Here is a 66,497-nt window from a genome sequence, read left to right on the forward strand (position 1 = left end):
CTCTTTTGGATGTACAACTCTATGAATTTTGAGTTATGTAACTACCAAGACAATCAGGATATAGAATATTTTCATTGTTGTAGGGCTGGTTTTTATCTTCTGTTTTGTTTTTATAGTAATTTGTGTATAAAGTAAAACAAAAACCCTTTAAACAGATATGTAATGTCAGATTTTTGCCAGAAGGTTTTATCAAATTATCTGCAGGGATTAGGGACCATCTTTAATGATTTTCCCTAAATCATTAAAGGATTTTTAAGGATTTTTCCCTGTCTCCAAAAATTTAAATTAAGAAATAATTTGTATCACTGTCTAGCGAGCAAAGGATGTCTGTTGTGATACTTAATGCATTCTATAGGAAACAATTAACAGTTAAGTGTCCTTTTATCTTCTGTGGGTCACAGATCGTGAGGAATGAGCTCTTGGAGAAGCACTATAAACATGGGGGCAAGTTTCTGACTTCATTTCCAGATGGGACAATGCAAATATTGTATCCTTTCTAGAAACAAGTTACTTTTATTAGCTTTATTTCTTCACAAAAAGACATAAAGAAAAAATTCATAGAAATATATTTTTTAAATAGATATTACCACCAAATTCTACCACAGAAAAGCTGTTAACATCTTTTCATATAACATTTCTTACTTTTTTCTATAGGCATGTAATTTTTTAAATCAGTTCTTCAACTATTCATATTTTACATATATTATACAATAGATAATGTTATGAGTATATAATGTGCAATAAATATAGAGATATAACATCATTTTATAACTACATGGTATTTCATCATAGAAATGTACTATAATTCTTTTAACCTGTCCCCTATTGCTAAACAAAGGTGTTTTCACAATTTTTTGCTATGATATACAATAGCTAAATGAGCAGATTTGTGCATATTTCCTTTCATACTTATCACTTATTTTCTTGAACTAAATACCTAGTAGTAGAAATTCTAGGTAAGAAGTTGGGGCATTTTTAAAGCTTTGATAGATTTTTGCCTCCAGAAAATGTGCAGAAGTTTACACATGAGCAGCATGTTATTTTTTAATACAAAAATTCAATATCCATTTTATGGGAAGTACGTTATTGATCACTTGAAATTCTGCCCGATGGCCAGGCCATTCAGTATTTTGACATAAAGGCTATTTAATACCTTGAGGAAAGCAAGAACAAACAAAAATCCCAATGAAATGGGGAGGACTTTTTGGTGAATCAGGGCCTCACTTTGAAGGAGAAAGTCATTTTTAGTAGTTTTCTAAATGTTTAGTCAAAGCTCAATAATTAACCAGAAAACGACTTTCATGGCACAGGAAGTGTGATGAAGGTTTAGTTCCCTAGACCCTATGAGAAAGTGTGTAGGTTTTGTTTTAATTGTACCAATAAATTTTAAATAATTTCCATGCCCTGGCTATAATTCTTTTTTTTATCTTTATTGATTTCAGAGAGAGGAAGGGAGAGGGAGGGAGAGAGAGATAGAAACATCAGTGATGAGAGAGTCATTGATCGAGCCCGCAACCCGGGCATGTGCCCTGACCAGGAATCGAACCCCAATCGCCTGGATCCCAGGTCCACATTCAACCGCTGAGCCACGCCCAGCCAGGCCTGGCTGTAATTCTTTTTTTTTTCTTCTTTTTTTTAATATATCTTTATTGATTTCAGAGAGGAAAGGAAAGGGAGAGGGAGAGAGAAACATCAATGATGAGAGAGTCATTGATCGGCTGCCTCCTGCACGCCCCCGACTGGGGATGGAGCCCGCAACCCCGGCATGTGCCCTGACCAGGAATCAAACCCCCATCGCCTGGATCCCAGGTTGACGCTCAACCGCTGAGCCACGCCCGGCCGACCTGGCTGTAATTCTTAACTCTTGAGAACTGTGGCTGATTTTCAAAATGGTTCAGTATCAATCTTGTGTTTACTTCATCTCTGGACTTCTGGTCAGTTTGGATAGAACTAAGTATTAACAGTTAGTGAGTTATCCTCAGTATATTTTATTCCTTTTGGTGCTATTATAAATGGAATTATTTTGTTTTTTTGGTTTTTTTAAAATATCTTTATTGATTTCAGAGAGAGGAAGGGAGAGGGAGAGAGAGAGATAGAAACATCAATGATGAGAGAGTCATTGATTGGCTGCAGCCCACAACCTGGGCATGTGCCCTGACCGGGAATCAAACCCCGATCTCCTGGATCCTAGGTCGATGCTCAACCGCTGAGCCACACCCGGCTGGGCTGGAATTATTTTCTTAATTTCACTTTCAGAATGTTCACTGCTAGAGTAAAGAGATACAATTTATTTTTATATATTGACCTTGTAGCTGACAACCCTGCTGAATTCATTTGTTAGTTCTACTATAGTGTTTTGTAAACTCCTTAGGATTTTCTCTATATAAGAGCCTGTCTTCTGAAAATAGGGATTGTTTTCCTTCTTCCATTTCCAATCTGGATGCCTTTCATTTCTTCTTTTTGATAAAATTTCCCTGACTAGAGCCTCCAGTGCAATGCTGAATAGAAGTGGGGAGAGTGGATATTTTTGTTTAGTTCCTGATCTTAAAGGGAAAACACTCAGTCTTTATTAGGTTTTCCTATTTTTTTTTATTCTATCAATATAGTATATTTCATTAATTGATTTTGAAATGTTAAACCAACCTTGCATTACTGGGAAAAGCTCCATTTTGTCTCGTACATAATCCCTTTTGCATGATGCCAGATTCCATTTTCTAATGTTATGTTGAAGTATTTGTGTGTCTTATAAGTATATTTGATCTACATAAAAAGCATAACATTTAAAAATAAAAACAGTACCTCCTGTTTTAATGCTTTAGAGTTTCAAAGGGTTCTCATAAATTGAATTTATTCCCAGAATAGCCAAGGGCCATTAGAACAATGACCTTATCTGATCTTAGCTACCCATCTGGAAACCTTGCCATCATCCGAGTGCCCAACAAGATCAGTGGTTTCACTTGTATCATCCAAGAGGACATACCCACTAACCCTGCCATCCTGGCAGTGCTGGACTCTGCTGGCAGAAGTTCCTGCTATCATCCCAACGGAAATGTCTGGTAGGCTTCTAGTTTCCTCCTGCTGCCATTGTGCTTTTTGGGTTTGTGAAATTTTATTTTTACTTTTATTTTTTACAACTGTATTGAGATATAATTGACATACAACATTGTTTAAGTTAAAGGTGTACAACTACACTGATGTGATACTCTTAAAAATTGCAAAATGATGATTACCACCATTAGTTAATACCTGCATCAAGCCACCTAATTACCTTTTTGGTATGTGTTGAGAACATTTAAGATATACTTTGTTACCAACTTTCACATATGTAACATAGTATCATTAAGTATAATTATTATGCTGTCCATTAGATCCCCAGAATTTATTCATCTAATAACTAGAAGTTTTATTTTTTCTTTTAAATGATAGAAATGGCTTTAAGAACATTTATTTAAGTTAACAGTCTTTAGATAGGAATGTTCAAATCAGAGAACTATTTGATTTATGCCTTTCCATCCACTTCTCTGGAAAAATCCTGGGCAACTTTATGAAACAAAGCATATTCTTTTTTTCTTTTTGTTTACTTCTTTTTTCTTTTTTTAATGTTTTTTTCTTTTTTTAATGTTCTTTTTTTATTTCTTTTTTCATCATGTTCTTTTTATAAATGAAAAGGAAATATGAAGTATACAATTTCAATATTAGAAAACCTCTATATAAATTATGTGGTCGCCCCGGGGACCTGGAATATGAACACAGATGGTCTCTCTAGAGCCTGTGCCCTAATGATGTTATGTGGCCTCACCTATGGAAATAAGTTACACCGAGCAGGTGCTACACTGGGTTGTTGTTGTTTGAGATATACAGGGTGTCCCCCCAAAAGTATACACACTTTAACAGCTAATAGCTCAATTTTTTAAATGTAATGTACTTTAACAAGCACTGCCTTTATAATCATTCAAAGAGTGTGTATACATTTTTTGGGACACCCTATATTTTTAACTAGTAAGCTTCCTATAGCCACAACTAACAACAATAATATACAAATAAAATCTCTAGAGAAATTAAGATCCTGATCCTGTTTTGATCTAGTAACTCATATACTCTGACTATACTATTTCATTTAGCCTGAGCAAGTGGAATTTAGGTTATAGCTTAAATATAAACTTTTTGAGCTTTTTCAGAAAGAGATATTCTCTCCCTTTAAATTATTTAAAGGTATAACAGTCTCATCTTGAGAAATTCTGCCAATAATTGACAAAGTCTGGCCACTGTCAGAAGTTGAGAGAGTGAGGACACAGAAAGCTGTTTGTGTTTTTAGCCCAGAGCAGTCGTCAATCCATTATCCCCATTATACTGGAGAATTTCTACTTATCCTTCAGGGTTCGACAGCGACTCCGTGTCATGTTTGTGGGGCACTGTAAGAATGGTCACCAGATAGTCCTTAGTTCCTAGGACCTTTCCCTTCCCAGCGAAGCCCCCGACCTACCATCTCACCTCCTGGGCCCTCTGTCATGATTCCTTGATATGCTCCTAACCCCTTCTGGCTGACCCCTGTGAAATGAGCCCATCTCCCATGCTGGTGAAGATCTTTGAAGGCACACCCGAATCTTTGCCACTGCATAGCATGTATCTGTACATGGTATAGACTCAGAGAATGTTTATTAAATAAATAATTTACCTAGATAAATTTGTATACCTCTTTCCAGATACAATAAGATGATCTCCTCAATTTCTCATTTGTACTTTTACTATTAGATTACTGCCACTAACCAATACTGTGGAAATTCATGGCCAATTAATCTAGTTTTAAAAAAATAATTCATTATCAAATTAAGCCACCTTTCTAAGCACCCAGAACTCTACCTATCTGTCTTCTGAAGAAAGGGATGGCAATCCAAGTTGGAAGAAGGTGAGAGAGGATGAGAAGGCGATAACTAAGTAGAATGGAAGCCATTCAGGCCCGAGCTCAGACTGTGCAGGGCTGAATTTCTATGTATGTAGTAAAATGTGGCATTAGTGATGCTAAGAGCTTGGGGAGCCTGGCTGGTCTAAGTTCCACCTTCTGCCCTGTCATGGAGCTCTTCCCCACCACAGTGACCTCAGAGATGTCCCCTGAGCTCTCCTGCCCACACCCTGCCCTGGGAGAGGCCTCCCAGGACTTCTGGCTCCCAGGCTCTGGATGTTGTTAGAAAACAGCTCTCTTGTACTGAGGTCAGTTTGGCCTGAAGACCAGAATTTACACCCCATGGTCTTCATTTTGGCCTAGGGAAAATCTAAGCACTGGTCTTCTGTCCTTCAGGTTTAGCCTGCCCCCTGCATTTCTTCTTGTCCAGATTAAACCTTCCCACTCCATTCTTCTTCCCAGCACATCATTTTCCAGATCCCTTTACCATCCTGATTCCACCATCAGAGCCACCTTGGTGTATCAGTAGCTCTTGAATTCAACCCAGTACTGCAAGTTAGCATAGAGTTCAGTCACAGTCTCATCACTCCTAGGATCAGCTGGGGTTTTCCATCACTTGTGTGCTGGTGGCGAGCACAAACTGCTACTCCCCTTGGTTAGCAGATGTCAGGGTGAATTTCAGCGCTGAACTGCAATGTTTCTGTTTGTGTTTATTAATTTCCTTTCTGCCCAGGGTATACATCAATATCTTGGGAGGTCAATATTCAGATCAAGCTGGCAACAGAGTAAGGGCCTGGAAATGGTCAAGTTCCATCGCTCCTGCTTCCTCGCCCTTTGTTTCATTTAAACCCGTCTTCCTGGCCCTGAACCATTATGTGGGAGTCCGCATCTTAGAACAAGACAAGATTTCAATCACTTTCCTAGCAATGGGCCAGCAGGCAAGAATCAGTGTCGGAACCAAAGTGAAGGTAGGTGCATTTTTAAAAACAGTTAAATAGTAAAATAACTTGTGTTAGTGTTATTACTGATACATTATCCTTGTGTGTAATCCACTGTCCACTAAGAATGTTGGAATTCAATGAAAAAAACATAGTGAGAGTCCCATGTGGAGTGGGGGGTCTCATTAGTTGTGTCATCACCCTCAAAAGTTGCTTCTAGTTCAGAGTTAGGCCCAAGCCACCCTTACCGTGCGTTTCCTCTGTGAGCTCAGAGCGCTGCGTCGAGGGTCTGGCTTTAGGATTGCGTCTGCTTCCCTCTGTGCTATAGTAGGGAGCCTGGAGCGAAGTCAGGAGACCTGGGTCCTAACCATGGTCAAGTCCAAGCACAAGCCTCCTCTCTTCGGAGACACTTCCCTCCTGCCTCGCCCGTGGCCCAGTGAGGGTCAGTCATGCCCTTCTCTGGGCTGTGGGCACACTCCCCTCTGTCCCCAGGCTTGCTGCACCTCGCTCCTTCATTGCCCTCAAGGCTGCCCGCCCTGCTGGGTGTGAGCTCCTAAACTGTGGTCTCTATCTTACCGACTCCTCTATCCTGCCCAGGGCACAGCCCAGACTACACTCTCAGTAACTGGCAATACTGTGCAATGGTTAAGAACATGGACTTCAGCCTGGCAGTGTGGCTCAGTGGTTGAGCGTCGACCTAGGATCCAGGAGATCACGGTTGGATTCCCGGTTAGGGCACTTGCCCGGGTTGCGGGCTCGATCTTCAGTGAGGGGCGTGCAGGAGGCAGCCAGTCAATGACTCTCTCATCATTGATGTTTCTGTTTCTCTCTCTCTCCCTTCCTCTCTCTGAAATTAATTTTTTAAAAAATTTAAAAAAAGAACATGGACTTCAGGTTATAGAAGCTGTAGTTTCAAACCTCAGCTCTGCCATTAAGTGGTAAACTTGCACTTCAGTTCCCCATGTTAGTCCACGCAGACCCAGAGCAAAGCCCCAACACTGGAAACCCACTTTCGTAAGTGGTGGGCAGGGAAAGGCTGAGGAAAGAGGCAGGCCCTCCAGTTCGGCAATGCACAGAGCTTATGAGGGGAAGCTTCCATACAAGGTGCATCTTGGGCAGAGGAAGGGGATGTCCTCCCCACTGCTCGACAGGCACGAAGCATCACACAGGACAAGGCAGGGTGGATGGGGCACTGGTCGGGGACCCATCCCAGGTAAGGGAAAATGCCTTACCTGCTTGCCCAGGTCAAGACAAGGGCCATTGCAGGACCTGCACACCGTGGTGCTTAACGCAGAGGTACTGTTTCTGTCAGAAGGAAACTCCTTCACAGTCACAGTCCCTCGGGGTGTACGGGAGCAGCCTCTGTTCTGGCCTAGGTCTAGCTCTCAGGCCCGGCAACAGTCCCGTCACGGGGCAGCCTGTCCACAGCTCGCCTACAGAAAGGGGATACAGATTGCTCCCTTCTAGATTGTTGTGACAATTCAACGAGAATGCAAGGTACTATCAGTCAGTGATAGCTCAAGGCGGATGTAGAGTTTACCAGTTATACCTCAACAGAGCTGAAATATATACTCAGACATAGACATAGATAGAGATACATGCGTGTCTATATACACATGTAGCATATATGGTGTGTGACTTCGAACACTCCCTTAAACTGTGCCCGTTGTTTCATCTGTTATTAAAGGGAGAGACTGCTCCAACTTCAAAGGCGCCTTCAGCCTCTAAAAGTCTATACTTTCAACTAAGTGGCAGTATTCAGCACAGGCAGGATCCCTCATAAACACAAACAAAAGGGGGCTTCAGATTCAGTCAGCATGGAGTGAGGGTCCACAATGTGCTAGAGATTATTCTAGCTACTCCGTGGGTCTAGCTACTGCAGCCGGCTGTTTGGGCTCCAGACATGGAAATATACACTAGAGCCTTCTTTCGGTACATTGCATCCATGGTAAGTGCATTCTTGCCGAAAACGTACAAACCGTGCTTGCTCGCCCTCCCCTTCCTCCAAAGAAATGAGTTTTAATCAGAAAAACAGTCACTTGGATGCAAAAGAAAAAATTTGGTGTTAAAGTTTTTACTTTTCTCATTGTTCTCATGATCGCCCTTTCTTTAGATTTTTAAAAAATACGAAACATGTGAATACATTCTCTTATTTGAAGATTCTAATAATACAGAAATATACCAAGTTAAATATACCCCATTTTCCCTTCCTTCTATTCCAACACTGTCCCCAAAGGTAACCACCATCCAAAATTTGGTGTGTATTTCTCTTTTCTATGCATTTATAAATTACTTACATACATCTTTTTTTTTTTTTAATTTATCTTTATTGTTGAAAGTATTACAGGTGTCCCATTTCCCCCCACCCCAATTGACCCCCTCCACCTCACTCCCACCCCCTCCCCAGGCCTTCACCCCATCATTGTCTGTGTCCATGGGTTATGCATATATGCATATAACTTCTTTGGTTAATCTCTTCCCACCCTCCACCCCCCTTCCCTCTTCCCTCTGAAATATGATCATCTGTTACATGCATCGATGTCTCTGGATCTGTCTAGTTCATCACATTCTTTTGTTCATTAGCTTCTTCTTAAAGAAGACCCTTCAACATTTCCTGTAGTGCTCATCTGGTGGTGATGAACTCCTTTAGCTTTTCCTTGTCTGAGAAGGTCTTTATCTAACCTTCAATTCTAAATGATAGCTTTGCTGGGTAGAGTAATCTTGGTTGTAGTTCCATGTTTTTCATCACTGAATATTTCTTGCCATTCCCTTCTGGCCTGCAAAGTTTCTGTTGAGGAATCAGCTGACAGTTGTATGGGTGCTCCCTTATATGTAATTAACTGCTTTTCTCTTGCTGCTTTTAAGATTCTCTCTTTGTCTTTAACCTTTGGCATTTTAATTATGATGTGTCTTCCTGTGGGCCTCTTTGGGTTCCTCTTGTTTGGGACCCTCTGTGCTTCCTGGACTTGTAAGTCTATTTCTTTCCCCAGGTAGGGGAAGTTTTCTGTCATTATTTTTTCAAATAGGTTTTCAATTTCTTGCTCTTTCCTCTCCTTCTGGCACCCCAATAATACGAATGTTGGGCCTCTTGAAGTTGTCCCAGAAGCTCCTTATGCTATCTTCATATTTCTAGATTCTTTTTTCTTTTTGCTCTTCTGATTGGGTGTTTTTTGTTTCTTCATGTTCCAAATTGCTGATTTGATTCTCAGTGTCCTCTACTCTACTGTTGATTCCCTGTAAATTATTCTTTATTTCAGTTCATGTAGCCTTCATTTCAAATTTGTACTTTATTATGTTATCGATTTTCTCAGTTATTTCCCTAATAGTCTGCTTACACATCCTTATAACCATTATTCTGAACTCTGTATCTGTTAGCTTGCTTCAATCTATTTCAGTTAGTTCCTTTTCTAGAGATTTCTTCTGTTCTTTCTTTTGTGACATGTTTCTTTGCCTCTGCATTTTAGCTGCTTCCAGGTGTTTGTTTCTATGTATTAGGTAGAGCTGCTATGTCTCCTGGAATTTGTAGAGTGGCTTTGTGTGGTAGGTGTCCTGTAGGGTCCAGTGGCTCAGCCTCCCCAGTCCCCTGAGCTGGGCCTTCTAGGTGCTCCCCTGTGTGGGCTGTGTGCACTATCCTGTTGTAGCTGAGCCTTGGTTGCTGTTGGTGTTACTGGGAGGAATTGACCCTCAGACCAATCAGCTGTGAGCACCAGCTGCAACTACAGCCAGAGAGCTGCTGTGCTGGAGACACCCCTGTGGAGCAGGATTTACTTCAGTGGAGCTTTGGTGTTCACCAAGTGCGCCCCTTGAGTGTGTCACTCGTGGATGTGGTAGGGTTGTAATCCAGCGTGGTCAAGTCTGACCCCCAGGTGCACTGTCTCTGAGGCCTCCCGGGAGGTGCAAAGTCAGCCTGTTGCCAGTGCCTTGCCCAGGGCCACCCAGCAAGAGCTACTCAGAAAACCGTAGATGGCTGCTACTTGTGCTGGGCTTGGAGGTGCCCAGGAGAGGCCAAGCTATGAGCCAGTGCAGCTGCCACTAGTGCAATGCCTGGGGCCACTTATCAAGCCCTATGGGGCAGCTGCTGCTTGTTTGAGAGATTTCAGGAAAGTCCTAAGCATGAGGCTCGAGAGGCCACTTGCACAGAAAAGCCCCTGGAAATGGCCTGGATGAGCTGCAGGTGGGGAGGGGCGGGGCCTCCGGGAATCACGGGGCGGGGCCAAAGGTGCGAGTCAGGAGCTGGGGATTCAAACATGGCGCCTGCCTGCCGGCTGTGTGCGGGGAGGACTCGCCACAGGAGCCATGGCCTCCGCCAGCCCTTCTGCCTGGGAGGAAGCCGCCCTCCGCCTCTCGCCCGGATCTCAGGCAGGTTAGTTCCTCCCCGAGGGTCCCGGGTCCTTTCCGGCTGCTGCCCGGCGCTGGGCTCAGAGGGAGCGTCCGAGTGAGTCCGTGCCGGGCCCTTTAGAGGAGCTGCTGGGGCTCCCGCAGCCTCCGAGACCCTCAGCGACAGTCCCCGAGGGTTTCACAGCCCGGAGTTGTGGGGACGTCTCTTCGCGCCCTGGAGCCCTGGGCTGGGGGCCTGCTGTGGGGCTGGGACCCCTCCCTCCTCCAGGAAACCCCCACCGCCGAGATTCCCTCCCGGGTTTAATCCGAGGCACTGGGTGTGGGCTCGGGGCTGTATCTCTGGGATTCAGCCCTTATCCGCCCGCGTCTCCGCCCCTCCTCCCGGTCTAGGTGCTGCTTCAGCTCCCTGGTTGTGGGGCTTCTGTGCAGCCAGATCTCAGGAGGCTCAGAGTGATGGTGGTTCTGCATTTTAGTTGTGATTTTGATGTGATTGCAGGAGGCTGCAGGTGCAGCTGTTACCTACGCCACCATCTTGTTTTCCTCCCCTCAAATATCTTTTTAAATAGAAATTAGATTATACTCTCCAGATTATATTGTTAGGGGTTCAATTTATTTTTGTTTTCCAGTTAACAAGTAGTAAAGGTTTTGCATGTCTGTATTTACCAGCATGTCTGTATTTGTCTGTGTTGTTTTTCATTGCTACATACTATTTCACATGTACTATAGTTATTTCGTGCTCAACCTAATGCCCTCTCTGCAGCTCGCAGTCGCTCGCTCTGCCCTCCACTGCTTCCCGGCCACTGCTCCCCCATGCTCTTGCTCCCCCTCATTTTTCTCTGGGGATTTTCTCCATCTCTTTTCCCCAGGGGCTGAGGGCTCCCAGGGCTTGACCTCGGCTCCTCTCTTCTCGAGCTGCACGCACGTGCGAGGTGCTCCCATGGAGTCTGCCGTCCTTACATGTCTCCTGCATGCTGAGAGCCCTTTAGTTTTATCTCCAGGGGGATGTCCCATGAACTCGAGACTTTCAAATCTCCGATTCCAAGCCCGCACCTCTATCTGGGGGCCTGAGAGAACATTAAAACTTAACATAGCAAAGTTAGATTTGAAAGCTCTCTCCACCCTCCATCTTCTCCATCTCCGAAGATGGCAGCACCTTCTTTCGGTTGCTCAGGGCAAAGGCTTTGAATGAGCCTTGCTCCTCTCTGCTTCTCAGCCCCACGTCTGTTATCTGCAAGTCCTGTAAACCCTGTCTCCAGACTCTCAGACTTCTCACATCCTCCAGCACTCTCACCCTTGTCTGCCCCCTGTCCCTAATCCGCCTCTCGTTTAGATTATTATAGTAGCCTCCTAGAGGGCTCCCTGCATCTGGTCTCCCTAAAGTCTACTCCCACACAATAGCTGGAGTGATACTTTGAAAACATAATTCTGGTCAAAACTATCCAGGGGCATCTAATCTTAAATAATCCAAGGTGCTATGAAAGACCTGCAGTACAGTACCTGACCTGGGCTTCTTTCAACATGCCCTCTTCCCTCTCACCCTGCTCCTTTTTTGCTGTTCCTAGATAATGCCAGCCATGTCCCTGCCACAGGGCTTTTGCACTTGCTATTTCTTCAACCTAAAATGTTCCTCCCACACTTGAGCACAGAGCTGCCGCCTCACTTCCTTCAGGTTTCTGCTCACAGGGTCCTTTCCTGACCACGCTATCCAAACCAGCAGCACCCCACCCCCACCTCCAGCCTGGCATTCTGAATGCCTCTTTGGCCCTGTGCCACAAGTTTTAATATGTAGTACTCTAATTTTCTTTCATTTCTAAATAGTTTGATTTCTATTTCAATTAGTTCAACTCAGTAGTTATTGAGTTTTCAAACAGATATTTAAAAATTACTACCCCTTCTTGTTCATTTCTAAATGGTCAAGGAACATGGCTTGCATGTTTTCCTGCTGTTTAAAAAGTACTGATATTTTCTTTGTGACTGATGGCATAATATTTATGCAAGGTATGTTTGAACCCCCTCCCCAAATACAGTATTTTGGCAAAAATTGTATGTCTAATTGTTTGATCCACACTTCTCTGTTTCATTTCTTTTTATATTGTTGGTTTATTTCTGAGAAATGTATGAAAGTCTCCCAATATTATTGTGCCTTTGTCTATTTTTCCTACTATTTCTTTTTTTAAAATATTTTTTAAAAATATTTTTATGAACTTTTTCTTTTTTAGAGAGAGAGGAAGAGGTAAAGAGAGAGAGAGAAACATTAATGTGAGAGCAAAACATCAATCAGCTGCCTCCTCCACGCCCCCTACCAGGGTTTAAGCCCACAACCTGGGCATGTGCCCTGAGCTAGAATGGAACCAGCAACCGTTTTATGCACGGGACAGTGCCCAACCAACTGAGCCACAGGGGCCAGGGCAACTTTCCCTACTATTTCTACCAGATTTTTATTTATATATCTTGAAACTCTGTGGTTAGGAAATTAAAGATGTTGGTTACCTTCTTGGTGAGTTGTGCCCCTCACCCCTATGCCAGCCTCCACCTCACTTATTTGCTCTTCAGCTGTACCTATTATGAGACTCAGTGTATCAGTGAGGGGTTTTGGTGGGGGCTTTTTTGACAAAAATTTTAATAATATCAATGTGTATGATTCCCAAGTTCTCTCTTTTTTTTTTTTTTTCCAGACAGGCCATTAGTTAAGTAGTTTTTTTTGTTTTTTTTTTAATAATTTTTATTTTTGTTTAAAGTATTACAGATGTCCCTTTTTCTCCCCAATGACCCTTTCCCCCCCGTTCCTTCCCCCTTCCCAGTCCTTCTCCCCACCATTGTCCATGTCCTTGGGTTGTGCATATATGCATATAAATTCTTTGGTTACTCTCTCCCCCTCCACCCCCTCTCCCCCTTCCCTCTGACATTCGTCAGTCTCAACTATGCTTCCATGTCATTGAATCTATTCTGCTCGTCAGTTTATTAAGTTCTTTAGATTCCACATATATTTCTCTTTTAGTGGTCTTTGGCGTAAACGCTATTCCACCTGATGTTAAATTGCTACCCCTGCTTCCTTTAGTTAGCATCCTTGGTGCGCTGTTTCACCCTTAGGTATTCAAACTTTATCTAGTTCTGAGTTGGATGTGTCTCTTGTGAAGAGCACTGAGATGGATTTTGTTGGTTTCCTCAACCTAACAATCAATTTTTTCCCCATTGCTTTTTCAGAGAGAGTGGGAGGGAGAGAGAAAGAGAGAGAGAGAAACATCGATGTAAGAGAGACAGCTGCCTCTCGCACGGGCCCCAACCGGTTCCTGGGATTGAGTCACAACTGAGGTACATGCCCTTGGCCAGAATTGAACCCGGGACCCTTCAGTCCACAGGCCAATGCTGTAACCACTGAGCCATACTGGCTAGGGCCAGATCAATCTTTTAATACATTGTATTTTAATGATTACTCTAAAACTGTTACTTTCTTTTATATGTATAGAATTAACTTCCAGTTTCTAGCTCCTGATTCTGTCCTCTTGAATACAAGCATCTGAGAGGGAAACCTGGCGCCTCTGTCACGGTCTCGAATTTCCTCAGGTGTTTGTGATTTTGGGGGTGTGTTCATTTTTGAGAATCTCTGCTTTCCTGCATGTCGTGCTTAGAAGTTTGCTTCTGATAACTGTGGAGAAGTGGTACTTGCCGCTGAGGGGTCGAAGGCTAGCCAGGGTGCCAGGCTTCCAGCCCCAAGTGGGGCTCAGCGCAGAGGGGGAGGGCGGGGGCTACCCCCCGCTTGACCATCCCAACATTCACCTCAGGCCCTTCCCGCCTCTCGTTGCTGCTGACTTGGAGCTCAGAATGTGTGTGTTTCGGGTTAGTGGTTTCAGTTGGTCATTTATCACTCTGGATATGGTCCCATGTGCTTTTTGATTTTTAGGAATTCCTTAAGATTATTTCTGCTGATGAAAGTTTTTCCTATAGCCTAGAACCGTTATTGATTTGTTCTCTAAAAAAGTTTTCTGTCATATGGGATTTGGAATTGAAGGGAAGTTAAAAATGCTGATCCATTCTTGTTGCTCATCCGTCTCATACTCCCCCTCCCTTCCTTCCCATGGGGGTGGGGATGAAAATGCAGAAAGACACTGTGAGCTCTTGTGTCTGTTGCAGGTAAGTGGGCACTCAGCTTGCAGACGTAGTAGTTTAGCTTCTGTTTAGCCTGCCCCCGGCTGATCCTGAAGCTGCAGACTGCAAGCTCCTAGGGCAAGGCTGTGCCAGCAGCCCCACTCACATTCCCCCAGCTGCAAGGAGACGCCAGCCTGCATCACCCACCAGCCTGCATCACCCACCAGCCTGCATCACCCACCAGCCTACATCACCCACCAGCCTGCATCACCCACCAGCCTACATCACCCACCAGACTACATCACCCAGGGCTGTGAGGAAGAGGGGAGAGCTGAGGCCAAAGGAGGTCATGGGGAGGGAGGTTAATGCAGAATGGCCTCCTGGAGGGAGGGCACATTTTAGGAGAAGGAAAGGAGCTTTAGTCCTGCCAGTCCTTCTTGAAAACCCAGCTCAGGTGCTCCCTCCTCTGAGGAAGGCTGCCAGGCTCACAGCGCTCTCCCCTGCTTGGTGTTTCCCAGGGAAGGAACTGTGTGTGTGACATCTTTGAGCTCCCCTCAGTATATGCTGGTTAAGTTACTTGAATTAATTGTAAGCATTTGAAAGAATCCAAATTGTTTGCTCTGCCTGCTTGAGTCGCTCAAGTCTCCACAGCACTTCAGCTCCTCCCTTGTCCAGGTCAGAGTAACACCCCTGCCCGTTTACAGATAATTAGACTCAGGAGGGAACCCAACCCCAAGTCAGGGCCGCCATGGGCCTCCCCCACCTCCGTGGTGGCGCAGGCACCATTCCCACCGGCGCTCAGCTTCCCTTCTCTCTGCTGAGCAGCTCTGGAGGCCGGAGGAGATCCCAGCTCTCCCGTACGTGAGCGGGGACGACCTGCTGCTGCTGGCCACCTTGGTAAAGATTCGGCGCCTGTTGCATAAACTTGAAGGATGTGTGAATTTTCCCTCGGGCCAGGTGTGGGAAAAATTTAAACCACCTTCCTACCTTTCCGGACTCTCTGTAAAACTAATGGCCCTTTGTCACAATTCCGGAATAAAGCCAGATACAATGGCAGCGATTACAGCCCTAATAAATGAAAAAAATTAACCAAGAATGATGATGTTTTCATTGGTTTTGTTGATTTTTTTAGGAGGGGGTCTGGGAGATTTCAAGAAAAGTGTATAAAATGACTAGGAAAGACCAAGAAATATGCTTTATTATAAATTTGGAACATATCCTGAGTTGTTCGTGGTCGGGGGTGTTAATGTAAGAAACATTCAAACCTGTGAAGAGTTTTTGTGAGTTTATTTGAGCCAAAAAGACTGTGGACATATGCCAAGGAAAACATTAATGGATTGCGATGATGCTCCGGGGAATGGCAGTTTTGCACCTTGCTTTATCGATGACCATCAAAGGAGGAGGCATAAGTGGGGTACACGGAATCTATTGGTGATAGATCAGGGGGGTGGGAGAAAGCAAAGGAGGGGACCTCTGGGATTGGGTAAAAGTAAAATGATAGACACATGCTTCTCTTACATAGGTGGGCACAGTTCACAAGACAGCAGCAGCAATGGGAGGTCTCTGCCTAGTGCACTGAGGGCTGGGAAAAGGGAATTACTGCGTTTGCAAAGGCATGTTAGTCAGGTGTTAGCTCAAATAAAAAAGACAAGCCACAGGCCTGGTTTAAGTGAAAATTAACCTTTGTGAAGGAAAAATACTGCCTTAGAGTGTGACTACCCACCACAACCACAGACTGCTTTTAGTTTAATTTCAGACCATCTTTTGTGGTTACTTTTAGGCCTGAGTTTGCAAGACCGCCATGCAGGCCTCCCCTGAGTTTGTCAGGTTTAGTATGTGGCCCCTTTTCATTCACAGGGGAAAAAAACAACTCACTTTGGGGACACCAGAGAATGAGCGAATCAGCAGAAGTGCCCATGTCAGTTAGAGTCCCATCAGGCAAAGAGAACGCAGGGAGAGGTGGCTGCTTCCGAACCATCCTAAGGGCTGGGGAAGGGCTGGTGTCGTAGGCGGCGGGGGTGGCGCTGGGTGTTAGGCCGATGGGGTCAGGCCGACCTGGAGTCAGCAGCCTCTGTACTTGGGTTCTGGCTAGGAAAGAAGTCAGAGCCAAGACCCAAACTACAGGAGAACATTTATTTGGTAAAATTACAGAGGTGGAAGAAGTAATTTCTAGAAGAAAAGGGCTTAGGGAACAAGTTATAGAGGCAAAGGAAGGGTCCTTAGCGCTTGGGGTCATCATTCAGTGCAGCTGGTCCTGAGGTCGGCTGTGGCTGATTTTGTTGCTTTTCTGGGCCTGGAGCTGAAACACTACTGAGGCCTAAGAAACACAAATGAGGCCTAAATGTTATCTCTAAGGAGGAAAGGTCAGGGGGTCCAAATCACATGACCAGTGATACGCTAGGGGAGGAAAGGCCACCCTGGGGGCGAGGTCCCACCCTACAGCTGTCCTTTGCTAGGCACCCAGGGCTTTCCATCCTGGTGACCTTCTGTACCTGGCCCATCGTCCTTGCTTGCTCACATCTGTCTAACTGCCGGCCGCAAAGGGAAGAAAGCCCCGCTGGCTTTCAGGAAATCTGGAAGTGAGAGGATCTCGGGAAGCCAGGAAGCCAACAGCACGCAGGTGCTAGTGGCAGGAGCTCTCCTGGAAGCTGCTCCTCACGTTAGCGCGGAAATAATGAGAACCCACCACCTGCCTGAATGAATGGCGGCGGCTGCTCTCCCTCCTGGCAAACCTCAGGCAGGCGCCTCCTGCTGGGGAATCGTACCTGGAACCGCTGGCAAAGGGTTCTGGAACATGCTGCATCTCCCCTTCCAAGGGGAGAGAAGTGGGGTGTTGCCCAGTCGGCAGGGACAGGGACAGCCCAGCAGTTTCTTCTGTCAACGATAAAGGTGCTTTAGAGCACAAAGCAGAGTTGAGAAATGGGATATGCTTGGAGCACCCAAACATTGCCTCTCCTGACTTCCCAGACTTCTCACTTCCCTGTTCTTTTCTTTTAAATTTTATAATAGTTCTAGTGACATGGAATGGCCACATAGAGCCTAAAGCTATCATTCACCTTTATTTTTTAAATTTATTTTTAATTATAGTCGACATGCACTATTATATTAGTTTCAGTGTACAACATAGTGATTCAACACTGACTTACAAGGTGATCACAGTAAGTCTAGTAAGCATCTGTCGCGATACGTCGCTATTACGATTGTTAACGCTGTCCCCTGTGCTTTACAGCACATCTCCGTGACTTACACTGTAACTGGGCATTTACGCTTCGTAACCCCTCCGCCCTTTCTGCCCCGTGTCTGTTCTCCAGGAGATGTCTGAGGGGCAGTTCCTCGCGGTCTTGATCAAAGCTAAATCTCTCTTCTGTTTCTGACTCTTGCTTCTTCCTTTTCATTGATGAGGAAACTTAGTTTCCATCAAGTGAGAGAGAAATAGTAAATTAATTGAGCTAATGTGTACAAGCATATCTCTGAAAAATAGCACATGACAGTACAGATAACAGTCACAAGGAAGCTTCAACTGAATCTCTTCTTGTACATCAGTAAAACCTACCTCGGGGCGCGAAGCCCACAGCAGATCCTGAATAAGGCCTTGATTGATTGGGTGAAGGCCGAATGATAAGATTTTTTTTTTTTTTTCAGTAGTTTCAGATGTACAGCATAGTGGTTATATAATCATATACTTTACAAAGTAATCCTTCAATATTTCAAGTACCCACCTGGCACCATAAAAAGTTATTACAATATTATTGACTATATTCTCTATGCTATACTTTACATCTCTGTAATTATTTTGTGACTACCAACTTGTAATTCTTAACCCCTTCACCTTTTTCAACACCGCCTCCCTCCCCTCTGCCAATCATCAGTCTGATCTCTGTATCAGTGAGTCCGTTTCTATTTTGTTTGTTTATTTTGTTCTTTAGATTCCACATGTAAGCGAAATCATGTGGTATTTATTTGTCTTTCTCTGTCTTATTTCACTTGGCACAATACTCTCCAGGTCCATTCATGTTGTCACAAATGGTAAGATTTCATTCTCTTTTATACCCAAGTAATATTCCCCTATGTATGTACCCCTCTTCTTTATTCACCGGTCTACTGATGGACACTTGGGCTGCTTCCATAGCTTGGCTATTATAAATAAAGCTGCAATGAACATAAGGGTGCATATATTCTTTTGAATTAGTGTTCTGGTTTCTTTGGGTATATATGCAGAAGCAGAATTGCTGGGTCATAAGGCAGCTCCATTTTTAATTTCTTGAGGAACCTCTATATTGTTTTCCACAGTGGCTGCACCAGTCTGCATTCCCACCAGCAGTGTACTAAGGTTCCCCTTTCTCCACACCCTCGCCAGCACTTGTTTGTTGATTTGTTGATGGAGCCATTCTGACAGGTGTGAGGTGCTATCTCATTGTGGTTTTAATTTGCATCTCTCTGATGATTAGTGATGTTGAGCATCTTTTCATATGTCTGTTGGCCATCTGTATGTCCTCTTTGGAGAAGTACATATCCAGGTCCTCTGCCATTTTTTAATTGGATTACTTATTTTGGTGTTGAGTTGTATTTCTTTATAAATTTTGGATATTAACTCCTGATCGAATATATCATTGGCAAATATCTTCTTCTATTCAGTAGGTTGTCTTTCTGTTTTGTTAGTGGTTTCCTTTGCTGTGCAAAAATTTTTTGGTTTGATGGAGTCCTATTTATTATTTAGTTAGTTAGTTAGTTTCCCTTGCCCGAGGCAATATGTCAGAAAAAATATTGCTATGAGAAATGTTGGGGATTTTACTGTCTGTGTTTTCTTCTAGGAGTTACAAGGTTTCAAGTCTTACATTTAAGACTTTAATCCACTTTGAGTTTAATCCACTCTTGTATGTGGTGTAATAAGGTGGTCTAGTTTCTTTCTTTCTTCTGTTCTTTTTTTCATGTATCTGTCAATTTTTCCTGACACCATTCACTGAATAGACTGTTTTTACCTCGTATGTTTTTGCCTCCTTTGTCATGTATTGATTGACCATATAAGTGTGGGTTTACTTCTGGGCTCTCTATGCTGTTCTTTTGATCTATATGTCTGTTTTGTGGTTGTTGTTGTTTTTAAAATATATCTATTGATTTCAGAGAGAGGAGAGGGGGAGAGAGAGATAGAAACATCAATGACGAGAGAGTCATTGGGCACGCCCCCAACTGGGGATCAAGCCCGCAACCCGGGCATGTGCCCTGACTGGGAATCGAACCCCAATCGCCTGGATCCTAGGTTGACGCTCAACCACTGAGCCACGCCAGCCGGGCTATATGTCTGTTTTATGCCAGTACCATGCTATTTTGATTACCAAGGCCTTGTAGTATAGTTTAATTATCAGGTAGCATGATACCTCCAACTTTGTTCTTTCTTAAGATTGATGTGGCTATTTGGGGTCTTTTGTGGTTCCATATACATTTTTGCATTATTTGTTCTAGTTCTGTGAGAAATGCCATTGGTATTTTGATAGGGATTGCATTGAATCTATAGATTGCTTTGGGTAGTATGGACATATTTTAACAAGATTAATTCTTCCTATCCATGAGCACAGTATATGCTTCCATTTACAGTATTTGTATATTCTCTAATTTCTTTCATCAGTGTCTTATAATTTTCCAAATACAGGTCTTTTACCAGCTTGGTTAAATTCATTCCTTGGTATTTTATTTTTTCTTATTACACAGTTGTAAATGGAACTGTTTTCTTAGTTTATCTTTCTGGTAGTTCATTGTTGGTGTATAGAAATGCAACCAATTGCCCCGGCCGGTGTGGCTCAATGGTTAGAGCATTGACCCACACACCGCAGGGTCAACAGTTCAATTCCTGGTCAAGGGGACATACCTGGGTTGCAGGTTTGTCCTAAAGCTCCAGTTGGGGCATAGGTGGGAGGCAACCAATTGATGTGTCTCTTACATCGATGTTTCTCTCTCCTCTCTCTCTCCCCCCTCCCCCACTCCCTTCCACTCTCTAAAAATCAATGGAAAAAAATATCCTTTGGTGAGAATTAAAAAAAAAATTCAACTGATTTCTGAAAATTTTTTTTTAATCCCATTTTGATGAAATCATTTATCAGTTTTGCACATGACAGTTTTACTTCCTCCTTTCCAGTTTGGGTGCCTTTATGTTTCCTTCCTGTTTGGTCACTGTGGCTGGGACTTCCAGTACCACGTTGACTAAGAGAGGTAAGAGTGGACACCCCAGGCTTGCTCCTGATCTTAAGGGAAACACTTTTAGTTTTTCCCCATTGGGTACAATATTAGCTGTGTGATGAGATGACATTTTAAACCATGTTGCTTCTTTTTGCTTTAAAAAATGTGGGTTTATTTTCCTCAAATGTAAAAACAGCCCAGAGGTAGACGATCCAGGATATGTATGGCTGTTCGGCGATGTCATGTCGTCACAGTATCATAACTTCTTGATCCTTGTAATTTGCTATCCTGAGAAAAGGCATCTACCCTTAAGTTACCTCATAGTCCAATAGGGTTACTGGAACTCCTGGAACATTTTTGAATTTCAGACAAGAAGGAAGGGAAGGAAGAGGGAAAAACAAAGACAGAATGCTCCCAGTTAAGGTAGCTTCATAGAAAGAGCTCTTCCAATAATCTTCAACTTACGTCTCATTGGCCATGCCTAGTTGCCTCACTGAGTAAACCTGGGGTTCAGTTACTGCAGAAGGGATGAATGGATTTAGTTAGCGAGCTGGCACTCTGCCACCTCAGCGGGGGTCCAGCTCACTGCTCTCAAACATAAACTTTGAAGAATTAACTCTTCAAATTTCAGGGAATGAGACTGCTACCACAGGTTGGTTTGTTTTTTCTTCTCATTTATCTATCTTTAATAGAATTTATTGGGGTGACATTGGTTAATAAAATTATGCAGGTTTCACGTGTACAATTATACATTATCTGAATATTGCACTGTGTGTTCGCCACCCCAGGTTGAGTCTCCTTCCATCTTCATTTACCCCTTTACCTCTTCTACCCCCCCCAGGCCCCTACCTCTGGCAGTCACCATACTGTTGTTTGTGTCAAAGAGTTTTTCTTTTTTTCCTTTGCTTAATCCCTTTGCCCATCTCACCCAGCTCCCACCTCCTTCCCCCGACAGCTGTCACTCTGTTCTCTGAATCCATGTGTCTTCTCCACTTTGTTAGTTTATTTTGTTCACTGGATTCCACATACAAGTGAAATCACATGGAACTTGTCTTTCTCTGACTGGTTTATTTCACTTATCATAATAATTTCCAGGTCCATCCACGCTGTCCCAAAAGATTTCCTTCTTTCTTATGGCTGAGTACTATTATGCTGTGTAAATGTGTGAATGTCCCACAGCTTTTTTATCCACTCATCTGCTGATGGGCACTTGGGCTGCTTCCAAATCTTCGCTATTGTAAATAACGCTGCCATGAACACGGGGGCATATACTCTTTCAAATTAGTGTTTTGGGTTTCTTCCGATAAGTTCCCAGATATTAAGGGAAACGTTTTTACTCTTTGCCCAGAGTATGATGTTGGCTGTGTTTGTCATCTACAGCCTTTATTACATTTTGCTGAGAGTATTATCATAAATGGGTCCTTGATTTTATGGAATGCTTTTTCTGCATTTATTGATATGATCATCTGGTTTTTCTCCTTCATTTTGTTTATGTGATGTATCATAATAATTGACTTGTGACTATTGTACCAACCTTGTATCTCAAGAATAAATCCCACTTGATAATGGTGTATGCTCTTTTTGTTTTTTTAATATGCTTTTATTGATTTCAGAGAGAGGAAGGGAGAGGGAGACAGAGATAGAAACATCAATGATGAGAGAATCATTGATCAGCTGCCTCCTGCATGCCCCCCACTGGGGATTAAGCCCACAACCGGGCATGTGCCCTGATGGGTAATTGAACCTTGACTTCCTGGTTCATAGGTCAATGCTCAACCACTGAGCCATGCTGGATTTGGTGTGCTAATATTTTTTTGAGGATTTTTAGCATCTATGTTCATCAGGGATATTGGCCTATAATTTTCTTTCTTTGTGGTGTCTTTATCTGGTTTTAGAATTATGATAATTCTGGCCACATAAAATGAGCTTGGGAGTATTCCCTCTCGAATTTTTTTGGAAAAGTTTGAGGATAGGTGTTAGTTCTTCTTTGAATGTATGGTAAAGTTCTCCTTTGAAGCCATCTGGTCCAGAACTTTTGTTTGTTCAGAGTTTTGTTATTACTGCTTTAATTTCACTACCTAAAATCTGTCTATTCAGGCTCTTTGATTCTTCCTGATTCAGTTTTGGAAGATTGTATGTTTCTATAAATATGTCCATTTCACCCAGATGGACTGTCCAATTTGTTGGCATATAGTTGTTTGTAATATTTTCTTACAATCCCTTGTATGTCTGTGGAGTCAGCTGTTATTTCTTCTCTTTCATTTCTGACCTTATTTGGGTCCTCTCTCTTTTTTCCTTAATGTGTCTGGTTAAAGGTTTGTCAATCTTGTTTATCTTTTCAAAGAATAAGCTCTTGGTTTCATTGATCTTTTTGTATTGTTTTTTTAGACTCTATTTTGTTTATTTCTGCTCTGATCTTTATTATTTCCTTCCTTCTGCTCACTCTTTGTTAGTTGTTCTTTTTCTAGTTACTTTAAGTGTAAAGTTAGGTTGTTCATTTGAATTTTTCTTGTTTCTTGAGGTAGGCTTGTAATGCTATGAATTTCCCTCTTCTGACTGCTTTCGCAATTTGCTGTGTCCCACAGATTTTGGATTACGGTGTTCTCATTTTCATTTGTTTCAAGGTGCCTTTTGATTTCTTCCTTAGTCTTGTTGCTGATCCATTCATTGTTTAGTAGCACGTTATTTAGCCTTTATGTGTTTGTGTGCTTTTCAGTGTTTTTCTTGTGATTGGTTTCTAGTTCCATACCATTATGATCAGAGATGCTTGATATGATTTCAGTCTTCTTAAATTTATTGAAACTTGTTTTGTGTCCTAATGTGGTCTATCTTAGAAAATGTTCCATGTGCACATGAAAGAATGTATATTCTGCTGCTTTGGGGTGAAATGGTCTGAAGATATCAATTATATCTATCTGATCTCAATGGTTGCACACTGATCCATGAACCAAGAGGTCACTGGTTCGATTCCTGGTCAGGGCACATGCCTGGGTTGCAGGCTCAATCCTCAGTAGGGGGTGTGCAGGAAGCAGCTGATCAATGACTCATCATGATATCATGATGCTTCTCTCTCTCTCTCTCTCTCTCTCTCTCTTCTTTCCTCTCTCTGGGGAAAAAAAAAAAATTTGTTTAATTCAAATAAAAAACCACAATGAAATACCACCTTACAACTACTAGGATGGCTATAATAAAGTCAGAGAAAATAACAAGTGTTAGTGAATATGCAGAGAAATTGAAACACATATACACTGCTGGTGGGAATGTAAAATGGCACAGCCACTTTGGAAAACAGTCTGGCAGTTCCTCAAAATATTAAACATAAAGCTACCATATGATCCAGTAATTTCACTCCTAGGTGAAATTCACCCAAGGGAATTAAAATTCACCCAAGAGAATTAAAAACACATTTCCATACAAAAATTGTACAGAAATGTTTACAGTGATATTATTCTCAATAGCCAAAAGAAAACAATGCAAATGTCCACCAACTGATAATAAAGTGCTGACTCATGCTACAGCATGAATGAACCTTAAAAATACTATGCTAGCCCTGTCCAGTACGGCTCAGGTGGTCGGACCATCATCCCGTGCACCAAAAGCTTACAGGTTTGATTCCCCATCAGCACATATACCCAGTTTGCAGGTTCAGTCCTGGTCAGGATGCATATGGGAGGCAACCAATCAATGTTTCTTTCTGCCATCGATGTTTCTCTCTCTCTCCTTCTCGCTTCCTCTCTCTCTAAAATCAATAAAAAAGCATATCCGCAGGTGAGGATTTCATATATATCTATATATATATAGATAGATTAGATAGATAGATAGATAGATAGATACATAGATAGATAGATACATAGATAGATGATAGATAGATATGTAAAAAAACTAACAACTAGTCACAAAATACCACATATTATATGATTTCATTTATACAAATTGTCCAGAATAGGAAAATCTATAGAGACAGAACATAGATTAGTAGTTGTTTAGGACTGGCGGATGCCGGAACAGGGAGGAGATAGCTAGAGGACATAGGCTTCCCTTTGAGGTGATGAAAATATTCTCCAATTGACTGTTGGTGATTGGAGGGGTTGGCTTTGGAGATGAAAAAAATGTCCTAAAATTGGGTTGTTGTGATGGTTGCACAAGCCTGTGAATGTTACTAAAAAGTATCAAATTGTGCACTTTAAATGGGTAAATTGTATGGCATCTGAATTATATCTCAAAACTTTTTTAAAAATTGGAACATTTTTCACCATTATTTTTCAAATATTTTCTTCTCCTTGCCTCCTCCGAGACCTAGTTACTCAAAGATTGTGTCTCTGAATATTGTCCTACGGGTCACTGATGCTGTTGATTTTTTTCAGTTTATTTCTCTTTCTTCAGTTTGGTTTATTTGCTGCATCTTTAAGTTCAGTGACCTTCTTATCAGTGTCTAATCTTCTTTTAAGCCCTCCAGTGAGTTATTCATATAGGATATTGTATTGTTTTATTGCTAGAAGTTCCATTTGGTTCTCTCTTTATACCTTCAATTTCTCTCATTATTGTATTCATGTTTTTCTTTAAATAGTTGAGCATATGTATGAACTCTTTTAAAATCTTTGCTAATTCCATCATTAGTCATTTCTGGGTGGTTTCTAATTATTAGTTTTTCTCCTGGCTATGGTTCACATTTTCCTGTTTCTTTCCACGTGTAGTAATTTTTTGTTGGAGTAATACTGCGAACTCTATATTGGGAAGTTCAATTTTGTTGTTTCCTTCAAATGGTGTAAGGCTTCTGTGAGGCAGTTACCTTTGGATCATGGTGAGTCCTTCGAGGCTTGTTAGTAAGGTTAGAGGTGTGAGTCCGGGGTAGTCTTTACTTTGGGCTAGTTTAGCTCTACCGCCAAGGCATGACCCTTCTGGGGTCCCCACCGAATGCCTTAAATGTATAACTCTCCATTCTGCCAGCTCAGAACATGTATGTTTCCCTCAGCCCTTTTGAGCTCTGGGAATTGTTCATCTTACAACTCTCCATTCTTTGCTTGGCCTCTGGGTTTTAGCAATACATTTAAGAGAACCCTAGGGAAATATCTGGGGCTCTTTGCATAGCTCCCTTCTCTTATTTTCTGCCCTACAAATTCTAGCCACCTCCTTGAACTCCAATCTGCAGTCTCAACTTAGTGAAAAGACTGCTCTGTTGGAATCCCCCCTCTGCACCTTAGTCTGAAAAGTGCCTCTGTTATGGACTAAACTGTGTTCTCCTAAATTCGTTGCATTGAAGCCCTAACTCTCAATGTGACCGTACTTGCAGATAGGGCCTTTAGGGCAGTAATTAAAGTTAAATAAAACCATAAAGGTGGGTGTATCCTATTCTAATTCCATAGGACTGGTGTCCTTATAAGAAGTGATCCCAGATAATCTCTCCCTCTCCCTCCCTCTCTCTGGGACAAAATAAAAATCACCTGTGGGCATAGGCCATTCATAAGCCAGGGAAAGAAGCCTCGCCAGAAGGCAATCTTGAGAGCACCTTGCTTTGGGCCTTCTGTTCTCCAGAACTGTGAGACTATATTTCTGTTGCTTAAGCCACCTGTCTATGGTATTTTGTTGTGATAGCCCGAGCTGACTAATACAGCCTCCAACTATGTAGTTCTTTGCTATTTTCCTTTCTTTTGGGGATCAAAGCCTGCACTGCCTGTTGTCCAATTTCTGAAAGAAGTTGTTTCACATAGTTCACCTACTTCTAGTTGTCTATTCCGACAGGCTAATTGGGTCCCAGTTACTCCACCATGGCCTAAAGCATGAGTCCCACAGCAACATATTTTTTTATCTTTTAACTAAAGGATTTTCAGGAATTTCTGAGAATGGTTAGAGAGACCTCCCAATACACCAAGGTTGCAGATTCGATCCCCAGTCAGGGCACATACAAGAATCAAGCAATGAATGCATAAATAAATGGAACAACAAATCTATGTCTCTCTCTCAAATCAATAAAATTTTTAAAAATTTTTTCTGAGAAGGGAAAAAGATGGAGTCCCAACCCCATCATGAGGTAGCCCTGAGAAATCTTCACTGCCCACTCTTCTCCAGAGAAAAGCAAGTGCATTATGACCTGTTGACTGGGGTGGGAGTGAGGACCCTACACGTGTCAGGCAGCACAGCAGAGGCCTAGCAAGATTTCAGATTTCAGCAAAATTGGACTTCTAGGTCCTGCTCATACTTGTATTTACATGGAGTTATTCAGTCCAATAGGGTCATCAATTTAATTTCTATCATACAATTTTCTTTGGAATTAAGAAAAATTAATCCCCTAAGTGAACGCCTGGGCTCAGTGTCCTTCCTGAAATAACACTCACAGGATATGCAGAGTATTGTCCCTGGAAATTAAAGCCAAGATTATATATATCCTGGGCTGGGCCACAAAGGGTAAGACTGACTTTTCAGAAAAACAAGACTGATCATACTAAACCACCAGGCACTTGAATTACAGAGAGTTTCATGCTCTCAGGGCAAGAAGGGTTGCTCCTTAGCCAATGAACAGAAAATAAATACCAAGAGGAATTTAAATGGTACCCAAGGGTTAAAAGCTAAATTGTAAACACGAGACTTTAGATGTAATGAGGATAATTCTAAAGGAGTTTAAGTTTCAGCATTAAACTGAAACCTAGTTTAAAAATAAAAAAACCTCTGGAACGTTGAGACTGTGACCACAAAAGCTGACACTGACTTTAATAGAATAAATTCTTATATATAAAAGACCAAAGGTGTCTGAAGAATGAGATAGTATGAAGATCCCAGAATGCTTTTCTTAGAGCCTCCATCACCCCTCCCCTCCCACTCCACTCCCACCCCCCTCATGCCCCAGTATCCTCACTACATCTCTTAAAACCCAGCTCTGACCCTGCTGCTCATCTGCACAAGCGCCTTCCTTGGCTGTCTTCCGTAGGATGCTGCCCAGTTCCTAGCTCTCGGCGCCCTCAATCATCTCTCCCTAGCCTACCTCTCCAGCCTGTTTCTCACCATATCCCACATCCCTCCACCTGCCCCCTTCTCTACGGCCCAGCCCCTTCCCCTACAGGCTGGGTCACAAAGACCCGCCTCTGCTTCCTCACCTTCTTCCTGCCTCCCCTCCACCCCGCTGCTGCAATTTAGTGAAGATTCTGCCTTCAAAGGTTTAGATCCCATGCCCCACACCTCTGCTCCTGCGCCCTCACATTAGGCTTCTGTTTCCAGGACTTGCCATGTTTTGCGGAGTTTAATGTTTTGTGTGGTGTCTCTTCTGCTATAAGCTCCTTGGAGGCGGGAACTGTATTATTCACCTTCAAAGTATCTACCTCTACTACAGAGCACAGAAACCCCTTAAATGTGCTTTTAAGATGCCAAATGGAAACGTTATTCTGAAGTTGGAAATTCCAAGAATAGGTTTGACTTTCAAGTTGTGATTTGCTTGCCCCTCACTGCAGACTCCAAAGCCGTTTCCTGCCCCCTTAGTCAACCTAAGGAAAGGTAGAAGCCCAGAGGGTTAAAACCCGCTATTTTAATGGTTAGACATTTCTGAACTCTGTTGGTCTGAAATGATCACTTTCACCACCCAACTCTTTAATACAGATGCCCGGGGGTGGGGACAGGACACTCCTACACCAAAGCCAGTACTTTTTTTTTAAAGTTACATATTTCAAAGCTGCCTCTGATCACAGCTTCTTTCCCACACAGGTTGCAGGGAAACGGGCACTCCCCAGAAACACTGTAATGCCCCTTGCGCACTCCGCTCTGGGGTAAACACTACCGACTCCAAGCCCCAAGCCCTCGGAGTCCTCTCTCTCCTACATCAAAAAGAAAGGATTTAACAAGAGCCCTTTCTCTTCGTTGGATTGTTACATTTGACAGTCTTTCCCACGAAAATGTTTCTCACCCTCAATTTAGTCTTTTGTTTCATTCAACCTCTTAAAGGCATCCCGTTAATTTTAAACATAAATAAGAAACAACTACTCAGGGAGGCAGAGATCCTCTGAAACCACAGCGGGCCTCCCTGTAGCAAATCCCCCTCAGGCCTGGCTAGAAACGGGCTGTCCCCCAGCCTAAGGGGTTCTTAGGCCAAGGCTCTTCCCTGCTTTCAGCCAGAGGCTGGGTTCCGGGGCTCCTTTCTGGGACTGAGGGCACTGCATGAGCATGTGTCCCCCGGCCCGGTTTCCTCCTTTTCCAGCACCTTCCTCCAACCCAGCCTTAACCCAGGGCTCTGACAACGGCCCTACTGACATACGGGAGACTCCTTGTTGTGGGGAGCTGACGGGCAGCGTAGGGCATTTTGCAGCATCTCTGGCTCCACCCGCTAGATGCTGGGAGCGATGCACCCCCACCCCCAGTCACGACATTCAAAAATCAGCAAAGTTATAGTTATGCTTCCCATATTATCTCCACATGCTCTTCTGGATACAAATTTCCAGCACCACACCCTCTTCAGTTACTGTGCTTCACTTCAGATTATACAGAAAGTTTATGTCAGTTTAAAGAAAATGAGTGTGGTATAGCTTACACCCCCACCCAAAGGAGTGAGATGCAGAGCAAGGGTTACACACAGCTCAGGAGAAACACAACTTCCTGGAATATGAATTTTCCTGAAAGATGTAGAAATTTATTAAAACATATTTTTTTGTGTTAAAACCAACATCTACAATTTGGAGTGAAAATTTTGCATGAATTTTAAAATGAGAGACATCAACAAAATTGTTTTGCAAGGGGTCCCAGCAAGCCACGGTCCTGGGCAGACCAGTGTTTCAGCAGAAATGCTGAGCAGTCCTAGTTTAGTGGAATGGAGCATCTTCATTGAATTAAAACTGCAAGAAGCTCGAGAGAACATATGACCCAAACTCTAGCTCAGAGGCAGGTGTGGAATTTTTAAATCTCCTTATGAAGTAACTGCCCTGCCTAGGACGTGTAACTGGTAGTCTCTCTCCAAGCTTTGCAATTCTCATCATGGAAACGGAAGGAAGATAAGTGGTTGGAAAAACTGCAATTCATAAGTCCACGTTTGGAGAGAGAAATAGGCTGAATCAATCTGTATCTAGAATTTAGATATGTTAGGACAAAAATTTATCATGTAAACTTGCCTTCTCATTCTTTATCCTTCAGTTTAGTTGATTTGAAAAGTTCTAGTCCATTTTAGCTAAAGTAAAAGTAAATCAGTTGTGAAGTGAAATGGAGATTTTAAGTTTGCTTTGTTACTGTCCCTGCTCTTCACCCCTGGAGTAATTTCTGCCACCCAAGCCCCACCTACGGTTTTGCTGTTTTCCCAGCACTGCCACAAGCTGCAGAATCAGGGCATGATAACCTCACTCTTGGTCTTGAGAGTGCTGAGGTAGATCCTAAAAATCTTTCACACCATCAAATACCTGTGTAACACGCTACAGAATCTTACTGGCAGAATCGCAGTAATAAGCAAGCTACTGTTTAAATATATTTCAAGGTCCATAGTATTTGTTAATTTTTTACTTATTGAAACTATTCCTTAGTCCAAATATTCACATCGATGACAAACTTCCATGCAACTCAACTCAGAGGAATTCTTTACATTCCCACCTCACTTGGCAGCCTTCCTCATCGCTGGGTTGAAAGATGCTGGGGGAAATCCCAACAAGTGGAACGAGGAAGTGGGAGCTGACAGCACAGGCCCCCACCTTTGCACACGATCAAAGGGAAAGGTTATGGCAGGAAGCCCCTGTGGTAGTTGCGGAAGTTGACAAGGGCTAGCTAAAACCATATTATCCCAAAACTGACCACAGACCCACACCAAAGCTCATTGTACCATCATTATAATGAAAACTGACACTGACACTGTCACTGGAAAGGGACCAGGACAGGCCAGTCGGCCCCAGCGCAGTCTGGAACGTGTGGGCTCTTGACTTTGTGTAAGATTTCACAGTACAAGTCCAGGTGATTTCGAGAGTACATTTATTAAAGCTGGGGACAGCGAAACAAAGGAAAGGCTTAAGACAGAGGGGCAAGCCAGGCCGGTGTGTCTCAGTGGTTGAGTGTCCACCCATGAACTAGGAGGCCACGGGTTCGATTCCTGGTCAGGCCACTTGCCCGGGTTGTGGGCTCAATCTCCAGTAGGGGGCATGTAGGAGGCAGCCAATTGATGATGTTTCTCTCATTGATGTTTCTCTCTCTCCCTCTCCATTCCTCTAAAAATCAATAAAAACCTATTTTTTAAAAAAAGAAGAGGCAAGATCACAGCAACAGGAGTGAACCTAGACTGGGCTTCGTGGCCTCAGGAAAGGAAGTTACAAGCCCTGGCCGGTGGCTCAGTTGCTTAGAGCGTCTTCCCAATATGCCAAAGTTGCAGGTTCAATCCCTGGTCAGAACACAAACAAGATTCAACCAATGAATGCATGAATAAGTGGAACAGCAAATCCACATTTTTCTCTCTTCCTTCCTCTCTAAAATCAATTTTTTAAAAAAGGAAACAAGTTACAGGGGCAAAAGGAGAGCCCTTAGAGACAGGTTCAGGGGGTTAGCCCGGGACGCGTTGCTGCTGCCCACTGATCCCCTGGTTGCAAATCTCGTGGGGACCCTTAGAGCTTAGGAGAAAGAAGCAGAACTACATGCCTGAGGAAGAAAGGGAGGGGGAGAGAGAAAGGCAAGAGCACATGCTGGGTCCCTTGTCTTAGGGGATTTTTAAAATCTCTATTCTAAAGGTGGTAGTTTCAGGGGAGGTCTTAGGAGAGGGTCTCAACAGAATATTCAAGCTTTCCAGGTGTGCCCTTTAATATGCTGATGTATCATGAGTGTATAGACAGGGGAGTTTGGGATCATTCTCTGGTGCACTTTACTTTTACCTTGGGTCTGTCTGGCTCTAATTGGGCTTTTTTGGTTATTTATTCCCCTGACATCATCCGTTCTGGGGTTTGGCTGGCACTAATGTCATCAACTACTTTCCAGACCAGGGAGACTTAAGCTACTCACCCTCTGATTGGGGAGGAGAGGTACAAATCATCTGCTGCTAGGTGTCCTTGGTTAGGAAGATCTTGCAATTTATCAGCAAGCTGCTAATTGCTCGGCCTTGTTTAACTATTTTGTCTCAGGTTCTCTCATTCCATTTGCCAAGGAATTTTTCTAGCTTCTTAGCTTCTTACTATCCTGCCCTAATACTACAAGTAGAAGGGGGCTAAGGGGGGGCAAGCGCCATGATACTTCCTGAAGGGACCATATTAAAACGCCCCCTCCCAGCCAGGAGGCAGGGTCAGAATTTGGCACAAAATTAAAAAATGGAAACACATAAAATCCCAAGAACTGACCACGTGCACAACTCTCCAGTTGGCGCACGTCCTGTCCTGTCTCTACCTGAATAAAACTTACTTTCACTCTCACTCCGACTTTTCTTGAAAATCTTCCTGCACAAGTCAAGAGCCTAAAGGTTGCCTGACACACAGAAAGTCCTGGACCATGCCAAGGCAGAGCCATCCCCAGGCTCAGAACAGGTCCCATGACAGAATCATAATTTCCGGAGAAATCTACATATGCCTTTCTTGGTTCAGCCACAGCAGACACAGGAAGCTGCAGCCCCTAGGGATACAATGACCCCTTCAACAATATGAAATCACAGACCCTTGGCCAAAGGCCAAACATCTGAGGTTTCATAAAGCACTGAAAGGCATGGTAGTCACATTCTCAATACCAAGGGCCTTTCTGATGAAGACACGGATTATGCTCCCCCAGCATGCAGGTGCATAAAAAAAAAAATCTGTATTTTAATACCTAAAAATAGTGTCTCATCTCCAGATCCTATGGGCTATTGAACGATGAAATCTAACAGCAATTTCTAATATATATATATATTCTAAATGTTTAGGGGGGAATGTCATCTGCACATTTCTCTGCGAACAGACCTCTTAGCAACAATAGACAAAGGAACAATAATTGGTTTTTTCCTTTCTTAAGTTGCTAGTACACAAACTAAATGAGTATAGCCAGTGGCCCAAGGGAGAGTTGGTAGCAACCTGCCTGCCAGATTCTAACACTGTTATTAACCAAGCCAAGCAACCCAATGTTAGCTCCACCCATTCCAGATAATTCCCAAATAACAAAGAAATTGGTCTGAGAGCAGCTAATAACCTTATAAAGCCATACACAAACTTGTCTTAACCAATTATAATTAAGCAGGAGATTGAGTGAAGGGAATAAACAGAAAAAAAGAGTTAATAGACAATAAAATTATTTGAATGGATATCAAGTGAGAAATACAATCCAAAGATAGGAACATGACCTACTCGGACAGAGTTCATTTCTGGGACTTTATCCATGCTCTTATTTCTCCCCTCCCCCCAGCCCTACCCGATCCTCCCCCCAGCGATGGTGGAGGCTCATGGAGAAACGAGGCCGAACAACTTAGATGAAGGGTTCTGATACTCACATTTGACTCCCTAAGACCAACTCTACATTGGCTTTTTCAGCGACATGAATCAATAAATCCTTCACTTTGTGTGTGTTGGGGGGGAGGGGAGGGTGCTTAATTAAGCTCAGATTGGGTTTTCCTAGTAATTTAGAGAGCTCTACCATGATTACTACAATAAAATAAGAAGTATGCAATTCCCTTACTTAAAACTATTAAAAATTTAAAGACTCGTTTTATGTGACTATAAAGATCAGTTGTCATAAAATATAAGCATAACGCAAGCATGTTGCCTGCTTTACTCTGAGAAAATCCAGCAATCCACATGTTATTTTACACTAAAAGATTTAACATTTCCTTTTAAAACATCTATCCAAAAGATCTAAAATACTAACCCAACAAAGGTTAACAAACATGTCACATTATTAAATTAATTGGGACAATTAAGTCCTCAACTTGTTTCCTTAGAAACATAATCTGTGACAGGAGACTTGGCTTGGGGTAGTCAACACACAATACAACATACAGATGATGTGTTATAGAATCATACACCTGAAACCTATATACTTTTATTAACCAATGTCACCGCAGTAAATTCAATTAAAAAAATTTAAAAACCTTACCTGAAATCAAATAATATTGAATGTCAACTATAATTCAAAAATTTAAAATACATTAAAAAAGAAACAATTTCCCTCTCATTTCATTGTCTCTCGAGTTCCCATTTTATTGAAGTCTTGTTCTTGTCATTCTACAGACATGAAGCAATCCACAAAACCTCCTTCTGCCCTACGAGCTACATTTTCTTCCAGGCTGAGCCCTAACTCTGGCGTTTGCTCTGTGGCACAGTGCTCCTCGTTGTGGACCACAGGCTGGCATCAGCATTGTCAGGAAGCTTGGCTGAAATGCAAACAATCGGGTCCCATTTCAGACCAACTGAACCAGCCTCCCTAAGGACAGGATCCAGGGATTTGCACCAATGATTCTTAGACACACTCAAGTTTTAAAACCATTGCTTGCTGTGGTTTGCTTACAGAGTAACTGCTTTGTTTTTATTTTGTTTATGCTTAACCCTAGGCAACAGGAGACATTCTGTAAGTCCTGAGAGTGGGTGACGGAACACTCAGCCCACAGTAAGTGAGACCAGTTTATGTTTTTCTTCAGGATCCTGTTCAGACCCAGGTCTATTTCTATCCGCTTCCGGGTAGCCTAGGGAAAAGAGCCAGGAATGGTGAACAAAAAGCCTTGGCTGAATTTTTTAAAATATCTGAACTTGGTTTTCTCTTCTGAAACTGTTAAATTTCATTTCTCTCCAGGTCTGGAGATGATGTGTAACAATCTCAGGATTTATGGAGGATGGGGGTAAAGGTGCACCATGATGTGAGTGGTTCCTTTCTGTCCCGCCCCAGCACAGAAGCCATCAGAGTGGATGGCAGCTCAGCAACACTGAAGCACAAGTGGGCTGCAGACTTGAGAAGTAGCCTAAGGTCCAAGAGTGGTAAGAACTTGAGTGCCAGCCTCTGGGTTAGCACTGGTTGGTTTAAGTCATTATAAAATAAACATTATTTGAGGACACAAATTTTTACAACATAAAGTTTTCCAAATACAGTTAACATATAAAGTGCTCTGGCACAGATTTAATTACACAATGGAGGGGTTCCTTTCACATGAGCTTAATAAAAGTTTATTTTCACAATGTTAGAGAGGTAAGCCCCAAACTTTACAATCCCTCACATTTCTCTCAAAAGATTTTTTTAAAAGCTTTAAAATTAAATATCAAATCATGCTTAAAAAATTCTATAGGCTATTTTTAAAATCTGAATTATTTAAAATTATGACATTGATAAAATGCCAACAAAATCCCAAACTAAAAACAGTCAAAATAAGAATTACTATTGGGATCCTGTTGTATTTTGATAGTGGTAAAGGCTGATCAACTGCTGCTGTTACTGTTAGTGCCACAAGGAAATAACGCGTGTATATTCTGAAAGCATGTTTGTCTTGCACATCTTGATACTGAGGTATAAAGCCATGTTTCCCCAACATTTTTTTATTAATCTAACAATTTCTTCCACAATAGTAACTGCGATAAAAACCCTAATAACATTAGAGACCCTGCTGTCATGTTCTATGGTCTCCTAATTAATATAGTACATAGATATTTATAAACTACAGAGACACATAAATTTGCAAGCAACTAACAAATTCTAAAATGTTAGGAATAAAACTATATTCCAAATAGCTTCATTTAAACTTTCCCTTTTCCCTTAAATTTTTTTTTTTTTATATTCATGCTTCCCATTAATTTTTCACTAAACTCCATTAAATATGGCCAAAGATTTAAATACGGCCAAAGATAAAACAATAATATTGAGATGGGTATCAACAAAATAGCTGAGTTTTATCAGTCTAAGCTACCTAAAGCTATTCTCGAAAAGACAATTTAATCTACCCAAGGCAAACATGGAAAAAGTTAGAATCTTCAGTTCTTCACAACTGACCTGTCCAATACAGTACATGGGAACATTTCCAAGGCTCAAGGTTGAAAAGTCTAAATACCAAAAGATTAACTGTCACTAGTGGAATGTCCATCAGCTGAAGAAAAACCCTGGGCACACTCAGCAGTATGTTCAACTTGCAGAAGATAGAAGTCTGAGTTGGTACAGATCAAGTTAACAAGGTTTTAGCCCTAGTCAAAGATAACAAAATGTTACTACACCTGAATAATAACCTGTATGTAACTTCTCAGCTTAAATTATATTGGCCACTATATGAACTTAGGTTAACAGTTCTGTAGTCTTAATGCAAAGGATAAACCATTTTAATCAATTTTCTGCAGTCTAACTCCGTTAGCCAGAGATTACAGCATGTTCCACCTTGAGGCTGTACAATCACGATCATTACCATACATGCATTTAACAAATATTCAGTGACAAACAAAGTATATGGTTGTGCTAAGTGTTTCGTGGACCCAATGTTGAATTATCTCCAAACTTTTCCATAAATCCCTTTACTTCCACTAACACTTTTATTCCTTTACGGAAGCTAAAATAACTGTTGCTATGACTTTTCCACATTATGGTCCTACTTCTGCTAAATTATTCCTATAATCTTTTTAGAACTATGAAATTATATTAAATTCACTGAATAAAAAATTTTTCAATTTTGTCCCTCAACTATAATAAAATTCTGATATGTGAGGCAAGTTAAATTAGACAAGTGATCTCCAAGTTCAACTAAACTTTCTTTAGTGAGGTGAGTTTCAATTATCCTAAAAATGGTAAATGATCTATTATTTGTTGTGAATAGAAAGTGTGTACCTAATGAAATTATTTGTAAGTCAAAAACAAAAATTTAAGCAGACGACGGTTAAATATGTTAACAGGTACGCTGGGCAATAAATTCAAAGTTTTTATTTTACTTATATCTGCTTATTTTTTATTGAGTTAAGTATAAAGGCCCAGTTAATCAATTCATTAGATTGGTCAAGGCAAGACACTTGAACTATAACAGGATTTAAAAAGCCGTTGGTCTTTTAGTAGTTTCTCTGACAATCACACTCGCGCGCAACGCATGCGAGCGTGCATACACACATACACACAAATAGGTAGAGTACTCTGCATATAGGATCTCCCCCCCATAATCTTGTATAATGCACTGTTCACAATCTGCAGTATTTTGAAACCTATGTAAGTTGGACATGACCAAATTAGAGATGTCTGATAAACTCTTACAAAGTGAGAACTTCAGCTGTATTCCCAAAAGGATCAATTCTAAACTATAAAAAAGGAAAATTCATATAAAAATCACAACAGATTTAACAGACATCCTTGAAAAAAAAATCAAATTCTAACTCATTTTGCAATTTTTTCAAATGTGACTAAGGAAAAAAGGTACAAGTAGCAATGTTTACATTTTTAAAAAACTATTAACTGAATGGGTTGGGGGGAGAAAAAATAACTATACAGTATTATTGCACTCCACGAATGTGCAGATTTCCAAAATGTGCCAGCACTGAAAAACTGTCTTGCATTGAGGTTTTCCAAGAGGTACAACGAGCCTGCCAAAAAAGCATCTGGTCTGTACCAACAGCTTGCTGTCTTCAGTACAGGCCTTCATAATGTCAGTCACGCTGCTCTTGCAAAAATCCCTTAATGTCTGAAAGACATACAGAAAAAAGAATATTTTACTTCAAACTTCACTCTTATAAAATCAACTCCTTGATCAGAAAAGAACTGAGAACATCTCTGCTAAGCAAAAGTTAACAGTTACCTCTCCACATTCACACATATTTGCTTATAAATTCTCTATTTTGAGCATGCTAAAAGAATTTGCACAGTCTTAGGAACTAGTTATTTGAAGGTAGGGAGAGAATATGCATATAAACATCCTAGTATAATACATCAATTCTGGCCATTAGAAGTTCACAGTAAAAAATGATGTTATAAGCCCAATTATTAAGCTTTGAAGATAACTTAATACAACCTTATATCTTCTAAATTTTAATGAAGAAAACATCCATCTGTTAAATCCCAAGTTGGAAACTCAAGCGATAATCTACGTAGTATCTAATATCTTTTCAGATTCATGATGAGAATTAACTGATATCTATACATAGTTCTTATATTTTTAAACTACTTACAAAAGAGTTTTCAGTGCTGATAGGTGGGGCTATGATCGATGATGTGGGATTGAATCCATATGCACATTGAGCTTCATTTCATTGTCAAGAATTTGAACAAGCTGTTGCATCGATGGAAGGTGACCAGATTCCAGCTTAGACCACACAGGTACATCTATAAAAATAAATGGTACCAGCCCCCCAAATTAAAGATGATTCTGTAATAAACACTCGTTCCACAAATATTTATTGTCTAGGTACACAACTGGGAATACAAAAATGAGCAAAAGAATTAAGCTTCTTGCTTTTATTGAGTTTACATTCTAGTAAGAGAATACAAAAAAACTATACAAATAGCTACAAGATCACAAATGTGCACTAAGAATTAAAATGAGAAGATGCTATGAGAGGGAGATTCGAGAGGCTGGAAAGGAGCCGTTGCATGTACTATTATTAAAAGTGAGAGATTATAATTAAAAGTGAGAGCTAAAATATAGAAGAATGGTACAAGGGAGGCTAGAGAGGTAGGCAGGAACTAGCCTGAATTTGTTGATCAGAGATTGCAAAGGGACAGATAGTAAGCATTTTCAGCTCAAAAGGGTATACAATCTGTCACAGCTACTCAACTCTCATGGTAGCCTGAAAGCAGAAACAGGCAATACATAAACGAATGGGAATGGCTGTGTTCCAATAAAACTGTATTTACAAAACAGGCAGCATGGAATATGGTCCACAAAGTCATGGTTTGCTGATCCCTAGGCTATATCATGCAGGGCCTTTTGGATATGTTAAATGTTGTCTTTATCTTGAGATCAAAGTAAAGACATTTAATGAATCTGAGCAGTGAAGCAAGAAGATGAAATGTGCATTTTTAAAAAATCACTGTCTGGATCAGGTGTCAGCAAATTTTTCTATAAGAAGCCAAACAGTAAATATTTCAGGCTTTATGGATCAAGAGGCAAAATCAAGGATATTATATAGGTACTTATACAACTAAGCGATAAATTTAAATTTCTAAAAGTTTTTCATTGTTGTGTATCACAAAATATTCCTGTGATATTTTTTAAACAATTAAAAAATATAAAAACTATTGTTACCTTGAGATATAGGCCATATTTGATAACCTTTGGTTTAGAGAATATATTAGAGGGGAACAAGGTATTTGTGGCTTAGACTAGAGTGGTGCCAATGAAGATAAAAAGATGGGGGACCTAAGGATGAGGCTGTTTTGAGAAATGTAAAAGGTGGAACTGAGAAGACTTGGTAACCCATTAGGTATAGAGAGAAAGGGGAAAAGTGATGTTATCTTAGGTTTCTGACATGGGCAACTGGGTAGAATGATAATGGTGCCATTAAATAAATGAGAAATGCCAGGGAAGGAACAAACTGGAATATACAAGAATTACAGGAAGCAGAGGTAATCAACGGTTTGGAAGTAGGAGTTTAAGATTCTGGGTGTAGCACATAGAAGAGAGATCTAGAGCTCTGCAGAGCTATACATTCAGGGGTCATCATACAGATGTTATTTTAAAGCCATGAAAGTAGATGAGAACCATATAAAGAGATAATTTAGCACATTATCAAAAAACAGAAAAGCCCAATGCTCATTATAAATCACCTAAAATGTATCACAGAATGCAAACTATTCAGAACTCACCATTCAAAGTTATCTCAAATGCACCCGTTGACATACACTGGTTCTCAATCATGTTGCTCAAGAAGAAAACCATCATACATGCATAGACCTAAAAGACAATATAATTCAGTACAGTAGGCAAAGTCATTTTGAAATCAGAACATGACAATTTAAGACACAGTAACCTTTAAGTAGTCTCATTTTTATTTGGTAATTGCTCTTTTTAACTCTACTTTAAAAGTTTCTATACAAACTATTACTGCTATTCCTTATGTTCAAGATATACAAGAAAAGAAAAATGCAGAATTCACAGTTCTATACATGCTGAAGAACTTATATATATGATAGTCATAACATAGAGACAGAATTTCTAGAGATCTCTCAATAGCCTTAGTAAGTTTAATGAAAGAATACCAGCGTAAGGAGGATTCATTTTACCATTTTTATAATATAATGAATGAATTCACAAGAGACTACTGATGCAACAATCAGCAACTCTATGTTTTCAATACAACTTGTCTATGTTCCAAACAAATAATTTTAAGTCAAATTGTGAAATATGTATTTGATCTTCCTTCCAGTTTCTGGCACTGAGCATCTAAAACCCTTGGAATTTCCTAAGTGTTGAGAACTGGAAAGGTGTCTTTTGTTATGTTAATAAGTGATTTTGAAGAGCACCTAAGGATGGGGCGCACTGCCTGGAAAGAGGAAAGCCAACCATGCTTCAAGTGTTGGACATAGCCGTTCTAAGGAAGGAAAGAGGGGCTGTTAATCTTTACTGGTTGCCAACTGCCAGTGATTTAATCAGTCATGCTTGTGCTTCATTAAGTTGCCACAAAAACCCAAAAGGACTGGGATTGAAGAGCTTCCAGGTTGGTGAACCTTTACGTAAAGAGGCAAAGAGACGCTTGGCCGGGTGTGGCTCAGCGGTTGAGCATCGACCTAGGATATAGATCAGGGTTCGATTCCCGGTCAGGGCACATGCCCGGTTGCAGGCTTGATCAATGACTCTCTCATCATTAATGTTTCTCTCTCTCTCTCTCCCTCTCCTTTCCTCTCTCTGGAATCAATAAAGATATATTTAAAAAAAAAAAAAAAAAAAAAGAGGCAAGGAGAATGGTTCACCTGGAGAGGGCATGGAAGCTCCTTCCCACATACCTTGCCCCATGCATCTCTTCCATCTGGCTGTTTCTGAGTTATATCCTTTTGCAATAAGCTAGTAATCTAGTAAGTAAAATGTCTCACTTAAGCTCTGTGAGCCACTCTAGCAAATTAAACAAACCCATGGAGGAGGCTGTGGGAACCTCCACTCTGTAGCAAGTTGATCAGAAGCACAGGTTTGCAACTAGTATTTGAATACCGGGGGGGGGGGGGGGGGGGGGAGTGAGTGTGTGTGTGTGGCGGGGGGGGGGGGGGGGGGTCTTAGAGTACTGAATTCTTAACCTGTGAAATTTACTGCCACCTCCAGGTAGATAAGTGTAAGAATTGAGTTGAATTCTCAGACACCCTGCTGATGTCCAATAACTGTTGGTATGGTGGGAGGCCCCCCCCCCCCCCCCCCCGTTTAAATTGGGTCCATTAACCCAAAAGACAAACTAAGAAAAAAGGTTAAGAAGCACTGGCATATTAAATTACATTCACCCACCTTTGAATGCAAATCTGTATCCTCCCAAAAGAGACTAAAAGCTCCCTCATGGACAGAGGGGTTTTAATTTAACAAAATCACTGACTAAAAGTCGGATGTAGTGAGGATGCCAATTCACAGAAAGGTGTTTCAGAAAAACAAGTCAAAAAGCCCACAGCAGATGAGAAAGTTTTCCCCGCCCACATTCCCCTTAAGCTAGGTGGCTTTGATTTCATAGACGTTACCCTAGCATTTGGAAATACAAGTCTACTCTCAGGGGAACAGTACACAAGAAAGTGTCATGCAAGCTACAGCTTTCAAGCACATTCATCTTCCACAGTAGATCAACAATTTTATACGTCTATAAAAGTAAAATGTACTGAAAATATTTTGAAATCAGAATTAATAAGTATAACAAAATATTATCATTAAGTACTTAACTTCCAATTCTCAATCCTATGAGAATCAATGTTTTGTTAATAACAGGGCAGAGACATGCTTAGAGGCAGCACCTGACGTTCCCTAAGAAAAAGTAGTACAGCTATGTAGGAGTCAGCTAAAGATAGTCTCAGCCTAGAAGTAAAGGCCAAGACCATGTAAGATTCCAAAAGATAATGCTTCTTAGAAACTTGTGCAATCTCAAGAGAAATAACAATTAGTCCCATTTCTTACAGCAGAAAGGTATACCCTTCAGAAAAGATGAGTTTAAATAAAACGGATGAAAAGATATCTAAAAAGAATGTATGCTGCAGCAGGACCCTACAGAGATAAAAAGAAATAGTACAAAAGTTTTATGCATATATTGTTTCAGGTAATTTGCTAAACAGATTCCCCATGAACAGAAGAATCAAAGGACAAATAATAACAGAGTGAGTGTGTATGTGTTTTGATAAGAACAATTCAGTAAAATACCGTTTTTAATGTGAATAAAACCATTAATACCGGTATCAGTTAGTATAAAAGGCCTACATTAAGTATATATTATGTTTTGCTGGACATGACTAGGCCTTATTTTATAATCAAAATCAGGTTTTAAATTATTTTGTGCTCAGGTTCTACTACAGTAACACCTCCCTATCCTTCAAGTAATAAAAACATAAGACCTAATCATTCTTACATAAATATGAAAACTAAGGCCAAGGGAAGTTAAGTGCCTTGCCCAGAAATAAAAAATGGTTTAAGTTGCAAAAATATATGTAAAAAGGTTAATCAGCAACAGGTACTTAAGAAAGTTCATTAAAGTATACTCATTGACAACCTAAAAACTTACAGCTGCCAAAGCTATTAAGTTACATACCTTATTTTCTTGGCCCCACTGCCAGATGCTAGGAGCTTGCATGCCAAAGAAAGCAAAAGGATCCTTGCCAACAATTATTAAGCCTATTAAAACTAGTTTGAAGACTGACAGGAAAGAAGCTATGTGTCTATGAAGAGAAAAGAAAAATTCATCAGAAGCTGCAATTTCTCATTTACTTCAAAATTTCATAACTCAAACATATGTACACAGACATTTTCTAGACACCAAATCTAAAAGTTATAACTCAGTATCGGAATAGGATCCAGGAGATCACGGTTTGATTCCCAGTAAGGGCACATGCCCAGGACGTGGGCCTGATGATCCCCAGTCAAGGGGCGTGCAGGAGGCAGCTGATCAATGATGAAACTCTCATCATTGATGTTTCAACTCACTCTCTACCTCTCCCTTCCTCTCCCTGAAATCAATAAAAATATATATTTAAAAAAATAAATTTTTTTTAAAAAGATAGTAACTAGTTTATTTTACAGTTTTAAAATAAAAATATTTAATATATTTTAAATCAATCAAAAAATAATTTATAAGATTACATATATAGCAGTAGCCTTTAAAAAATATTATTTTAACAGTACAGAATTTTATGCCACTGACTGACTATAAAAATTTGGGAGTTCGTGGTCTACCTCCACAATAACAATTACAGAAAAAAAAACACATCTTCTGAAGAACTGTCACCTAGAAAACAATTCCCCTTTTCACAGAAAAATTCTTCTATATTTGCTATTTATGAAAGTGTTCTATGTATATTATTACAACTAGTTAAGAGATTATAATAACCAAGAAAGTTAACTGAACCAATTCACAAAAGTTTACAAACTCAAATTATTGTCCTTCTAAGTTACTAAAATTTACTTACCTATATATTGGTTGAGGGAGGTAATTCTCTCCTTCAATGCGGATGTCTGGGTACCGCTGGCTGATAACCCGCATGTACTCCTCAAACACCCGCCTATAACCTCAGGAAACACTGCAGAGAAATAAAAGTGCTTCCTGTTAACTGGTTTAGAATATGCCTAGACTGCTTTTGTGTTAGACAAAGCCTAAAACTGCCAAGATTAAAAGTGTTTCTCAAGAACAGTCACAAATTAATAACTGATGCTGGATGGTGGGTATAGGGAGGTTTTCCCCCACAAATTTCACATATTTAAGTTACCTCACCCTCAAGCAAACCCTTCCATTAGAATATCATACTCTATAGATTTGGGTTACTCTTGGACAACAGCGAATACCTACTCACATATGTCAGTGTATTTTGAGCTCTCAAATCAATGATTACATAAACACTGAAATAAAAACAACTCTTATTCATCTGAAATAGAGACATTCAAAAGTGGGGCACAAGAAGCTTTAAAAAAACACCCACGGCATAAGACATAAAACTCTGGTTCTTATTTCCACTCTGCCCCTAACTGGGCAAACATACCTGCTTAATCACAATAAGAGGAACATAAATAACTTTTAGATCCCTTGACTCTAAAGTTTGATTCCACTTTGCAGAAGAAAACAAAGACTGGGAAGATAATTTTCAGCAATATGATAGTAATCTATACCATTACTCCAGAAATTAAGTCAACAGCACCCAATTGTCTTCATTAAAATCTCTGAACAATTAAATTATGGATATACGTTGCCTCAGCAAGAGAAGGGGAAATACGCCACCAGAGTGCATATATGAGGGGGGAAAAGTATACTGATCAAAGCAACTGAAGACACACATAAAAAGGTATCTCGTGTTCATGGGTCAGAAGAATTATTACTGTTAAAATGTCAAAGCAATCTACAGATTCAATGCAATCCCTACCAAAATTCCAATGCATTTTTCACAGAAATAGTACAATCCTAAAATTTTTATGAAACCACAAAAGACCCCAAATAGCCCAATCTTCAAAAAGAAAAACAGCCCGGCCGGGCATGGCTCAGCGGTTGAACGTTGACCTAGGATCCAGACCATCGGGGTTCGACTCCCAGTCAGGGCACATGCCCAGTTGCGGGCTTGATCAATGACTCATCATTGATGTTTCTGTCTCTCTCTCTCCCTCTCCTTTCCTCTCTCTGAAATCAATAAAGATATATTTTTAAAACAAACAAAAAAAAACAAAAAAAAGAAGGAAAAACAAAGCTGGAGGCATCACACTTCCTGATTTCAAACTATTACAAAGCCTTAGTAATCAAAACAGTATGGTATTAGTGTGCCCTCCCGAAGCACCCCCATACCTTTCTCTTCCCCCCCCCCCCCTTCTTCCCTAACAGGTGTGCATCTCCTAAATTCTAAACTCTCCAAAAGACTTGCAACCAAGAGAGCAATGGGCAGCTGCAGCTCCTCAGCAGCTCCTCCCAGGCTAACCCCCTGAACCTGTCTCCAAGGCCCCCTTTTCTCTGACTTTCCAGTGAGCTGACAGCAGTCCTGCCTTGGCTCACTTGTATCACTGAGACACTTATTTCTCAGTGAGCCAAAGCAGCCCCGCATTTCTTCCCACCCCTTTTTAAAATCTTTATTGTTGAAAGTACTACAGATGTCCCTTTTTTTCCCCATTGAACTCTTCCACCCTGCTCCCACCCTCCACCCAAGGCCTTCACCACTGTAACATTTCTAGAGAGACAAACCAGCCCTGCCTTGGCTCTCTCCTGTTAATTCTTCTGTCCTAAGCCCGCCCTTGTTTTAATAAATGTATTCCCAAAGTAAACAAACAAACAAAAACAAGTATGGTATTTGCATAAAACATACACACAGATCAATGAGAACAGAGAGCTCAAAAATAAACCCACGCATATATGGTCAACTACTTTAAAATAAAGAAGCCAAGAACATACAATGGGGAAAGGACAGTCTCTTCAATAATGGTGGTGGGAAAACTGGAGAGCCACATACAAAGAATGAAATTGGACCACTATCTTACATCATACACAAAAATCAACTCAAAATGGATTAAGGACCTGAAACCATAAAATTACAGAAAACATAGGAAGTAAGCTCCTTGACCACAGTCCTGGCAATCATTTTTTGGATTTGACATCAAAAGCAAAGGCATCAAAAGCAAAAATAAACAAGTGGGACTACATCAAACTAAAAAGCAAAGGAAACCATCAACAAAATAAGACAGCAAACTACAGATAGGAGAAAGTATTTTCAAATTATCTAATAAGGAGTTACTAGCCAAAATACATAAGGATCATATAACTCAATAACCAAAAAATTAATAATACATTTAAAAACTGGGAAAAGCCCTGAACAAATGGCCAACATGTACATGAAAACATGAGGGAAATGCAAATCAAAACCACAATGAGACAGCATATCACACCTGCTAGGATGTCTATTGTAAAAAAAGAGGAGAGAAGTTCGGTGAGGACAGAAAAGGGAACCCTGTGCACTACTGGTGGAAATGTAAATTGGTGCAGCCACTATGGAAAACAGTACATAAGTTCCTTAAAATATTAAAAACAGAACTACCATTTGATCTAGCTACCACTTCTAGGTATATATCTGAAATAAATGAAATCACTATCTCAAAGAAATATCTGCACCCCCATGTTTGTTGCAGCATTATTTACAATAGCCAAAACACGGAAAAAACCATGTCTCATCTATCAATGAATGAATGAATGAATGAAGAAAACATGGTACATATAATACAATGAAATATTATTCAGCCAAAAAAGGGGGAGATGCTGTCATTAGGAATAACATGGATGGATCTTGACCACATTATGCTAAGAGAAATAAGTCAGAGAAACACAAGTACTGTAAGATCTCACTTATATGTGGAATCTAAAAAAGGTGAACTCATAGACACAAAGTAGATTGGTAGTGGCCAGGTCCTGGGAGTGGGAAGAATAGGGAGATGTTGGTCAAAGGATGAAAACTTCCAGTTTTAAAATGAATAAATTCTGGAGATCAAATGTACAGCATGATAACAATACTGTACTGTATACTTGAAAGAGAATAGATATTAAATGTTCTCACCAAAACAGAGGTAATTATGTGAGGTGATGGATGTGTTAACTAACCTTTTGTAGTAATTGTTTCACAACATACCTTGTAAATGCATATGTCATCACCTTAAGTATATACAATTTCTATTTGTCAATCATACTTCAATAAAACTGGGAAGGGAGAGGCGGGTGGTGCCACCATATCAACAGAAGAGCTTACAAATTCAGGTAGGATTGTTAAGCACTTAAATACATTAAGTTCTAAGTTAAGGAGCACATAAATATAAAGCAATGGAAGTACCACTTGGTACAGAGAAAGCAAGATCAGCAATTAAGTTATAGTGGAGTAAAACCTCAGGTGCCAGCTTTTTTAATTACACTGTCATCAAGAAAAAACATACCAACCATCAACCACCACCAAGGGAAGGGCATCAAGTTTATATCTGACAGGGTGAGACAGTCCAATTATCAATAGATCTCAATTTTAAGAAACTCACTTTTTAAAAAAAAAAAATGAGAAATTTAGTCTTTCTTAACAATTAATACTTCCTCTGTATTTAGAATAAAAATTTCTAAATTTTAGGTCCAAAAGATTATAGACCTAAAAAGCATGAAATATTTTCACAGGGAAACAAATCTCTATAGCTAAATTCTTAAAAGAACTTAGAAATCTCTAGCTATGTTATCTTTACTAAGCATTCACCTTATCTAATATTTTCTTATTACTGTTGTTAGACTTGTCAAGTATTTGAATTTTGCCACAATTGCTTTTTCTATAAGAAATTTTTAATGATGCTATTATAAAAATAATCGAGATTACCTACATACCTATCTACCGTGAAACCAAGAAATGCCACCTGATTGCAATGCCCAAGTTTGCACTGGTGTTTACAATAGAGTTGATTATCTAACTAACTTTTAATGCAATATATTCAGAACTCAAGATCTAATTAATTGAAGTGAAACTTTTTTATAGATGAACGGAAAAACATGAAGCCCAGAGAGATCAAGTGACTTTTCCATGGTTATATATTCATGTATCATTTATTAATTCACTCAAATATTTATCAAATGCCTACTAGGTGCCAAGCATTATATTAGGTGGTGGGTGGGTAGTGGTGAGTGACCTTAGTTAACACAGACTAGAACAGACTTCAGGACATGAGATCCTAAGGCCACTTCCACTAGACCCCAATAGAACAATTAGATAATATAAGAGCTATCCATCCCTGTGTCCAGGAAGTAAGTTCTTTTTGTCCACAATGCCACAATCGAGTTCCCATATAGTTGGCCTCCTGGCGGCAGAGGTCTCCGAGGTTCTTCCATGATGAAGACATAGATTCTCCCTCGAGATCTAAACCTGTGGGTCCCAAGAAGTCCCTCACATGTGCTCTGGGAGTTCCAATCCTTCACCAAGGGAAGCCAAAGGGCCCAGGCTAGAGAGGTGTGTCTATGTGGAGATAACACTATTGGTCAGATTCCTCCCAGTAACCCATTTTTCTGGCTACTGTGCTCGGAAGCCTGACTCTTATCCTTGGTTCTCCCAGCACCATGTCTTCAGTTTAGTCTCAGATCTTTTCACCAAACTCCAAACAGAATCGGCCCATAACCTTGAAATCCAAAAAAGGCTTTTAAACTGTAACTTTCTTATTTCTGAAAAATGAAGCTGTTTACAAGACCAAAAAACAAAGAAAAAACCCCACATTTTTAGACAAGTCTATTTATACTATAGGTCAGTAAACTTCCTTCTCTATATTTGCCTCCAGATTCATAAAGAAAACCAAGGAACTTTTTCCCTATATAATTGTTTTCCTCACAATAATTTTTGTTTTGAAATAGCAATCAATACTGCTGACAGAAAACAAAACATACCTAGTGTTTATCGAGGTGGACAAAATGTTAAATTGAAAGCATACATATGGTAAGGAGCAGTAGTCATTCCACTTCTACCATCAAACCCAGCTCTTTTAAGTTATTCCTTTTTTTCTGGGTCAGTGAATAAAACTATAACTTCTAGCCCTGGCCGGTGTGACTCTGGTTAGAGCGCTGGCCTGCACACTGAAGGGTCTCAGGTTCAATTCACAGTCAAGGGCATGTACCTTGGTTGCGGGTTTTTCCCTGCCCCCAGCTAGGGTGGGTGCAGGAGGCAACCAGTTGGTATGTGTCTCTCACATGTATGTTTCTCTCTCCCCACCCCCCACTCTCTCTGAAAAGCAATGGAAAAAATACCCTCAGGTGAGGATTAACAACAACAACAAAAACTATGACTTCTAGTATACATCCAACAAATAAGTATCTCAACATGCTAAAAATATGCTGCAGTAGCTACCCCTTCCCTCTGCCCCTGGACCAAAGGTCCTTAAGAAGTAAATTTAAACTTTGAAAAGAAATTTTAAATTTAAGTCCTAATCACTTTGCAAATCTCTTTCTAGTAATACAGAAATATCTTACTTACGGAGTCAACTTTTGTAATTGCTCAATTTAAAATATTTTCACACACTACTTTTCTAAAAGAACTTGCATATAAATTACATGATCTTTGTGTAATAAATAGAAAGGAAATTACAGAAAAATCCTTTGTCCATGCTCACTATTTCAAATAGATTCTGTGCTTTTTAAAGTCCATCATGTTTTTGGTCTCCTAATTCATGGTGCCAACCAACACACTTTTCCTTTTTTTTTTTTGCTTAATCCTCACCCGAGGATATTTTTTCCACTGATTTTCAGAGAGTGGAAGGGAGGAGGGTAAGGGGTTCAGGGCGGAGAGAAAGAGAGAGAGAGAAGAAAGGAGAGAGGAGGAAGAAACTGACTGGTTGCCTCCCACACGAGTCCTTAATCAGGTACATGCCCTTGACTGGGAATCGAACCCACAAGCCTCCGGTGCCTGGCTGATGCTCTAACCACTGAGCTGCAGGCCAGGATTTTTCCCTTTTCTATACTACATCTGCACCTAACTGTAGTCAAATACCTTACTTATATCAAAGTTGAGCCTGTCACAAATCCCAGCCTCTCACAAGTGCTTAAAAAAGACAGAAAAATCTCAGACATTTACTATTACTATTATGAAATACTTATAATTTCTGTTTTTAGCATTTCTTAAAATTACCTTCCCCTTTTATTTATAATAACCACCCCCTCCAACTGTCTTCTCACCCACACATCGAATTAGCTCCTGCTACATGGTGAGACCCAACCCCTTGCCACAGTTGAGATTTCAGATGAACTGGGATTTTATTTTATTTAAATATATCTTTATTGATTTGAGAGAGAGGAAAGGAGAGGTAGAGAGAGAGATAGAAACATCAATGATGAGAGAGTAATTGATCGGCTGCCTCCTGCATGCCCCCGAATGGGGATCCAGCCCGCAACCCGGGCATGTGACCTGACCAGGAATCGAACCCCAATCACCTGGATCCTAGGTCGACGCTCAACCTCTGAGCCACGCCCTGCCAGGCTGAACTGGGATTTTAAAAAGTGATTATCTCCACACAGATGAATGTTTAACACCAGAGCCATTGTGAGTAGGGGGCAGTGATGACCTTTCAAAAGGACTAAGAGGAGGAAATGAGTCAATCTTCAGAGAAAAGAGAAAAATGAAGCACATGTTACTGAGAAAAGTACCTATGTGGCCCTGGCCAGGTAGCTCAGTTGGATAGAGCGTCATCCCGAAATGCCAAGGTTGCTGGTTCAACCCCAGGTGAGGCCACATACAATAATCAACCAATGAATGTTATACGTAAGTGGAACAACAAATCAATGTTCCTCTTTCTCCTCCTTCCTCTCTCTCTAAAATCAATCAATAATTTATTTTTTTAAAGTACCAATGTGAACCAGAGGAAGCCTGGGTGAAGTCTTCTCAGACTTCCCAGTTTTCTGTTTTCAGCCTGTCTTGAGGCCCTGCTGCACCCCTACCTTTGGGTTCTAAAACTATTCTTTGGTAATTTTATTTTATTTATTTATTTATTTTTTAAATTCTTTTTTTATATCTTTATTGATTTCAGAGAGAGGAAGAGAGAGAGACAGGAACATCAATGATGAGAGAGTCATTGATCGAGCCCACAACCCAGGCATGTGCCCTGACAGGGAATCGAACCCTGATCGCCTGGATCCTAGGTCGATGCTCAACCTCTGAGCCACGCCCAGCCGGGCTCTTTGGTAATTTTAAAATGCACTTCTAAATGTGTTGTCCAAACCAGTTCAAATAATTTTCTGCTACTTGCATTCCAAGAATTTCAACTAATATTTCCCACATGCTATACCAAAAAAAAAAATCAAGAAAACATTTTGTAAATACTGTGGTTTCTAATTGTTTACAACAATGACCAGTCCAGTAGCTCACCAACCACTGAGCACTGCATTTTCAGACGTAATCTCTATTTCTCCTTGTTCTCCTTAGTGGATGTAGTAATAGACATTTGTCTGGTACATCACCTGCTCTAAGTGTTTTCAGCAATGAATTCTGAACAAGGTGCTCTATACACCACACAAGAAACAAGATATTCAGGGACTGAATAATAAACTAATCTGATAAATGCTTCTTTAAAAAATTACAAACAGCCCAGCCAGCATGGCTCAGAGGCTGAACATTCACCCATGAACAAGGAGCTCGTGGTCAGACCGGGAATGGAACTTCGAGCTCCTCACTCATGCCCCAGTTTCGGGCTCGATTCCCAGTATAGGGCGTGCAAGAGGCAGCCGATCAATGACTCATCACTGATGTCTCTCTCTCCCCCTCTCCCTTCCTCTTTCTGAAATCAATAAAAACATTAGAAAAATTACAAAGAGGAGTGCTCACATACAATAAACATGTATTATTTTCAAACCAGAAAGCTATTTTCATTTTTTTTTTAAATGAAAGTGAGAGTAACATTTTAAAGGTTTATTTCCCTAAGTTCTCATAACAGCATTAGAGACAATACAAATGACAAATTTAAAAAATGAGCACTTGCTAAATGGTAGCATGTACACTATGCTAGGTAGGTGTCTTTAACTGATTATCTGACTCCAGCTTTCCTCATTTCCTGTCTCCTCCCCTCCTCTATGCTGAGTAAGGCTTTATTTGCATACATTCTTCCCTCAGATTATAAAGCTCTTTGTATCTCCAGGTGAGGTTCCCCATGCCCTTCAAATTTCATTTCCTCCTCTGCAAGGGCCTCCCACTCCCCTGAATAGGAAATCTTTCTACCTTTTGGATTTTTAAAGTCCTCAATTACTCTGTTTTAGAACATTCAGAATACAATGTTTTATGTATGTGTGTCTCTCCCAGCAAACAACTGGTTTCCAAATGTTACTGTAAAAGACCAAATTCATAACTTCCTAAAAACTAGACAAAAGAGGCAAACAAGTAGCATGAAAACAGGGCATAAAAATGAGGACTTCATTATCAGCAGCTCCTGCTAAAACCTATCTATGTGGCAAGATTTCTTCCTCACCAATCCCAAGCTGCACTCCAATCAAGGTAAGGTATGTAAAAACAAGACTGCTTTTTTGGAAAGCAGGGAAGGTGACTAGCAGAGAAGCCAGGGGGTTCCAACAACACTCTTCAGTGACAAAAACAGAAATAATGCACACATGCATCCTTTCATTTTTTTACCTTTAAGCTTCCTAACAGTACAAAATAGAACAATAGGATACTAGAGGTAAGTGGAGTACAACTAACATCCTCATTTTACAGATGAACAAGGTAAAAGCTAAAGACATTAAAGTATTTCCCCCAAAGTCATTCAAAATATGAGACAGATCAAATAAAAACCTGGGCCGCCAAACTGCTAGTCCAGTAAATACGCATTTTCCATTAACTCTCCAAATTCAAAATTTATGAGGTTATCTTCGTATTTCTAAATGATATATTCAATTTGAATTCTACCACTTACTGTAATGGCAAACTGCAAAGAAACAATGTTTCAATTTTTTGTAAGAGATTAAAACTTTTAAAATCATTCATATTTTTCCTACATCTAAACAGCTTTGAACTAAAATCTTCATTATTAAGTAAAAACAACTATTATGTACACAGTATTGTTACATACTGCAGTTATTTGTTGCTTAAAATGGTAAAACAAAACAAAATGGTGATTAAATTCCACGCAAACATTACAGAACTTTAAAAATCTAACGCAGTGGTAGTTGTAGTAGCCACCATTTTATTTGTTCTCTATTAACACTCTATCACTCTACTATTTGGATCAACTTATTTATTACTCCTCTATTTCACCGATTCCAAAAAGTACTTTCCCTCTATTTAGCATCTTTTTAAAAAAATCAGGACTGATCTTACAATCATTAGTGTGTCACAGTTTAAATGGCAGTATTTTTTTTTCTTCTGAGTGGTATATAAAATAATGGTGTATTTTACAATCCATAATATTCTTAGGTTTGGTGAAAAACAGTAACTGTTAAAGTTTTTAGTTTAAAAACTGTGGCTATCTGGAGGAAATGAAAATTACTTTGCATGATTTTCCCCTGGCTACAGTGTTTTTAGTCTTAAAAATGCAGGATTCCTCCCCCTCTCCCCTGCCCCAAATCCATAAAATCTGTCTTACCATTCCAGTGACTGGCACAGCATTGTTCCAGAACTCAGGAGTCATCTCTGATACTTCTCTCCCCCACAAATATGTAATCCATCACCTAAAACTTAATTTATCTCCTAAAGATCTGTCCCTTTACTCTCTACTTCTACTGCCACCACCTTTCTATTCTAAGCTCCAACATCTCTTGCCTGGGCAATTCCCAACAGTTCCCCTTAAAGCTTTCCCGACATCTATTCTTTGTCCCCTCTAATGTCTTTTCCACAGAGATCCTAGTTGATCTTTCCTTAACATGGCCTGCCAGACCATCCAGGGCCCATGTCACTTTCCTTTGGTCAGTAGCCTTGGCCTCCTTAAGAAATTATGTTCTTGGCCCTGGCCAGGTAGCTCTCATTTAGTTAGAGAATCGTCGGGATACACCAAGGTTGTGGGTTCGATCTCCAGTCAGGGCACATACAAGCAGCAACCAAGGAATGTATAAATAAGTGGAACAATAAATCGATGTTCCTCTCTCTCTCTCACCCCCTCCCCCCCCTCTTAAAATCAATAAATGAAAATAAAATTATGTTCTTTCCCACTTACAAGGCCACTGAACATGTTCTTCCCATTACTTGAAAGCTCTAAATAAATTGTATCCTTCAAATATCAGTTCAAAGTTCATTTCTTCATGGAAACTTTCCCCAATTCCTTAACTAGGCCTCTCCCATACCATATAACTTTCCTTCACAGCACTTAACAGAACTGTAATTTATATGTTTTGTCCACAGATTAATGACTGCTTTCCACTTTTGCCTGTTACATCTGTGACAGCACTGAACTGAATTCTCAGCACCAAGCAAAGTGCCTGCACAAAGCCGATGCTCAAATATTTGTTGAATATGCAACTATTAAATCTAAGTAACTAACATGATCTCTACAACTCACAATTTCTCAGATTTCTTCAACACTCAGCATTTTACTATCTTGATCAGTGTCAACATCCAAATTAGTGTCAGGTCTTATTTTTCTCACTTTATTTTATTTATTTTTTACTTGATTTTACAGAGAGGAAAGGAGAGAGTGAAAGAAACATTTATATGAGAGAGAGACATCAATCAGTTGCATCCTGCAGGTGCCCCAATTGGGAATCGAACCTACCACCTTCTGGTGTACTGGACCACACTCCAACTGAGCCATACCTGCCAGGGCCAGTCTCAGGTCTTTATTTTCTGCCTCCATACCATGAAATCAAAGGCTGAGTTTGTATAAATTTAAATAAACTGTTCTTGTAGTAGCAACTTCATTTACTTCTTAAATCTCCACTTAGGCCCTGGTCCAAAACTCAGTTGGTTAGAGCATCGTCTGGATACGACTGAGGTTGAGGGTTCGATCTCTAGTCAGGACACATAGAAGAAGCAACTAATGAATGCATATATAAGTGGAAAAACAAATTGATATATCTCGCTCTCCATTACCCTAAAGATCAATAAATTTTTTTAAAAATAAAAATTATACTAAAGAAACTCCACTTATAATTTGGTTGTCCTAAAAATATAGCAGTGGTTTCTTAAATTAACAAAAATTGGAAAGTTCTGTTATATTCTGCTTATGTTTTGAAATTTTAACTATTTTATCTACTATGCTTAGTAAATCAATCATCCTATGTTCAAATAAGTATTAATTGTACAATTTAAACTGCAACAACTAATTAATACAATAGATCTGGTTACATGTTAAGTAACATATAAGGGGAAATTAAAGCATGCATACAAAACATCATGCCAAAAGTACCTGTCAGAATCCATTTACACATAAAAATCACAAGAAAGGAAAACGTGAAAAGGAAACTTTAAGTTCAGATTAGAGAATTTCCTTTTTTATGTTCAATGTTTAAACATCCAAATAAGTAGAATAACTTTTTTCCCCAAATATGAAATCAGTGTCATCAAACTTACCCAACTGGATTGCTTAATCAATTGACATAATAAACCAAATGCTCAGGTATGTGAGTAATGCTGTGCCATTTTAGTAGGCTTCATGAGGAACCATATCTGTCTTGTTCACCATAGTATCTTTAGTCCTTGGCACAAGCCAGTATTGAATGAATATTATTGAAAAAAATACATGACCGTAGAATAGGAAAGTTTGTTTTAGGCTATTTTGCATGCTTGATCTTTCTCTCTTCACTTCCATTTGTGTGTTGTGTTGCTCTTTTGTTCTATTAGCAACAACAAATGTGGTACAATTAACAAATGATCTATTGAGCTAAAGTTAGAGTACTCACAAGAAATATAAAATAAAGGGAAAAAGCAACTGAAAATAGGTAAAAATAGTTCTGTCTTCTGCTAACAGAGGTGATTAATGAATGACTGCATTTTACCACACTCAGATTTCAAACAGAATTAAAAGAATTTTCATATTTACCCTCAATTGTCTTAGCCTCCTCTCCTTTCTCAATCTTGCAAATGAATGTCTAAGAGATTCTACCAAAGTCTAAGAGAGTCTACCAGAAATCCAATAATCACCTTCTATATACAGATTAATCTCTGGGGGGGAAAAGTAACAAACAAGCTAAATTTACCTGCATTTGGTAGGGCTATTAATAAAGTTATTTTTCATCTACAGAACAAACAAACAAACAACCTAAAGCACTTTTGCACATAACATGCTCAGGGTGACTGCAAAAGAAAACTTATTAGACTTTTCGGACAAGTTTATTCTTAAAGCAAGAAAAGAAACAAAAACTAAGTATCAAAAGTTCAACTGAAGTACTTCAGTTTTTTTAAAAGTTTAATTTGAAGGACTGAATGCTCTCCCTACATTTGCTTTACACATTTTAAATACTTTGTTATGACTATCCTTAGTGGAGGTACACTTGTTTCTGTGACAATTAGTCTGATACAAGCCACTATAAAAGAGTATTCTGTGAAAAGTGCAAATGAAACTGTGAGATACAAAAGTAAAAAACAGAAAAACTACATAAAAACTGCAGCCTTTTTTAAACTACTTAAATCCAAAAGTATCACATTTAAGCCTTAACATTACAATATTTATAGGTTGCTAATACGACTGCCAGTTCCTAATAAAAAAAATATATATATGGGGGAAAAAATCAGAATGGTCAAGCCATAACTCCCATTTGCAGTATTATAGGAAATATGATATATGTCGTGCACATAGTAAACAGTACAGGGAGCATTTTTCTTTTTTTGACTTATAACAACAGAAATTTCAAGGCCAAGATCAAGGTGCAGGCAGATTCACTGTCTGACGAGGGCCAGCTTCCTGGTTCATCGAGGGCCGTCGTTCTGCTGTAGACACATTACCGCTCTGCTTCTAATATTAAACTAGGTAACAACAAAATGACTTAAAAGCACAATGTCGAAAACTGCCAGGATTTTTTTTTCTACTTCTCTGAATGCAGAAGGAGAAATGTGAAATGAAAGGTAGAAAGGCAACTCCTGGGAGGCGGGTGTAGGGAAAGAAAGGGAGAAGATCCAGGTTTCCCGGAGAGAACGGCTGTCAGAAGGGCAACGTACTCCTTTTTCAGACACACTGAAAACTGCAAACTGATAATCAGCCTCCCCAGGCCTCTCCACGCCCTCAATCCACAGTCACCCCGCCAGGTAGGTCCTGGGGAAAACGGCGTCCATCACTCGCGGCTCCCCTCCCAGGACCCGAATAAACCTTCCCCCAGCGGGGCAGCGAGGCCGCCGGGCATAACCCTGGGAAACGGGAGAGGAAAAGTGACCCGGGCCCCCGCGCGGGGCGAGCCTCCGCCAAGGCCGCGCCGACTCACGCCCAGCGCCGCAGGCAGCGGGGGCAGCCATAGCGCGACACCGCCAACCGGCCCTCGGTACTGACAAGTGTCCCCACATCCTCGCCTTTCAGTATTTAGCCTTCTCATGCCTTCCCCTTCCGCATTCCCACCATTACAGGAACCAAAAAAGAAATAGGCAGTTATGCTAGGAGGAGAAAAGACAGGCCCGGCCGTTCCGGGACGGGCTACGAGAAGGCAGGCTGCGGGCGGCTGCGGGTGCCGTTCTTCCCGGCCAGCGGAGGTTCAGCCCGCTAGGCCGCGAAGCCGGGGACTCGCGTAGCGAGAGGGGCCGAGCGGAGGCGCTGCGGGGCGACGCACGTACTCACCAAATCTGGAACTTGAGCAGCGGCCCCGCGGCGTACTGCATCTTTAATCTCTTGCTAGGCACGCCGCCCAGGTTGGCCGAGGCATCGCTCCGGACCAGCGCCGACGCCGCCACCAGGAGCAGTAGCGAAAGCCTCATCTTTTCCGAGCCAGCCACTTCAGCCGCGCTCAGAGGCAGACCGCAGCCAGCCGGGGCGAGGGGGCAGTGAGCCGCTCCCCACGGCGCAGGCGCGGTGCGCCAAGGTCGCGAGGGAGGCAGGAATGCGCCTGCGCAGCCCGGGGCCTGCGCATGCGCGGGGGGGGAAATGACTGGTTTCACCGTCCTGACCCACCATCTTGGTTGTGTGCAAAGACCCGGTGGGAAGAGGGAGGCGGGAGGGGAAGGAGCGCTGGCGGGCTGGCAGGGTGGCCTGTTAGCTGCAGCTCCGGTCCACCTGGGCTCTACATGCGATTTCACACGGAACAGCCGCGATTCAGGGGTGGGAGAGAAGAGAAGGCCAGGCCCTCGTAACCGGCGTGCTGACTGTTCCGGGGCGCCTTGCTGCGGACTTGCATTGGATCTCAATATTGCTCTCTCGTAAAATATATATATATATATATATATTTTTTTTTTAACTTTAGAAAATTACAATCATACACAAGAACAGAATAATTACCCATGAGTGACTTTAACAATTACTGGTATTTTGACTCTTGATTGTAGCGCTAACTTCTTCTAGGGAGCAAATATCAGACATCACACCATTTCATCCACAGATATTTCAGTATGTACCTCTAAAAAAACTCCTTTAAGAAAAAAATCTGACCCCAATACCGTTATTCCACTTAAGAAAAAAGATACTGTTTAGTAGCCAGTCAGTGTTCAAATGTCTCCTGCGTTAGGAAATATTTGTTTTTCTATTGTTCATTTATTCAAATCAGGGCCAAAATAAAACTAATCTAGTGCCATTACTTGATAGGTCTTTTGGTCCTGCCAAAACCTTCGAGTCCAAGAATACACGGGGATTGGAAGAGAGCCCGTCTTCCCGGGAGCCGCGCCTGGCAGGGCCCGAAGGCGGCTCGTGCGGCTGCTGCGCCTGCGCCTGCGCCCCCGGGCCTCCGCGCCCCCCCCCCCTCCGCGCGCCCCCCCCCCTCCGCGCGCCCCCCGGAGAGCCGGGCGGCGGTGGGGAAAATGGTCCTACCTGGAGGGTTAGGTGCTGGTACTCGGGCAGGGTAAATAGCACCGCAGACGTAGATAAAGAAAAATTGAATTTATTTAAGGAAGGGGTGGGGGATGGGGAAATGCAAAGGGAAGGGCACACAGCACTGAGTCAGGGGGACTGGGTCCATGGTGGCAGCAAAAATATTCTTGGGACAGTGAAACCAGGAGGAACAGAGAGGACAGGAGAGCCTCACGGAGCCGTCAGAGAGGGAAGGGGGCCCGGGAGACAGGCTCGGGGGCAGGGGGGCGCCTGCTGCCCATGGCCCGCCTCCCCTGGTTGCTGGGATCCCCTGCCAGGGAAGAAGGGGAAGGAGAGGGCCCTGGTGTGCTCCCTGGGGCGGGAGGAGGGAGGAGGGCAAGCTGAGGCCTTTGTCCCAAGTCTGTTTATCTCTTTCTTAAAGATGGAAATCTTAGGGGAGGTTTCAGGGGAGTTTCAAAATTTTTTTAAATATATCTTTACTGATTTCAGAGAGAGGGAGAGAGAGAGAGAGAGAAACATCAATGATGAGAGAGTTGTCGCTGATCGGCTGCCTCCTGCACGCCCCCAACTGGGGATGGCAGGCAACCCTGCAGGTGCCCTGACTGGGCATCAAACCAGGATCTCCTGGATCCTAGGTCAATGCTCAACCGCGGAGCCACGCCCAGCCGGGCTCAGGGGAGTTTCTTAATAGAATATTCATCAGCTCTCAGGTGCTCTTTCCTGGTCACGGTCCCCACTGATTGGTCAGTGCCAGGGCAGGGGGTCAGTAGTCAGTATATCTGGTCCTGAGGCAGCCAAGGTGCCACTTGTCTGGTTTCCCTGCTTTTCTGGGCCTGGAGCTGAACTACAACTGAGGCCTAGATGTTATCTTTAGGGAGGAACGCTCAGGGGTCTAACCCGTATGACCAACGATTTGCTAGGGGAAGAGAGATTACCCTGGGGACAAGTTTTTTGTTTTCCCAGTTTGGCCCCTTGCTAGGTATCCAGGGCTTCCTGCCCTGCTGAGTTTCTGCACCTGGCCCATCTAACCATAAATACCTTCAGAAAAAGTCTCAGTATTAATAAGTAGTGGTAATTCTGGTTCATTTAGCCCAGGTATTGCAATCATGAAATACATCAGATATGAGTTGGAGAAACAGTTGAGTAGGAAGTTCTTAGTACATGTGCTTCTGCAGTTCCTCATATCTAGCAGTTCAAATGTAGCACATGATCAATTTTTTTTTCCTTATTTAAGGATGCAGTCAAGTCTGAAAACATTTCACAGCAGTTAATTTGAGCTCACTCAAACTTTAAGTGACTAATACAAATCTTAGATGTTTTAGGACAATAGGAACTGCAAAACCGTATCTTAATCAATGTCAATGGGAATGGATATTTGGAGTAGGAAAAACAGATTTAAGTTAATGTAGTAAGAAAACACTTCATGAGAAAGTGGACATTTAGGGTACAATAATTTTAAACTGTTTTTTTAAAAAAATCTATCTATACCTATTTCTTTTATTTAAGGTTTTCATGGGCTCACCTCAGCACCAATAACCACTTATAGTATTACCTCTATGGGAAAACACATTCCATGTTGTAAACAGTTAATCTGCAAATAAAGTCTTCAGACGTGGTTCGTTTGTAGCCAGTAGGAGATCAGGGACAGGACTCAGGGGAAGTGTAAGAACAAGTATGAGGGTTAATGCAAGAAGTTTGGCAAAAAATAAAATAAAAAATAAAACACACACACACAAGAAGTTGGCAATGCAAAAAGAAAAAGCATCACAGGCTATTAAACTGGCAAGTTTTAAGTGAGTGAACATACGAGTGCATGTATTTTCCAGATATGTTCTAAAATTTCTAATGCCTTAATTTTCCTATACCTTGATCTTTGGAATCCTCTAGTGGTCATATCAGGAACTGTGTTTTGCATGAACCTATTAAATGCTTTTAATTTTCAAATTCATTTAAAAGATAAAGATATTATATGTTATTACATGTAAAAAACCATTAGAAGTGTGCTTTTCTGTCTTAAATTTAAGATAGCAAAGTAAGCACATGCATCTGCCTCTCTCCTTTCTCAGCAGCTCGGAGACATGGCAGGAAAGTGTTGAAAGCAATGAATCCGTCACAAGATCGGAGAGAAGGCAGTTGGCCAGAGACTAGAAACTCTAGAAACAGAAAGTTGAGGGAACCATACTCATTGGCTTTCCTATCATTTCTAAAACATGCCGGGAAAGAAGTGAAGACATAAGCTGGTGAAGCCCTAGCGAGGCTCCAAGAACCAAATAAAGCAACATAAAGGGAAGGAGTGGATTAAGTAGCAACTTGAGTAACCGATTAGAATAGGCAGTTGGCCCCCTTTCAGGAGCGGCCCTCAGTAGAAACAAGCGTCCACGACTGCAGCATCGGCTCTGCCTGGCACCTAACGGTATAGACTCTACAGGGCTGAGCTGCCCCTGTGGAGTGGCAATCTTATTGCGGGGCCTGGGACTGACACCTGATGTGATGGGCTACAGACAGTCTCAGGACGATGGCTGTTAATGGATGGTGCCGTTAGGTAGACAGCGGAAGAGCCACCAATAACATGCTCACCTTTCGATTTACTTTTGGAAAACTCAACATCTTTTTTCACGTTTCATAGACTTTCTGATATAAAATTTCTTTTGAAACAGGTGTATTATTTTTACTTGGTAGGGGGTATAAAGTCAGGAAGTGTACAATTTACTTTATAAAAAGTGGCATAACATTTTATCTGAAGCGGGTTGGCCCATGGACTTTTTCATTAATCTTATAAGCAGTAAGTGTTTAAATGGTTCAATCTATGTAAAAATCAATCTGGCCTATTACCGTATTTCTTTTTTTATTGAACTTATTGGGGTGAAATTGGTAATAAAATGACTTATGTTTCAGGTGTACAGTTCTATAACACATTATCTGTGTATTGTACTGTGTGTTCACCACCCCAAGTCAAGTCTCCCTCCATCACCATTTATCCCCCCTTTACTCTCTTCTACTTGCTCCCCCCCTATTTCCCTCTGGTAATCACCATCCTGTTGTCTGTGTCCATGAATTTGTTTGTTTGTTTATTGCTTAATCCCTTCACCTTTTTACCTTTTCTTAAAAAAAAAAAAGTTTAAACGTTAAAATGCCAATTTGCACAGTCACCTAATAAAAACAATAGTCTCAGAATAACAACAGTACTAAATGTGAAACCTTATTGAGAAAAAAATCAAACAGGTGAGGTTGGTGAAGAAAAAAATAATAAAGGAGCACGTAAAATTCCCACTATGATGGGACGCAGCAATTGCACTTCTAGGAATTTATACAGTGAAGAATGTGAGAGGCAAATAGCTACACAGTGAGTATCTCCTTGTTACTTTCTATTCTAGTACAGCAGGGTTAGCAAGCCTTTTCTGTAACAGCCAGAGAATACATGTTTTAGAGTTTGCAAGGCAGGCAGTCTGCTGCAACTACTCAACTCTGCAGTTGTAGCCTGGAAGCAGCTGTGGCTGTATCCAGGAAAACTTTTTTAAGGACACAGAAATTGGAATTTCATACAGTTTTCACAGCACCAAAAAACTGTTTGATTTGTCAACCATTTAAAAATGTCAAAACTAATCTGTAACACACAGGATTTAGCCCAAGGGCTGTTGTTTGCTGAGCCTTGTCTACAGTATCATTTTTTAAAGGCTGCATGGGCCCAGCCAGCGAATATCAACCTAGGATCCAGAAGATTGCAGTTCGATTCCCGGTCAGGGCACATGCCGGGGTTTCGGGCTTGTTCCCCAGCAGGATGCAGCCGATCAATGACTCTCATCATTGATGTTTCTCTCTCTCCCTCCCTCTCCCTTCCTCTTCTGAAATCAATAAAGATATATATTTTTTTTAAAAAAAGGCTTCACGGAATTCCATTCTATAATGAAAATAATTCACTATTATAAGCATCACTAGGATGGACTTTTTTTTTTTCTAGTATAGTTTTACACAATCCCTATTTCCTTAGGACAAATTTCTAGATGTAAACTATATGGGTCTAAAGGATATACGAAGTTCTAGGCAACCGTACCCCTTTTTGTTATGTTGTTTTGACTTCTGATTTTTGTCTTTTCTTCACCTCCACTTTTTAAAAAAAATTTTTTTAAATATGCTTTTATTTATTTCAGAAAGAGGAAGGGAGAGGGAGAGAGAGAGAAACATCAATGATGAGAGAGTCATTGATCAGCTGCCTCCTGCACGCCCCTTGCTGGGGATCGAGCCCGCAACCCGGGCATGTGCCCTGACTGGGAATCGAACAGTGACCTCCTGGTTAAGGTCGACACTTAACCACCCCAGCCAGGCTTACCTCCTCTTTTTATTTCAACCTCTTTCAGTTTAAATTCTTTTGATTTATCCCTTTTAGCTTCCTTTTTTAAAATACTAGGCCAGTAGACGTGTCATTGACCCAAATGATTTTGTCCCAGCTACTCAACTGAAGCTGAGAAAGGCTGTCAAGTTGATGGTGTGCTGACCTTACCTTCACTGAGTTTACAATGAAAAGTAAATTACTCAATGTGAGTGCATTGCACCGGCAGAATTAAAAATTTTATGACACACAAATCAAAGAGAAAAGAACAGGATTGTAAATACTTCCATCACTGCTTATATGGAAGGAAAGTCCAAATGTTAGATTCTGTCTGGACTGGGCCTGTCCTCTACTTAGCTGCCAACCATGATAGACATGATAAACCATAAACAAAGCAAACTTTTTTCCTACATAGAGCACCCCAAACAGATACACATTAAGTCTTAGTAGGGCTTTTTTCCATGAAGTCCTCCTGATTAATTGGTTGTCCTTGACTTTTAAACCACCTCAAATTTATACACCCGCCTTGCATTAGTCTGCTTCAGCTGGGTGTCTCAAACAACAGAAATTGCTTTTTTCCCAGTTCTGAAGGCTGGAAGTCCAAGATCAGGGTGTGTGCACAGTGAGGTTGTGACAACACATCTCTTCCTGGCTTGCAGACAACTGCCTTCTCACTAAGTCCTCACATGGTAGAGAGAGAGCGAGCAAGCTTTCTAGTGTCTCCTTATAAGGACACTAATCCCATAATGAGGGCTCAATCCTCATAACCTCATCTAACCCTAATTACCTCCCAAAGGCTCTGTCTCTGCATCCCATCGCATTAGGGTTTAGGGCTTCAACAAGAAATCTGCGGGGACACAAACACTCAATTTATAACACACCCCAACCTACCTTTCTTATGCCAATTTCATAGTTAAGTACCCTGATGGATGAACGTTTTGAACAATCACACAGTGCTGCCCCCTGACAACCAGTATTTGTTGCCTTCTCAATCAACCAGTATGTGTGCAATCATCTGTTATCTCTATCTAACATTATCATTTTACATTTTACTCAGATGATTGACAATGAAAATAGAAAGATAGTGCTGATGCTTGGAATAAGAGCCATTAGTCTTATAAATTTAATACTGAGGACATCAGCATCATGGTGGGGCGAGAAGGCGCCTTTGTTTCTGCCCTTAAATTCACAAGTCAACTATAACTCAACATAGTATCCCCTGCTCAAGACATGAACACTCCTGAAAGTGTTGCGGAACCGGTGACGTTCACCTGACAGAAAGACCAAGCAGCACTCGGAGGCTGGGGGTTCAGGAGGTTTATTTCACGCCAGCAGGCCCAGAGGAGTCCAAGTCCAAAGTCTGAGCACCTTCTACAGGAAAGTTTATAGTTTATAAAGGTTCAGAGTTTAAAACAGAACAAAGAGGCTTCCTAAACTCAGTCATAACAGGCTAGTCTTATTTCTACTCGGATACTCCTAGTTGAACATTTCTGAGCACAGAGGATGGGGTTGGTGCACAGGGAGTGACTGGATGATAGCGGGCAGGAGGCAAAGGGATTCATAGCTTACATCACCCTGAAACAAACTAAAAAACAACAGGAGGGGGAAGGAGGGGGGAGGAAGAATACAGTCTTAACTCATTCCACTCTTTAAACAGAGAAGCCAGCAGCCAGCTGCTTCTCATAAACAAAGCAAAAGGCAGGGTTTTAATTTTATTCCATATCAAAAGAACTGCAAAAAACCTCTGAAAGCGGGGAAGATTGTGATGAATAGGGGAGGCAGGCTGGGTGGAAGGAGGGCCACAGTGGCTACAGACACAGCTCAGTGCTCACGTGGCTCCAGCGAGTGTGCAGCAGTGGAGAAGCTGGACTGCAGCCTTCACACTACAGCCTGGAGTGTAAGAGGGACAGAGCAATGCTCCCCCTGGAAAAGGGACCTCCCTTCTCAACACCCCAGGGCGGCAGATCCTAGTAGTAGTGGCTAGTAAGCCTTAAACACGACGGCCGTGCCAACAGCCATTGCTGGCAAAGGAGTGGAACCATGAAATTGCAAACTTGCCTCCATCACCCCACCCATCTTAGCAGAGGCTGGTAAAGAAAGCTGAGAAGCCCCAAACAGCACAGAGGTGCTATCAGTCATCTGTCAGCGGGGTGGAACTACAGGATGATGAACTTGTCTCCCTAGTCACATCCAGACAGAGCCAGGTAGAGAAAGATGAGATGCCTTCAACAGCCCTGGCTGGCAAAGGGGTGGAGCCACAAAATTGTGAACTTGCTTCCCCTGATCATGGAAAAGCCCAGCATAGAGACAGTGGAGACACCTTCAGAAACACAGTGCATCCAGGGACAATAGTAAAATGGAAGTAGCACTGGGTGCATCCACCACATTGCCCCGCTGGTGATATCTCCCAACTGAGGCAAGCTGGCCACAAGGGGACCCACCATCGAAGTTGGTACACAGCATTTTCCTTCACTGAAGCCATGGCCCTCCACTGTGATCTCCGAGGCACAAATACTGCACATAAGAGGAAAAAAACAACTGTGCTATAATACCACCTCTTGGAAAACAGAAGAAAGTATCCAACTTCTCAACCTGAATTGTTGAGATCAAAACATAACCTAAACAAGAAGTGAATTCACTACCTCAAGTGTGCAGGCAGAGAAACAATCCATCAAATACTATGAACAGCCAAGGTAACATGAGAGCACAGAAATAAAATGAAGTCTCCAGAAACCAAACACAAAGTCATGGAAAACTGTGACTTAAATAACAGAGAATATAAGACTGCATTTATGAAAGAAGCTTAACAGGATACAAGAGAAGTCAGGCAGTTCAGTTAGCTCAAGACTAAAATCAATGAACAAAAGGAGTACTTCACCAAAGAGATTAAAACTATAAAGAAAGAATTGAACAGATATTCTGGAGCTAAAGAACTAAATAAATGAGATGAGGAATGCATCAGAGAGCACTGGAAACAGAGCAGACAACATGGAAGAAAGAATTAGCGAGCTTGAAGATAGAAAACTAGAAATTACCCAGGAGAAAGACAGAGATTTAAGAGTGGGAAAAAAAAGAAAAATGACCTTTACAAGAACTATCTGACTCCATCATAAAATGCAACATAATAATGGATATACCAGAAGGATAAGAGAGGAAGAAGAAAACAGAGAGCCTACTCAAATCATTGATGAAAACTTCTTAAGCCTATGGAAACAGCTAACCTTAAAATAGAGAAAGCTAGCAGAATACCTAATTATATCAACACAAAGATCTTCTCCAAGACACATCTCATTCAAACTATTAAAAATTAATGATAAAAAATTCTCAAGGAAGCTGGGGCGGGGGGAGAGGGGTTCTACACACTATAACCTATACAAACAAAACCCCATTAAATTATCATCAGATTTTTCAGTAGAAACATTACAAGCTAGGAGAGAGTGAAAGGAAATATTAAAAATATTGAAAAAGAGGAACTAAGGGCAGCCAAGGATAATATATCCAGCGAAGTTATCCTTTCACTGTGAAGAAATAAAGGCTTTCCCAGACAAACAAAAGCTGAGAAAATTTACAATCATAAGACATACATTACAAGAAATGTTAAAAGGAGTTCTTCCACTAGAAACAAAAAGACAAAAGTATACAAAACTTTGAGTAAGTTTTGAGTAAGTAAGGATACAATTACTTTGAGTAATTGTCGGGCAGACAATTTTCAGTTTTGGCTGAGTGAGGGAAGCAATTGCCCCACCCTACTGGGAAACCTCTTGCCCTACCCAGAGGAGTTTCTACAGCCTTAGGCTTGTTAACAGGATCAGATTAATCAGCCTGCAGGCAGAGACAGATCTCAGAGTGCTTGAGTCTTTGCCTGATCTGCTTTGGGACGTGGGCCTTGGAAAAGCAGACTTTGGTGTGCATCTTGGTCCTGTCCAAATGTACCCAGCCCCAGTAGAGGAGACCTCAAGCCATGGGTTGTTGATAGCTCCAAACAGGGTACTCAGGGTCACACCCAAACTGCATCTGACATTGGCCTATACCAGAGACCCTCCAAAAAGACTGAGAGTCCCAGCAGATCTACCTAATACTTAGAAACAAATCCAAAAAGGTAGCCAAAATGGGGAGACCAAAAACCAGGCCCCAAATGAAAGAACAGGGAAGTCTCCAGTAAAAGGCCTAAATGAAATGGAGATAAGGAGTCTATCAGATATAGAGTCAGAATACTGATTGTACGGATGCTCAGCAGCATGAAAAAAAGATATGGAAACTATGAAGGAAGTTAAGAATGACATAGCAGAAATAAAGAATACACTGGAAGGAATAAACAGCAGATTAGAGGAAGCTGAGGACCGGATCAGTGAATTAGAAGACAGGGTAGAAAATATCACTCAACCAGAGACCCAAAAAGGAAAAACAATTAAA

At 41.2% G+C, this 66,497-nt stretch overlaps 2 protein-coding genes across 2 annotated transcripts in view; one reads left to right on the forward strand and one right to left on the reverse strand.

Annotated features, from left to right (window-relative positions):
• ERICH6 (glutamate rich 6) overlaps window positions 1–15,351 on the forward strand; it is a gene marked incomplete at both ends in the record, with an annotated part of 37,866 nt that extends 22,515 nt beyond the window's left edge. Inside the window, 4 exons of the mRNA XM_081138003.1 lie at window positions 402–487; window positions 2,901–3,056; window positions 5,634–5,868; window positions 15,088–15,351. Coding sequence (XP_080994129.1) covers window positions 402–487; window positions 2,901–3,056; window positions 5,634–5,868; window positions 15,088–15,351 — 741 coding nt within the window. The remainder of the gene's footprint in view (window positions 1–401; window positions 488–2,900; window positions 3,057–5,633; window positions 5,869–15,087) is intronic.
• A 20,844-nt stretch (window positions 15,352–36,195) lies between these two features.
• On the reverse strand, window positions 36,196–56,848 carry SELENOT (selenoprotein T). The gene is made up of 6 exons (XM_081138780.1): window positions 56,579–56,848; window positions 42,850–42,960; window positions 41,976–42,102; window positions 39,076–39,163; window positions 37,440–37,593; window positions 36,196–36,955 (listed from the first exon to the last, which is right to left on the reverse strand). The coding sequence occupies exons 1-5, from the start codon at window positions 56,713–56,715 to the stop codon at window positions 37,469–37,471; spliced, it is 588 nt and encodes a 195-aa protein (XP_080994906.1). The 5' UTR covers window positions 56,716–56,848; the 3' UTR covers window positions 36,196–36,955; window positions 37,440–37,468.
• Window positions 56,849–66,497: the final 9,649 nt, after the last annotated feature.

The sequence above is a fragment of the Miniopterus schreibersii genome, assembly GCF_964146895.1.
Source record: "Miniopterus schreibersii genome assembly, chromosome: 5".
In the NCBI taxonomy this organism is placed as follows: Eukaryota; Metazoa; Chordata; class Mammalia; order Chiroptera; family Miniopteridae; genus Miniopterus; species Miniopterus schreibersii.